The sequence below is a fragment of the Aethalodelphis obliquidens genome, unplaced genomic scaffold (genome assembly GCF_003676395.1).
Source record: "Aethalodelphis obliquidens isolate GAN/ISIS:26980383/991018 unplaced genomic scaffold, ASM367639v1 scaffold2, whole genome shotgun sequence".
Classification (NCBI taxonomy): Eukaryota; Metazoa; Chordata; class Mammalia; order Artiodactyla; family Delphinidae; genus Aethalodelphis; species Aethalodelphis obliquidens.
The window spans coordinates 48,939,315-49,011,403 of NW_020837946.1; positions in this window are offsets into that span (position 1 = coordinate 48,939,315).

Genomic DNA, 72,089 nt, shown 5'->3' on the forward strand with positions numbered 1-72,089 from the left:
TTCAATAGATTGCCAAAAAACAATAGCTATTATGTATCAGAGCTATGGCTTATTTCTAGGTGTCTCTTGTCCCAATCAGCCTATACGACACTCTTTTAAAATAATTTTGAGTAATTGTATTAATTTTGATTTTACTTGCACTGTAAAAATGGATCCCATTTAACTGAACATATGAGAGCCAGTTTTATTCATTTCATTGTTCACATGCTTAGCCCAAACCAGCATCTGATGGAACATTACTCTTCTCCTTTGAGAAGTTTAAATGGTGTCACAAAAACAATTAGGTTAGTTTAATATAACTTCAAATTATAATTATCAACAAAACAATTTTATATCAATCTTAACTGTAAAAAACTTGGCTGCAGAATTTTCTCACAGTTTCACAAAGTATGGTATGGTACTTTAAAAGATCAGACAAACCACTCCAGGGAGCCCACTCTCAATACAATTTTTTAAAAAATAAAGCTGACTTAGCCTGCTCATTCTAGACAAGTTTTGATCACTGGACAAATTGAATATTTTTAGTTAGCTCACTTTTACATTATTTATCTAAGAACTGACATTTCTCTGATCTACTTCCACTTTTCCTTCCATAATCAGACACACATTCCTTTCTATTTCTTTTCCCCAGTGTTGTACTAACTCAGGGCAAAGCTGAGACCAACACCAATATGTCTTAATTTTCTTTTTTGTTTCAAAATCTTTTTATAATTAATCTCCCTGGGCCATACCTACTCTAAAATTGTATGGTTTTTAAATTTTTTGTATTTTTACTTGAAACTCACGAAAAAGTTTTTCAAGTATCACCACACAGAGTATTTCCTTATATTTATAAATGGCAGCATAAAGTCAAGAATTTGCATTCATTTCTATATCAATTAGATAATGGAGACCCTCAGTATTCTCTCTCAAAGATGAGATGATATGGAGGCTAGCACTTTTGAATACTAAGATCTTCTAAATCTAGTTTTTTATTGTTTATCAAATTACAGTTCTTTTGTTGACACATACATCCTTCAGTTGTCTCAGTGATTGAACCCAATGGTGATTTTTATGTCACTTCAAATAATTAACTCTTTGAACCTACCCACAAAATTATTCTTTGCTGTGGTTGCTTGAAAGATCAGTAGGAACAACAGAAAACTCCTGCAAAATGCAAAGGCTAAAATTTCTTTCAAACCACCTCTAGTATTGCCAAGTGTCACTTCCTTTATAATTCAACCCATTAGTTCATTGCTAACATATACTGTAATAGTATATGGCCATTACTGGATAGCTCATGAGGACATGAACTTCAGCTGTTGTCAGAAACAATCATTTCTGTGGAAATTAAACAAAGATTGGCAAAAAATTGAAGAGGATTCTCTCTTGAAAAACTGCAACAGCACTGGGCAAGAGTGAATTTTATGTACTTCTTGCTTGGGCCTACTTCCAATTTCCCCCATTCCCAACTCTCTCTGTGAATAAATTCCTCCATGTTTATATACAGTTGAGTTGAGAGAGGACAAAAGCCTTAGAAGTATGATACTATAAACTGAGTGTGCCCCTCCTAAGTTCATAGGTTGAAGCCATAATCCCCAATGTGAGGGTATTTGGAGGTGGGACCTTTCAGAGGTAATTAAGTTTAGACGAGGCCGTGAGGGTGGAGCTCCCATAATGGGATTAGTGCTATTATAAGAAGAGGAGCGGAACAGAGTGCTCACTCGCGCGCTCTCTCTCTCCCTCTCTCTCTCTCTCTCTCTCTCTCTCTCTCTCTCCCCCACGTGAGGAAGTAAAAAGGCTTCCAGCCTCCAGAACTGTAAGAAATAAATTTCTGTTATTTAAGCCATACATCTATGCTATTTGTTATAGCAGCTCAAGCTAAGACAGATGAGACACCTTATCAAAATCTTTCCAGGGCTTCCCTGGTGGTGCAGTGGTTGAGAGTCTGCCTGCCGATGCAGGGGACACTGGTTCATGCCCTGGTCTGGGAAGGTCCCACATGCCATGGAGCGGCTAGGACCATGAGCCATGGCTGCTGAGCCTGCACGTCCAGAGCCTGTGCTCTGCAACGGGAGAGGCCACAACAGTGAGAGGCCCGTGTACCGCAAAAAAAAAAAAAAAAAAAAAAATCTTTCCAAACCACTGGTTCACCACTAAACATACAGACACAACTGTCACCCTCTGAGAAATAGTACTAAAAATAAAAATAAAAGCATTAAAAAAAATTGAGCAATCAGTTACAAAATATTTTGAGGGACATAGATTGTACAGTTTAAGTCAGGCAAGGAGACAACTTCTCTCAGAAAAATAAAACAGCTGCTGTAATATATTATCTAAAATGACCAACTGTCAACCCAAAATTATTAAACATGCAAAAAACCCCAAAAAGCATATACACACTTTCTCTCATTTCTTAATTTTCTTTAAAACAACAGATGATTGTTTAAAGCAAAAATTATAGCACCACACAGTTGGGTTTTTAACATATTTAGATGAAATATATACAACAATAACAGCACAAAGAAATAAGGACAAAATAGATCTATACTGAACATAGTTGCTATAATTTATCAGAATTAAGACTGTATTAACCTAAAATGAACTATAAGTAAATAAAAAACATATATTGCAATCCTTGGATCAACTACTAAAATTACTTGAAAATATAGTAAACATTCAAGAGAAAATGAAATGGTATACTAAAAATATTTAACACAAAAGAAAGCAGTAAAGGGAGTTTAAAAAATAGAAATAAAAAGGATGTGAACCATATAGAAAACAAAAATTGGCAAACCTTATTACAAAAAATATAATTATCTTGACTGTAAATGTACTAAATACTGCAAATAAAAGACAGAGATTGCCAGATTGAACAAAATTAAATATAAAACTATAGGCTATCTAACAGAGAAGCAATTTAATTTCAGAATCACAAATAGGTTGAAAATCGAGGCAAAGAAAAGAAATATAATGCAATCAATAAATAACCATAAGAACTGGGGTGGATGTATTAATAACAGATAATCTAGACTTTAAAACAAGGGATATTTCTACATACAAAGAGAGATATTTCATAAGGACAACAAGACAACAGAGCCCTCAAATAATTCAGTGAATATGACAGAATTTTAAGATAGGAACCAGTAAGAATATGGGAAATTTAAACTTTATTAACTAAGTTGACTGAATTGATTTATATTATAAACTCCAAATAATACCATAGAATATACATTTTTTTCAAGTGCACTTATAACATTCTTGTGTATGGACCATATGATAAACTTTCACAAAAACTTTCAGTAAATTTTTAAAGAGTTAAAATTAAACAAAGTGTGTTCTCTGAGCACAATGGAGTTAGGTTAGAAATCAGCAACTGCCCAATATGGAAATCAGAAATGTGAAAATTAAGCAGGATACTTCTAAGTATCCATGTGTCAAAGAAGAAATTATAAGGGGAATTTTAAAAGAAGCTTAGAAGCTTATATGCAACTCTAAATACATGGTATACAGCCAAAGCAACATTTACAGGGAAAGTTATAGCTTAATGCTTATACTAAGAAAGAAAGAAAAGACTAAAATCAGTAATCTATGTTAAATGTAAGAAATTATAAAAAGAATAAACATAAAAAGTGGAAAGTGGTAAATAATATAGAAATTCAATGAAAGTAAACAAAAAAAATCACAAAAGCTGGTATTTTTTACAAATTGATAAACATTTAGTCAAAGAAGTAAATTATAAAATAATCAGAAATAAAAGAGGGGATGTCATTACTGATTCTACATTAATTAAAAGAACCATAAAGGAAAATTATGAACAGTTTTATGCCAACAAATATAATAACTTATATTAAATGAACAGCCTATTAGATACAACAACAACAAACCCAAAACTGACTCAAGATAAATGCGAAATGTAAATAGACATTTATCATCTGGCAGAATTAAGTGAATTTCTATATCTTACTACAAGTCAAGTCCTGGCACTTAAGACTTCACTGGTGATATCTATCAAACACTTAAGGAAGAAATTATACTATCCATACACATAATTGTTTTTTCAGAAAATAGAGAAGTAGAGAAGACTGCCCAACTCCTTCTATGGAGGCAGTATTACTCAAATACCAAAGCCTGATAAACTATTACAAGAAAAGAAAACTGAAGAACAAATTTTCTCATAAATATAGATATAAAAACCCTAAACAAAATACTGGACAGCAAAATTCAGCTATATATAAGGGGGATTACACATTACAAATAAGTGAGATATATCACAGGAATGGAATTTAGATTAACATTGATAAATAAGTGAATATAATACTTCACATTAAAGGATAAAGACAGAAACCATATGATAATCCTGACAGAGGCAGAAAAAGCATTTCACAAAAACTAACATTTATTCATGATAATAGCTCTCAGCACTAAGTAATAAAAACAAACTTTCTCTACCTGATAAAGCTCAATAAAAAAATCAATAGCTAATATTATAGGTAGTGGTAAAAAATATGTTTTAAGATTGGAATAATGCAGAGATATCTGCTTTCACCACTTTTATCATAATTAATGACCACAGTTCATGCAATAGGTAAGAAAAAAAAATAAAGGAACAAAAATTGGAAAGGAAGAATTAAAGCAATCATTATTAGTAGATGACGAGATCTTGTAAGTGGATAATCCTAAGGGATCCATAAAAAAAAAAAAATGACTAGAACTACAAAGCAAATTTAGCCATATGTCTGGATACAGAGGCAATATACTCTTGTAAATTATACTCTGTACTCTAAAATAAGCAATCTGAAAATAAAATTTTAAAAAACTTTCATTTACAGTAGTACAAAAAAGAAAGAAATACTTAGGAACATACTATACAAAATAACTGTAAGACCTATACACTTATAACAACAAAATATTGTCAGATAAAATAAAAAAGACTTCAGTAGAGAGATGTGCTATGTTAATGATTTGGAAGTCTAAATACTGCTAAAATGACAATTGTCTCTAAATTGACTTATAGATTCAAGGCAATATTTATCAGAGGCCTAGCAGCTTTTTAATAGATATTAAAATGATTCTCTAAGATTTATATGGAAATGCAAAGGATCTATAATAAACAAACAAAAACAATTATAAAGAAGAACAAAGCTAGAAGATTAACATTACTTGATTTCAAACATTAAAATCTAAATAAATCAGGACAGTATAGTATTGTTATAAGTATAGACATAAAGATCAACAGAACAGAGTAGAAATTTCATTAACAGACCCTCATTTATGGTCAACTGATTTTTCACAAAGGAATAATGATAATTCAATAGGGAAAGCATAGTCTTTCTACAAATGAATGGAAACAATTAGATATCTATAGGCAAAAATATTCACCCTTCCCTCCACTATAAACAACAATTAACTAAACATGGAACAAATCTAAATGTAGTTGCTAAAACTGAAAAACGTAGAAGAAAATGTAGGAGAAAACCTTTGTGAAAATATGTAGAGATTTATTCAATATGACACCAAAACATGACTAACAAAAGAAATATTTGAAAAATACAACTTCATCTAAATTAAAAACCTCTGCTCTTCAAAGACATTGTTATGAGAATAAAAAGAGAAGCTCCAGGTTAAGGGAGGGAAGTGGAGGGGAGGGGAGGGAAGAGAAGGGAAGATATAGATATATAGACTTTTATACAGAATATACAAAAATCATTACAATTGAAAAAGAAGTTGACAAACAACTTAATAAAAATAAGTGGTCATTAACCAATAAATGGGTAAATGAGTTGATACGTCATGAAATAAGATACATGGATGGCAAATATGCACATGAAAAGACGTTTAGTATCACTAGTTATTAGGGTAATGCAAATTAGAACCACATTGAGATAACACTATACATCGCCTAGAATAGATAATATAAAACAGATTGACAGTGTGGAGTATTGGTGAGGATCTGGAACAAGTGTAATCTTCATACATGTCTGGTAGGAATTTAAAATAGTACAGCCATTTTGTAAAACACTTTGGAATATTTTGAGTTAAACATAAGGTTTACCATACTCCTCAACAATTTCACTCCCAGATATTTACCCAATACAAATGAATTCATATATCTACAAAAACCTTGTACACAATGTTCACAGAAGCAGTATCCAGAATAGCCCCCAAATAGAAATAACCCAAATATTCATCCAATGTCAAATAGATAAAATATGACCTGGAAAATGACAAAGTATGGAATACTACTTAGCATAAAGAACAAACTATTGATACATGCACCAATATGAATGACTCAAAAAATTATGCTAACTGAAAAAACCAAGAAACAACTATATATTGTATGATTCCATTTATATGTAATTTCTAAGAAAAGAAACGGCAGATCAGCAATTTTATTTGGAGTTTGTCGTGGGAACAGAGACTAACTGTAAAGGGTTGGAAGGATGCTTTTTCGGGGGGATGATTTAACTATTCTGAAGCTGGGTTGTGATAATAGTTGCATAACCTTATGAATTTACTGAAACTCATTGGATTGTAAACTTAAAATTGGTGATTTCTTTTAGCTGAATGTAAATTATACTTCGTTCACCTTGTAAAAAAAAAGTTGAGGGGATATAAAACAGTTATTGTTAGGCTATTTACATACACTATATGAAACAATCATCTCATTTTACCATCTTTCATGTAAGTAGAAATAAAACTAGTAAAAGTGATGATATTTGGATGGGTTAATTTAGAGTCTCTCTTACCTCATATGTGCACTTATGTTGACAGAAAAGATCAGCTCAATTAACTAAAATTACTTTGCATATAAAATAGATTCAGAAGCTTAGTCATTAATGCTTCCAATTTACACTTCTTTCTATGCTTCTTTTTTCCCATTACAGCTGCATTTCAAACTAAAAATAGAGCCTGAGCTGAATTCTTTTCTCTAAAGACTTCTTTGGTTATTGCATCTGCCGCCAGTAAAAAAAAATTAATATGAATCATACACCAAGAACAAATATTGTGGAGTGCCTGAAAGAAAAATAAAGACATTTTCCTAGAATCTATATCTTTTTTAAAATGAAGACTTAAAACATTGTTTGTGGGAACAGAATTAAACCAAAAGCTGAACCTCCCAAAATGGAAGTTATTTTTAATAAGAAAAAGAATGACTACTAAATAAAAATTCTCATCATCAAAGATTGCTTCTTTACCCTCATTCCAAAAAACAAATTTAAGGTACATGTTCATGTAATATAAGTATATAAATTCCTGGTCAGTTTTTTCTATGAAAAGTAAATGTGTTTAAACCCAGCTTAATATAATCTTATTTACCAAAGTTAGATCATTTATGTTTTTGTATCTGGAAACTATTGTGCCATTTGCAGGTATGTTCTAAGACCTTGTTCTCTAGTTTACTAAAAAGAAAACTGTCACCTTAATATGTGAAATTAGTATTTTTCTGATGCCTATATTTAGCAAATAATATAACAGCCACAAAACTACATCTACAAAAACAAAAGTATTCAATATTTATGACATAAGCCCTATATACGTTACTACATTTAATTCTCACATCAATTCTGTGAGGCAAGTGATAGGAACTCCATGGTGAGTTTTCCTAGTGGAATCAAGGAATAATCTCCAGAGCAGAGGTAGTGGAAGATAAATGAAGATGATTTTCTTTTGGCAAATAATTAATAAAAGAAAAATAAATCATCTGAGTTATTTCTCCACATTTATAGCAACTGTGATATTTGCACCCTAAATCAAGCACTACATATTGTATCATTCCATTTATATGAAATTTCCCGAAGAAGTAACAGCAGATCAGTGCTTTTATTTGGAACTGGTGGTGGGAGTGGAGATTCACTGTAAAGAGTTGGGATGACGCTTTTTTGGGGGGTGATTTAACTATTCAAAAACTAGTTTGTGATTATAGTTGCACAGCCTTCTGAATTTACCAAAACACATTGGATTGTAAACCTAAAACTGGTGATATATATATATATGACAAGAGGACAAAAACAAAAAAACCTGCCAAATGTGCATTGGATCAAATAAAAAGGTCACGTCCTTGCCAACTTAGAGTTCACCTGAAAGATGTGGACCCTCTCACCATATCCAGAAAGCAAACTGGTTGGTTAGGACATTGTACATCCTGACAGCATGTAGCTCACCCAGTATTAATTCCTGCCAAGAAACGTCACTACCCTTCTCCACACTCCCACAACCCCGCCCACAGCCTTACACAATTTTTAGAGGCAGAGCTCCTCTAAACAAAACTGACATTCACTGGAAGAGAAAAGAGATTCTTACTTTGGCTAGGGAAATACAATACAAGTACAGGTAGTCTTTCATCTGAGTACTTCAAAAAGAAACACTAACAGAAAATCAAAGATAGATCATATTTAAGAGAATCCAACCACTGAAGAAGGGCACCAAACCTACCTGAAGACAAATACTGAAGCACAAATAAAAGACACTGAAGAACACTGAAAACAATATAGAAGACATATCTACAGAGATTACTTTTCTCCCAAAATGCTGTTGTACAAAAAGAAAATAATCAGAGGTGTCGGAAATTAAATATAATTGCCAAAATTTAAGAAAAGAAAGATGTCCAAATAATAATGGAAAACATGCCTCTAAGATTAAGTTAGCACATGGGTCTGGCTGAGGAATCTTCCCAGAAATCAGTGCATATAAACAAAGACACAGAAATCATTAAAGCATATACTAGGAAATTGAAAGTTAGATTTATGTGCTCCAATATCTAGCAGCAATTCTAGAGAGAAGAGAAGGAAGGAGGAACAGGTTTGAAAATATGTGGTTTATAAAAATTACTCCCAATCAAAGAAGACAATTCGCCCAAGAATGAAGGCAGTACATATATGACCCACAATCAAAAGCCTGTGATGTTCAAATACATACATACATACATACATACATGTGCGTGCACACACACACACTTTCATATGTTATAATTCTCTAGACTTATTATGATCATTCTGTACTGTAAAGAAATATTGAGTCACTATGTTGTGCACCAGGAACTAACATAGCATTGTAGGTAAATTATACTTCAAAAAACAAACAAATACATAGAAAAAGAGATCAGATAAGTTGTTACCAGAGACCTGGGTGAAGAGGGTTAGCTGGATAAAGGTGGTCAAAAGGTACAAACTTCAGTTTAAGTAAGGGATGTAATGTACAACATGTTTACTATAAAGAACACTGTTGGATGTTACATAGGAAAGTTGTTATGAGAGTAAATCCTAAGAGTTCTCATCACAAGGAAAAATTATTTTCTTTTGCATCTATATGAGATGATGGATGTTCACTAAATTTATTGTTCTAATCATTTCATCACGTATGTAAATCAAATCATTATTCTCTACACCTTAAACATATACAGTGCTGTATGTCACATATCTAAGTAAAACTGGATGAAAAAAAACACTTTAACATAATTTTTCCTAACCTGTGGCTGAAACTCTCTGTGCCCTAATGTAAAACCTCCATTTTCTACTCACTAAAGAGTTGCTCCTGCCATCTCTACTACTTCAGCTGGTGTTCTGGGTGTTGGAGAGCTTGAAAGGTCAGCATACCTAAATCCATGTAATTGCTAAGGTCGGAGCCTCTTCTAGGCTAAGTGATAATTAGGTGCCTCTTGTTAACTGGTTCAATGCTCATTGAGAGTAGTTGAGGAAAAACTGATTCTCTAACGTTAAAATAGGAATAAAACTTTTATACTTAAAATACAGGATATTTAGCCTGGATTTGCCATCTGAAGTTTTAAGAACTATATAATTTCTTAGGAAACATATTAAAACATTATCTTTTAAATTTTTTAATTAAAATGATGGTACCATCTTCCATTCCCACCAAAATAGGACTTCAGTTGTTTTGCCAAAACTTTGTATTGTCTGTTTTCTAAATATTGTTTTTTAAAAATTTAGCCATTCTAGTAGGTTTTAGTCATATTTTATTATGATATTAATTTGAATTTTACAAATGGTTAATGATGAGCATCTTTTCATGTACTTATACACCATTAGTATGTATTATTTGCTCACTTATCTGTGTGAATCTTTTGCCTACTTTTTAAAATTTTATTTATTATCTATTTATCTATTTACTTATTTATTTATTTTTGCGGTATGCGAGCCTCTCACTGTTGTGGCCTCTCCCGTTGCAGAGCACAGGCTCTGGACGCGCAGGCTCAGCGGCCATGGCTCACGGGCCCAGCCGCTCCACGGCATGTGGGATCTTCCTGGACCGGGGCACGAACCCGTGTCCTCTGCATTGGCAGGAGGACTCTCAACCACTGCGCCACCAGGGAAGCCCTGACTACTTTTAATTAGTATTAGTTTGTTTGCTGTTTATTGAGTTTTGAGAGTTCCTTATACATTCTTGACACAAATCCTTTACAGAAATAGGATTTTAAATATTTCTCTCAACCTGTGGCTTTACATTTCTTTCTGTTAACAACATCTTTTGAAGAGCAGAAGTTCCTAATTTTGATGAAGTTACAATTTATAGTATTTAATCAATCATGCTTTGGTGCTATGTCTAAGGAATCTTTGCCTAACAAAGATCACAAAGATTTTTCTCCTATGTTTTCTTCTAGAAGTTTTAAAGATTTAGATATTACATTTTGTTTTGTAATGTATTTTTTTACAGTTTGCATTGATGCAATGTAAAACATTAATATTTTGATAAAAAGTTAACCTTTTCCCATTAAATAACATTATTTTATACACTGTCAATTTTATTACTTTGACTGACAGTGACGGTCAGTTGTAGGAGACTTTTAAGTGATTGATGACTGCACAGATGCAGAATATAGCGGCACTTTACAGCTTGCACTGGTATATGGCAAAGCACTGTCTAGAGATAAGTAGTCAATAACTAAGACTGCTTTCTTATTTTTATTTTGAAGAGTTGTCTATCATTGAAAGAATGGCCGAACATTTAACTTTTTTTTAGTGTAAGACATAAGAAGTACTGAATATAAAACTGAGTGATGAATTAGGAAAAAAATTAAGATTGATCATTCTCAGAGGTAAATTTAGTACCACAGCAATAACTGTGGCATTTAAAGATTTTTTCCAATATCTCCAACTATGATACATTCTTAGATAGATTTAATACTAGTAATTTGAAAATACTTTACTGAAAAGAAGAGAGATAATCTTTAGGAAACAATATTCCCACCTCTGCAACTTGTTTTGTCAGTTGGATTAGTTTATTGGCTTATACAATGAGCAAATCTTTGTTTAAACTTAACAAATTAAATTAAATTACAAGTTACATTAAAAATGTAATCATTTGTTGATTACAAATGTAATCAACGTCTTTGCATTACAATAAACTATTTCTAATTATTGCTTTTGTACCAACACTTAATCATGAGATAACTGAAAGCTAGGGAAGAAAAAGTGTTCCAATGGATGCTTTATTTCTCAGACCTGCAAGTGTAAGTCAGAGATGAAATATCTGAATAAAAACTTCCCCAATACTTTGTAACTTATGTGATTTATTTTCTAATCAACCTTGTGCAACATGGAAGAAAAAACCATTGTGTATCATTTGCTTGACTGTTGTAAGTCTAGACATTTTTTAATATTGAAAGCATATGCCTAAAGGGGGAAGGTAAAGAATATAATATGTTGCATTTGTCTGATTCTTTTGATGAGTTTTTTCCACTGAAATCACTTTTTTCCAGATTTTTATATATTTGCTATGTTTAATATGTTTCTATTCAGAACTCCTCTGTTTCAAAACTAATTTAATTTCTATACAAACACGAACCATTGTATAACTTGGATATAAAGTTTATGACTTACTGTCTTAATTTTTACAACATTTTTTCTTTTTTCTCTGAAATTAGACATTTCATACTCTCATTTCTCTCCTTTCTCTGTTTTTTTCAATTGTTGTTCTATGACATTGTACATACACATGCACACACACACATGCACACACCTCTTCTTCACTTGGCTTCACAACCAAATGTTAAGTAAAACAACTGAGTCAGCATATGAAATCCAAAACTTCCCCCCTTCCCCAAGGTTAGTAGGTTTACTTATTTATGTAGACATTTGAGCTTCTTTACACTAGATCCATGATTTAGGTATGCTAACCCACATAGTCCCTGACAACATCATTATTGCCTCCCCCACAGAGCAGATGGCTTTAAAACTTCTGGCAATGTTGACTTTATCCCACAAGGAAGGGACTGGGATCAACATAGATGGACTTTTTGTCTTTTCTTCTAAACTTACCGTTAGAATAAGTGTTTCCTGCTCCTCGTAGAGGATTGAAAGAGAGAAAGGAGAGATGCCAGAATTTTTGCACTAATGGACTAACTTCACGTTGAGGGAAATAATAGATATGGGAGAGAAGGTTCACAGATTTCCCACATAAACAACGGGAAATATAAACAAGCAGAAAATATTTGACATTAGGGTGTTATTCAGAAGACAGCCAAACCACAGTCAAAAAGTGGGGGTTAATAATAAGAATCTTGCCTTTCAGATACATGTTTCATGGATAACCTGTAGAGATTTTCATTAGTCATCAAGATAATGCAAGTTAAACAGCCAGGGCTAGGAAGAGGTGAGGCACTAGTCCAGAGGAAAATTTAAGGGAGTGATAAAAAACCACATTGATCAAGATAAATGATATTTTGATGTAACCTTTAAAAAAAAAGAGAATAACAAACTTATATCAAAAGTTTAAATAAAAGATAGGACCAGTTGTCTGGGCCACAATGAGATATCTATTGAAATGTATAAAAATTTAAAAGACCAGCAATACCAAGTGTTATCAAGGATATAAAGCAACTAGAACTTTCATGAGTTGCTGGTAGGAATTTTAACATTTACAACCATTTTGGAAAACTTTAAATACTGTACACTTACCCTATGACGCAGCTAACCCAGACTCATCCTGGTATATCCTAAGAGAAATGGAAACATATTTTTACAAAAAGACTTATGCAAGATGCTCATAGCAGCTATATTATTAAGCTACAGATTGAAAACAACTCGAATGTTTATTAGCAGAAGAAAGGATAACCAAATCATGCCATATTCATAACATGTAATCTTCACAAAAACCATGCAGAAATAAAAGGAACAAAAGATTATATATTGTACAATTCTATTTATATAAGACTCAAGAAGAGGCAAGAATAATCTATCATGAGAGAAATTAAACTTAAAAATACAAATATTCATATGCTTCTGTGAGGGTATCACTTGGAAATGGACTGACGTGATGGAATTTTTTTTTTTTTTTTTTTTTGCTTTAGGTGTGTGCATCTGCAAAACCCATTCAACTCCATAATTAAGATCAATACATTGGATTACATAAAATATGTACCTTCATTTCAAAAGAAAGGGGGAAAAAATGGAAGGGGGATTAGAGCAGTGTTTCTCTTTTTATTCATTATTCCTTCCTTAAGTAGCTTTTTCTGAACCTTTTTCCTAATCACACCTGCATATATGAAATTTCAATACCACAGATATATCTATTTATATATATTCATATAGCTGTGCTTCATACATAATATACTAAAGTTTTTTGCTCTCTCCCCAGTAACTCATTTTCACTTTCCTGGGGACAATATTACTCCCACTGAGAATGCATGGACTACAGTTAAGTGGGTTACATAGTAGGTTGTCAGAACCATCAAAGTGAAATTTAAAAATTATTCATAACTCCTTTATTCCCCAAATGAGAAACTGGGTCAATAAATAAAGTAGTTAGTGAGAATATAATTAATTTCCTTGCAAAGATCAGGTAAGGAAACTGATTTTTAAAATGTTAGGACAGCAGAAGCAAGAACTACAATCCTGCAGCCTGTGAATGAAAACTACATTCACAGAAAGATAGACAAAATGAAAAGGCAGAGGACTATGTACCAGATGAAGGAACAAGATAAAACACTAGAAAAAGAACTAAATGAAGTGAAGATAGGCAACCTTCCAGAAAAATAATTCAGAATAATGATAGTGAAGATGATCCAGGACCTTGGAAAAAGAATGGAGGCAAAGATCAAGAAGATGCAAGAAATATTTAACAAGGAACTAGAATAATTAAAGAACAGTGATGAACAATACAATAACTGAAATGAAAAATACACTAGAAGGAATCAATAGCAGAATAAACTAGGCAGAAGAATGGATAAGTGACCTGGAAGACAGAATGGTGGAAATCACTACCATGGAAGAGAATAAAATAAAAAGAATGAAAAAAAATGAAGACAGCCTAAGAGATCTCTGGAACAACATTAAACGCACCAACATCTTATTATAGGGGTCCCAGAAGGAGAAGAGAGAGAGAAAGGACCTGAGAAAATATCTGAAGAGATTATAGTTGAAAACTTCCCTAACATGGGAAAGGAAATAGCCACCCAAGTCCAGGAAGCACTGAGAATCCCAGGCAGGATAAACCCAAGGAGAAACACAGCGAGACACACAGTGATCAAACTGACAAAAATAAGAGACAAAGAAAAACTATTAAAAGCAACAATAAGTACTAGGGATATAATGCACAGCAGGATAAATGTAATTAACAGTGCTTTATGTTATATATATGAAAGTTATTGATAGAGTAAATCCTAAGAGTTCTCTTCATAAAGAAATATTTTTTCTTTTTCTTTTATTTTGTATCTATATGAGGTGATGGATGTTCACTAAACTTGTGGTAATTATTTCACAATGTACGTAAGTCAAATCATTATGCTCTACACTTTAAACTTATACAGTGTTTTATGACAATTATATCTCAATAAAATCAGAAGAAAAAAAGGGAAAAATGACAAATAACATACAAGGGTACTCCTATAAGATTAACAGCTGATTTCTCAGCAGAAACTCTACAAGCCAGAAGGGAGTGGCACAATATATTTAAGGTGATGAAAGGGAAGAACATGCACCAAGATTACTCTACGCAGCAATGATCTCATTCAGATTTGATGGAGAAAGCAAAAGTTTTACAGACAAGCAATAGCTAAGAGAATTCAGCACCACCAAACCAGCACTACAACAAATGCTAAATGAACTTCTCTAAGTGGGAAACACAAGACAAGAAAAGGACCTACAAAAGCAAACACAAAATAATTAGGAAAATGGTAATAGGAACACACATATCGATAATTACCTTAAATGTGAATTGATTGAATGCTCAAACCAAAAGACACAGGCTCGCTGAATGGATACAAAAACAAGACCTGTATATATGCTGTCTACAAGAGACCCACTTCAGACCTAGGGACACATAAAGACTGAAAGTGAGGGGATGGCAAAAAGATATTCCATGCAAATGGAAATCAAAAGAAAGCTTGGGTAGCAATACTCATATCAGATAAAATAGACTTTAAAATACAGAATGTTACAAGAGACAAGGAAGGACACTACACAATGATCAACGGAACAATCCAAGAAGAATATATAACAATTATAAATATTTATGCAACTGAAATAGGAGCACCTCAATACATAAGGCAAATGCTAACAGCTATAAAAGAGGAAATCGACAGTAGCACATTAATAGTGGGGACTTTAACACATCACTTACACCAATGGACAGATAACCTAGACAGAAAATTAAAAAGGAAACACAAGTTTTAAGTGACACAACAGACCGGATGGATTTAATTCATATTTATAGGACATTCCATCTGAAAACAGCACATTATACTTTCTTCTCAGGCGCCCACAGAAAATTCTCCAGGATAGATCACATCTTGAGTCACAAATCAAGCTTCAGTAAATTTAAGAAAACTGAAACAATATCAAGCATCTTTTCTGACCACAATGCTATGAGATTAGAAATAAATTACAGGGAACAAAATGTAAAAAACACAAACACATGGATGCTAAACAATACCTTATTAAATAACAAAGAAATCACTGAAGAAATCAAAGAGGAAATCAAAAAAACCTAGAGACAAATGACAACGAAAACACAATGATCCAAAACCTATGGGATACAGCAAAAACAGTTCTAAGAGGGACATTTATAGCAATACAATCCTAACTCAAGAAACAAGAAAAATCTCAAATAAACAATCCAAACTTACACCTAAAGGAATTAGAGAAAAATAACAAACAAAACCTAAAGTTAGTAGGAAGAAAGAAATCATAAAAATCAGAGCAAAAAAAAAAAAAAAAGAAAGAAATAAGAAAACAATAGCAAAGATCAATAAAACTAAAAGCTGGTTCTTTGAGAAGATAAACAAAATTGATAAACCTTTAGCCAAACTCATCAAGAAAAAGAGGGAGAGGACTCAGATCAATAAAATTAGAAATGAAAATGGAGAAATTACAACAGACATCGCAGAAATACAAAGCATCATAAGAGACTACTACAAGCAACTCTATGCCAATAAAATGGACAACCTGGAAGAAATGGACAAAGTCTAAAAAAGGTATAACCTTCCAAGACTGAACCAGGAAGAAATAGAAAATATGAACACATCAATCACAAGCATTGAAATTGAAACTGTGATTAAAAATCTTCCAACAAACAAAAGTCCATGACCAGATGGCTTCACAGGTGAATTCTATCATTCATTTAGAGAAGAGCTAACACCCACCCTTCTCAAACTCTTCCAAAAAATTGCAGAGGAAGGAGCACTCCCAAACTCATTCTATGAGGCCACCATCACCCTGATACCAAAAGCAGACAAAGATACTACAAAAGAAAGAAAATTACAGACCAATATCACTGATGAATATAGATGCAATATCCTCAACAAAATACTAGCAAACAGAACCCAACAACACATTAAAAGGGTCATACACCATGATCAAGTGGGATTTATCCCAGGGATGCAAGTATTCTTCAATATATGCAAATCAATCAATGTGTCAATTTGTTAATCAACACCATATTAACAAATTGAAGAATAAAAACCATATGATCATCTCAACAGATGCAGAAAAAGCTTTTGACAAAATTCAGCACCAGCAAGTGAGCATAGAGGGACATACCTCAACATAATAAAGGCCATATATGACAAACCCACAGCAAACAGCATTCTCAATGGTTCACCACTGAAGTGAAAGCATTTCCTCTAAGATCAGGAACAAGACAAGGATGCCCACTCTCACCACTATTGTTCAACATAGTTTTGGAAGTCCTATCCACAGAAATCAGAGAAGAAAAAGAAATAAAAGGAATCCAAATTGGAAAAGAATAAGTAAAATTGTCACTGTTTCCAGATGACATGATACTCTACATAGATAATCCTAAAGAAGCCACCAGAAAACTACTAGAGCTAATCAATGAATTTGGTACAGTTGTAGGATACTGAATTAATGCATAGAAATCTCTTGCATTCTTATACACTAACAATGAAAGATCAGAAAGAGAAATTAAGGAAACGATCCCACTGACCATTGCAACAAAAAGAATAAAATACTTAGGAATAAACCTACCTAAGGAGGTAAAAGACCTGTACTCAGAAAACTATAGGACATTGATGAAAGAAATCAAAGACGACACAAACAGATGGAGAGATACACCATGGATTGGAAGAATCAATATTGTGAAAATGACTGTACTACCTAATGCAATCTACAGATTCAGGGCAAGCCCTCTCAAATTACCAATGGTATTTTTTACAGAACTAGAACAAAAAAACCTTAAAGTTTGTATGGAGACACAAAAGACCCTGAATAGCCAAAGCAATCTTGAGGGAAAAAAATGGAGCTGGAGGAATCAGACACCCTGACTTCAGACTATACTACAAAGCTACAGTAATCAAGACAATATGGTACTGGCACAGAAACAGAAATATAGATCAGTGGAACAGGATAGAAAGCCCAGAGATAAATTCACACACCTATGGTCGATTAATCTATGACAGAGGAGGCAAGAATAGACAATGGAGAAAAGACAGTCTCTTCAATAAGTGGTGCTGGGAAAACTGGACAGGTACATGTAAAAGAATGAAATTAGAACACTCCCTAACACCATACACAAAAATAAACTCAAAATGGATTAAAGACCTAAATGTAAGACCGACACTATAGAACTCTTAGAGGAAAACATAGGAAGAACACTCTTTGACATAAACCACAGGAAGATCTTTTTCGATCCACCTCCTAGAGAAATGGAAATAAAAACAAAAATAAACAAATGGGACCTAATGAAACTCCAAAGCTTTTGCACAGCAAAGGAAACCATAAACAAGACGAAAAGACAACCCTCAGAATGGGAGAAAATATTTGCAAATGAATCAAGGGACAAAGGATTAATCCCCCAAATATATAAGCAGCTCATGCACCTCCATATTAAAAAAACAAACAACCCAATCCAAAAATGGGCAGAAGACCTAAATAGACATTTCTCCAAAGAAGATATACAGATGGCCAAGAGGCAGGTGAAAAGCTGCTCAACATCACTAATTATTAGAGAAATACAAATCAAAACTACAATGAGGTATTACCTCATACCAGTTAGAATGGGCATCATCAGAAAATCTACAAGCAACAAATGCTGGAGAGGGTGTGGAGAAAAGGGAACCCTCTTGCACTGTTGGTGGGAATGTAAATTGATACAGCCACTATGGAGAACAGTATGGAGGCTCCTTAAAAAACTAAAAATAGAATTACTATATGACTCAGCAACCCCACTACTGGGCTTATACCAAGAGAAAACCATAATTCCAAAAGACACATGCACCTCAATGTTCACTGCAGCACTATTTACAACAGCCAAGTCATGGAAGCAACCTAAATGCCCATCGACAGATGAATGGACAAAGAATACGTGATATATATATACAAAGGAATATTAGCCTTTAAAAGGAACGAAACTGGGTCCCTTGTAGAGACGTGGATGGACCTAGAGACTGTCATACAGAGTGAAGTAAGTCCAAAAGAGAAAAACAAATATCGTATATTAACGCATATGTGTGGAATCTAGAAAAATGGTACAGATGAACTGGTTTGCAAGGCAGAAATAGAGACACAAATGTAGAGAACAAACGTACGGACACTAAGGGGAAAAAGTGGGGGTGGGGGATTGGTTGTGGGATGAATTGGGAGATCGGGATTGACATGTATACACTAATATGTATAAAATGGATAACTAATAAGAACTTGCTGTATAAAAAATAAATAAATAAAATGAAATTCAAATAAAAAAAATGTTAGCACAAGTGTTACATATAAAATAATGCGTACAATTTTTATAGACAAAAAAGATAATTGATTTTATCCATTAACAGCCATCTGTATTAAACATTTTGAATATTTTTAAACTGATAGTTTATTCTGCCTCAGAAAAAATGCCTCAAGCAAAGTGGGTACAGAATTTTATAATATTGAAATACAGAGAACTCTTTCATAAATTTACTTCAACAGGTATCTATGTACCCTTAATTTTTTTCCCCTTTCTCTATTGTAAGTCTTCCTTGAAAAAAAATTTAAATGATAAAGCTCTTTACATTGCTTAGAGCTGGATATATTCCAGCAATAAAAATGAAGTTTTCCTTTTACCATTTGTTTACAATAAATAGCTTTAGCAACTCAGTGGTCATCAGAGTTATAACCAAATATTTATTCCATATTTATTTTTTAAATTTTACATCACTGGCAAAGCTATACTTTAAAGTTGTAAGCTTTATTATGCTGGTATATCAGGCAAATGAGTGTTTGATGGGGTGTGCTAATGTGAGCTAAAAATAAAATTCCATCTGTTCACCTTTCAAACTACACCGCATCAGTACCCTGCATATTGGGTACTACGTAATTTAACGAAATACAAATAAAAATTTGCTTATTTTAATCTGTCTTTAACAGTAAAAGCAGGCTACTTTTAAGAGGAAACAATTCATGTATGGTTTTCTGGAATGCAACAAATTTGTATATTTGTCAAGATAAGCCAAATATAAATAAAAGTAAACAATGCAGTGACTGTTTTAGGTTCAAGAAAAATAAAATACTTAAGAGTGTGTACCATTAAAGTTTCATCAACTCACCAAGTGCTTGAATAACATATAGTACATTTTAAAGTAAATACATACCAAATATCTTTCACATATAGAATAATTTATCAATTGGAAAATACATATCCTTGCTTATGAGTTATTATGTTACCTGGCTAAGTAAAGTAAGCCCTATTGCTTCATTTATTTTACTTTTATAATCAGTCTTCATATCCCTTTATGCATGAAACCTGTTCCTTAATATTTTCTATGCCATAAATGTTCTTGTTGGGCTTTAGTGAGTAAACAGCCTGATGATAAACAGAAAAAAATATTCTTGCAAATCCATTGTGTTGTTTGATGTGATTCCACAATGTACTTTTGTTAAAAGCATTTTAAAATTAACATTTAACATTTGCTATGGATATTTTACTATCCTATGACTAGGAGACACATTTAAACTCAAATAGACATAGTCCTTTCACCTATTTATCATAACCAGTTCTGATAGCTTTCATTGAACTACTAAGACCACAACAATTATTTCAAGTATTCCACTTTGAGGTATAACACCACTCAGAGTATGCATAGGATGGTAATTCTATTTTATACCCAATGTACTACTTGATAGAAATTTATATACATATTTTTCTCTTGAGACATAATTATTTTTTCATTGATGATTGTATTTCTATCAAGGATAGATATAAACATACTCTCTAGATCTTTTCCCTTCCATTTGCCTATTCACTCACACACAGATATTTTAGTCAAAACGAAAATAACCTGAGATGCAATTTCACAGAACACTGCTGGAAATACCTGCTCTCTAGTAACAGAAAGATGCTGAATCATTTTTTTTTTTTTTTTTTTTTTTTTGCGGTACACGGGCCTCTCACTGACGTGGCCCCTCCTGCTGCAGAGCACAGGCTCCGGACGCGAAGGCCCAGCGGCCACGGCTCACGGGCCCAGCCACTCCGCGGCATATGGGATTCTCCCGGACCAGGGCACAAACCCGTGTCCTCTGTATCGGCAGGCAGACTCCCAACCACTGCGCCACCAGGGAAGCCCCTGAATCATCATCTTTTAGCCTATCTTTCTGCCTGAGATTTCCTGGTTTCTCACACCATATTGTTTTGACTATGTAACTTGGTTTCTATTTTCTTACCTAACCCACTTGTCTGATGGGTCGGCTTGACCATTATATTTGGTTTGACAGAGTGTGTGTATTAATTTATTACCTCAACAAGGACATTTTAAAGCATGAAATGGAGCCCTAGTATTAAAAAAACTGGCAAAAGAAGCATAAGTCAGGTCTGTCCTGGGAAAAATTGGCTGAGTGGTCAAATTAAGGTCTGATCATACTCGGACAGGATTTCTGGTATCTCCTTCATCCCCATACATTTATGCCATTTGAAACCCAGTACTTCTCACTTGACCAAAGGATGGATGGAATAGTCCACATTTAATTTTCTGTGCCCATCAGGAGGGATGGATATGATGTTTCTCAAATAATCACTTTTATGCTCTGCCATACAAGATCTTCAGGTCAATTTCTCCTCTAAATAGCTCATGTCACCTGCTCTGATTTAGCCTTTTCTGCAAGCTCTCTGCTATGTTCGAAACTCTAGAATTGACCTCTTCACCTTTGGAAGTTTTGAGAAAATGGTAGATAAGTCCCTATAGATGCTATACTTTAATGTGCAGATTCTTAATGTATGGTGGAAAAGAAGGAAAGTTTTCCTTTTTCCAAGCAAAGTTTTATAATTTTATATTAAAAAATGTATTTACATAAGGGACATCATTAATTGAAAAACATTATCTATTTTATATGACTATCCTGGGATTTATATTTTTTAAGTTTTTAAGTAAAATATAATCAAATTGTATACAAACCAAGAGGGAATTGATAGATGCCTGGATGGAGACTCTCAGTGCAGTTCTTGGCAAGGGTAGATAAGTATTTAGAAATAAGATTCTTACTGTTGTGGTACACCAGCAATACTTCAAGGCAATAAATCTTGAAATTAAAACCATAAAAGTGAATAATTTTGAGTCTAATGTTTTATGAAACAATACAAACAGTTAAGTCTTTGTAATCAAAGATTTATTTAGACTAATTTAGACTAAGATTTAGACTAAGGGGATTTAGACTAAGATTTCTGACTAGCTGGACTACACTATTACATAGTTACAGCACTCAGCTATAGTCAAATAAACAATAATATTTTAGTGGATAATCTACAGGGTTTTTTTGATATTAGCACTAAACTGAGAGGTGTGACAGTGAAGGAAAGAACAGATTATTTTAAAAGGACTGTAACATAATACAATTTAGCATTAGATGTACAAGTTAGTGTTTTTTAAAGTACAGAGCACAGCACAAACTTCTTTTTAAAAATGTATATTACTTACTAACTTTGAAGTGGATGTACATTACATATTTACAGTTTGTGTGTAAGACTTTTAAACATACGGCCCATTTTAATTTTAAACATGTGTCCTGTTTTGCTCCTGAGGTAGCTAAACACATATCTAAACACAGAGCCACACACTGACTATTTAATAAGTGGTGCTTACTGCCAGGCCAAATGCCAACTGCCAGTGCCATCTTGTGATAGTATCTATCAAAGTATGAGAGTTGAATAACCTGTGCTTTGTTTTCTTTTTACTAAAAATTCAGAAGCTTTTTTTCAAAAGTAAAAGAATATGACCTCAGGTCATATTCTACTGAGGTTATTTGAGATGCTGTTCTTTAAAGTGAATCTACCTCCTTATCACCATTTTATTGGGCTCAGCCTTTCTTCCATCTTACTGAGTGTATCTTGTCTTATTTCCTTATATCTTCTTTCAAATTTCTGTACCTTTTATCTTCAACTTTTCAACTGTCTACTATCTTGCACAATCCGATCTATTGTAATTTGAGAAAAATGTTACCTTGTATAATTTTCTTTCTTTATTTTGACAAGAACAATTAAAACTGATAGCCAGATGATTCTCTAAAGAGCTGTTTAAAAGCACTTTCTGTTTTACCTGACTCTCATTGTATAGAAAAGGATATGCTTTTCTACTTAACTCTCACTGTGTAGAAAAGAATATGTAGCAGAAAGAATATTACTTACATAGGATGTAAGTAATTAAAATGATTACTTACATCATTTATAGCATTTCAATCAGTGCAGTGGATAAAATCACGTTGGAGACTACTCATTAACTAAACAGGATCTGACAGTAATAACTGGACAGTTCATTTACCACATGGGAATTATTTTCCATTGAATAGTACACTTAAGAGGAAAAGTTTTCAGTGAAAAAAATATATATGGGGAAAACCTTCCTGTCTTAAAATATAATTTAATTAAGAAACCAATACATGTATATATACATTCTCATCTCATCCAATTAAAAAAAAATAGAACTTATACCAGTAAAGTTTTTATGTTTTGTTTGCTTCTTCTCTGATCCCTTGAATTACTACTTTCTATCTTAATAAATGTAGTGGGTAGTAGTAAAAATCGAAGTTAAATGATATGTGTTTATTTTGCAGTTGGACAACCTGCTATTAATTGGTGTTATGGCTTACTATCCAACATGGAGTGATGGATTACTAGAATAGAACTGAAATAATGCTGGATGTGAGTTCTAGCATACTTACTAGTACAAAAATGCAGGAAACTGGGTATTTTGTATGTTTAAATTGAAGGGAAACAACCTTTATGTCATCAAGAGCCAATCGGCCTTTTAGTAAAACTATTTGGGACATTGTTTAGCAAAATGTTTGCTGTTGAATAATACCACAGATTATTGCATATTATTTTTACATTCCTGAATGATTAGTCCAAATGTATGTGTTGTACATTTAACATGACTATAAACATATAAATACTCTTGGACAGGTATGCAACATGTGTTTTTGTGTATGTATGTATATGAGGTGTGTGTGTGTGTATGTGAGAGTATACATGGATTTGCTAAAGCTATATTTTATCATCCTGGCACAGACCTTACTATCAGATAGAAGGGTCCATATTTGACCTGTTATAATCTGTTTAATAATACTTTTTCTGTGTTCAGTGTATTATAGTGGATATAATGTTGCCTTGGGAAGCAGAGATCTGAAGTCTTTATTCAGTTTTCAGAACTTACTACATGGCTTTTAATGAGTCATTTAACTACTCTGTGCCTTACTTTACAGACCATAAAATAAGTTTATAGTTAAGTGTATAGAAAGATGATTTCCCCAGTTTTGAATTTTTATGATTTTCTATAGCAAAAAGAAATTCCTTTTCAACTTTTCCACTGTAATTTAATTTCTTCCAGGGTTGGATTAGAAAATAATCCTCTGTAGTCATTAGCACAGAAACTAAAATTAGAAATTTCCATGAGGGAACACAGAAAAGAACGGATATTAAAATAAAAAAGTTTACCAGCTTTATTATTTCTCTGGTTTGACCAAAAATTTTGCTGAACATTTCTAATTTTATGGTACCACAATATGTTAGCGGGAGGAAAAGCATTAAAAAAAAAAATTCCAGTGCCCTTCATTGTTTAGATGTAAATTAAATTTATATTCTGAGTTGTATTTAAGTATATTTTTTTTAAAAAGCAGGGATAATGACAGATAACATTCACTGAGTGTGTACTATGTGACAGTTACTGTGCCAGGAATGTAACAAGGTCAATTTCATTTAATTCTCAAAACAGCCCTATGAAATTGATTATATTATATTAATTTGGAAATAGACTTTAACTCTGAAAAAGTGGTAATCCTAGTACAAAAATATTTTTTAATCTCATAAAATCATAGACCTACAAAGTCTTCATCCATTTTCCTGCCTCTAGGCTTGACTCCACATAAAACATCCCAGAAAAATTAAAATGTATCATTTTTTAAAAAAACCTTCATGGAAAGCAATTAGCTTTCCTCCCTTGGAACTTAAGTAAGTTTTAGGATCAGCAAATTACTTTACTATCTGGTCTTGATCCTTTTTTACCCTATTCTAAAACTATAGCTTTTCTAAATTTCATGGATTTATAAAATATCCATTAACATATTTCACATAATAGTCATATACATGAAGACAATTCTTAAATACTGGTGCAGAGAGTGTTAATTGTGATAATTGGCAACACTGCCTTTATTTGAGCTAGTGGCAAAAATAGCCCACTAATGAGAGTTAGATCAGAGAATTTAAGATCCTGATAACAAGTTATAGATATGCTAATTGGCTGTAGTATTGAAAACGAGAAGGTAATAATCATGGCACATGGTTCTGCAAATAAATGACCTGAATAGAAGAGAAGGGGGAGAAGGAAGGCTAAGGGAGAAGTTCAAGTCCACAGACAACCTTGGAAACTTGGAATATGAAATCCAATGTGATGGATCTCCCACAGGGCAACATTTTAATCTCCTTTCTTCCTGCTCCCTCCCTGCCTCATTGCCTCAGATCTGTTGTTTTGTTGGATTTTTATTTTTTTTATTTGTTTGTTTTTTCTTTTTGGCTGTTTGTAGGAACAATTACTATCCAAGCCTTTATTTTCCATTTTTGTCCCTTTTCTTCCTTGTTTTACCATTTCTGAAAAGAAACTAGTTTCTATAGCTGGGCTTAAGCAGTAGGCAAAGAAAATTGTGGTTACAAGGAAAAACGTGGTTATTTTTTGTTTGTTTTACTGCATGAGTCTATACCTAAACAAGCCATTCCCTTTAATATTCTTAAAATGTATTCTGGTTCAATTATGAGAATGTGTTGTTGATAAATATTGCTTTATTTCTAATAAAAAATTTAGTTTCTTTAAAAATTTCCCTTACAGGTTTTACCCAAAGTGAGAATTAAGTAATATTATATATGTAGACAGATACATATACACATATATCAGTTAATCTCTTACTAATAGATTTTATAATAATTACTTTATTGATAACTAAGCCATAGTTCCCAATAAAACTAAAAGTAAACAAGAGGAAAATTATAAAAATAAATAAAACCTGAAAATTAAAAGAGAATTTTAAAAGTGATCCCTATTTGAAGGTGGAAAAAGAACTCTAAAATTTCAAAGCAAAAATGAATTAACACAAAGAAGAGACTATTCAATGTCAAAACCTAATGCTGTAACAATAAAATTTATCTGGGTAACATTTTACTGAGTTGCTTTTAATATCTACAACAGAAAGAATGAAAATGATTAACCTAAGTATTAAACTTAACCTAGAAGAGGAATACAATAAGTCAAAAAGAAAATAGGATGGAGTTATTAAAGTTGAAACTAACAAAATACAAGAAAAAAAAGAATAAAAATGTAAAATTTGACCCCAGAAAAATGAATAGCATGCATAAACCCTTTGAAATTGTAATTTAGACAGAAAGAAAAGAAATTTAAAAAAAAATACACCACCAAGAACAAGAAATCAAATATAAGCATTGCCAGAGAAGACATGAAAAGTGCTACATAGACAATAAATGTTAAAATCGAAAGGAAATAAATATTTTATAGTAGAATATAAATTGCCAAAATTGACAAAAGAAGAGGTTGGTATCATGAATTATAGAATTTAGCCAATACTCACAGATGAAAACCAGCAAATCACTAATGACTTTTAACTGGCATGACAGGGCGTTTCAAAGGGGTTATCTCAGCAAGTTTGATCATTTCAAAGTGGTTTATCTACCCCATGCCAAAACAGAATTTACTAAATAAGATTAACAATAGAATTTCATTTCTGTATTAACATATTTACTGGCTAAGTCCCGTATCAGCAACCTCTACTAGAAACGAAATAATTTGATCAAGATTCCATGAAACATTTTTCAAATAATCAAGCAATCAATTTTTTTTTTTTTTTTTTTTTTTTTTTTTTTTTGCAGTATGCGGGCCTCTCACTGTTGTGGCCTCTCCCTTTGCGGAGCACAGGCTCCGGACGCGCAAGCTCAGCAGCCATGGCTCACGGGCCTAGCTGCTCTCTGGCATGGGGATCTTCCCGGACCGGGGCACAAACCGGTGCCCCTGCATCGGCAGGCGGACTCTCAACCACTGCGCCACCAGGGAAGCCCCAAGCAATCAACTTTTAATAAGCATCCACTGGGCATGCAACCTCTATCCTGCATTTTCTTGGCTCTAAATCTTGCCCTCTTGCCAATACTTTTTCACCTGTTATGGAAAGACATGCTATCAATAGATTTCACATTTCTGTTGCAGGAGTAACTCCCTATATACCAACAAAACTATTCTGTATGCTCACACTTTTCATGATCTCATGGTTGGCGGTGTAGGCAAGGGTGGTTTATGCATCTGAATTTGGTTGTAGCCACTGCCCCCAAATTATCTGTCCAAGCTGCTGTCCTTTGTAATTCAGTTCAATATGCATTTTTGTCTACTAATTTCCAGTCATTGTGCTCAGCACATGGGGCCTAAAAGTTTAATAAGACAACATAATTTCCCTTAAACTATTTATACTCCAAATATAAATAATAATAATAATTCGCTACAGTAAATTCTGATGAATGGACACATGGATGATTGACTCGTGGTTTTACCATTACTCATTATGTGAACATCAGTAAGTTTCTCATTAAAAAAAGAAAAGTATTATACTGGGTTTTATGAAGATAATCCTACACAAGAAAAAACTTACATCCATAATTGTATTTATAAAAAAAGAATAATAAAATAAATCCCCATGTGCAAAATTCCAGATTAAAGCACAGAATATTACCAATGATTTTGTACCTCCTGCTGTCTCCTCCTTGAATGTATCACTTTTTCTACTCACTCAAATTAAAAGAACTTTCGAATTTTATTTTTCACTGTGTTTTATTATGTATGTGTTTATTTGTAAACAGTATATAGTTGATTTAGTTTTATCTGATTTTGAAATTTATAAATGGTATCTTAACTACATAACTTTTTTTGAAAGTTGGAAGTTCTCATGGTGATGACAGAAATGCAAGAAGGCAAGTCAACTTCATAAACATGAAGTCTTTCATGTATGGAGGCTTTGCTCACTTCCTGCCTATTAGCATTCCATAGCTAAGTCCAACGTAATAGCTCAGGGAAAAATACACCTCTTTATTGGAAGGAACTGCAAAACAACATGGCAAAGGGCTTAAATAGCAAGAGGTACAAATACTTAAGATCATTAATGTTAATGCTGTCTCCACATTGAGTTTCTTTTGTAACTTCTTTAAGAAAACTTCTCATGTATTGTTAATGTTTTTACATTGTATTTTAAAATCTTACAAAGTTAGGAGAGATCATGTGAAATCAGTGAATGAGTTCAAATTTTTATCCTCTTTCTAGTCTTCTTATTTTACATTAACTCAGAAGATGGAAGTCTTGCCAATACAACATAATATTTCACATTGCTCTGATGGTATAAGGGATACACAATATTTACTGTAATAAACACTAAAATAGTAAGAAAATTTGAAATATTGTCAATTCTAGGTATGAAAGTTAAAGAAGTTGGACTGATATTTATTTAGGAAACTAAAATAATGTTCATTGCTAATCCCCAGATGAATTACCCAAAACTAGGTAGAATAAAAGCAGATATTCAGCAAACTAAAAGCAATTCATTACCTTAATTGTGGTTATGGCTTCATTATACATTTTAGAAATATATGGTTTATTGTATTATAGTTATATTTCAATAAAGCTGTTTTTAAAGGTGCTTTATCAAACTATATGAGTCATCGGCCCATGTTAAATTGAACAGATATGGACTAAAAGGCAGTGTTCAAGTGGAGTTTCTAGAAACATCCTCAGGAAAAGTAAAATAACTTAAAATACATCATGTATAGGTATATTAGAAAGACTTCCAATGTCCTGGGTGGTATTTGTAATTGGCTACTCTCTGTGTAGGTTTTAAATATAAATGGGTTTCCCAGAGTGAGGACATGAAAGAACTTCTGTGAGATCTCTCTGGCTGTTTAAGTATATAATAATAACAAATAACACCTAGAAAACACCTAGACAAGATGGGGAAAGAGCTAAAATCTACCAGAACTTTCCCAAAGAGAAGACACTACACTCTGCTGTTTATTAGAAAATAACCCCCATCCTTTTCTTTGTTGGGAAGTGTGTAAAGTTCTGCTATCTTTAAGAAAGCTTTATAATGTACAAATCGTTCTTTGAAAATCCTCTAGAAGGGAGAAGAGACACATGAAGGTAGGAATAGATAATGCTTAGGATTTCTTTCTCTTCTGCATTCTAAATGAGAAGAAAAATTGAAGCCATGAGTTCAGAATAAATCTTGAAAGACCATGTGGATTTAACTTAAGAATACTGATTAGATTTCAGATATCCTCTCAAAAATTAAAAAAAAAAAGTGAAGTGTATTTTGCACTCCTTCCACAACCATGGATGGATTGCTGTTTATCCTATTTTGGATGCATATGGATTAGACACATGAATTCTTAAAAACAAAATGAGGATACAATTTACATTCTTAGCTTTGCCTATTATTATTATCCTATACTTAGTTATACACAGCAAAGTAAAAATAAATCAAATGTATATGATCAATTTAAGACTGCTTGTTCTTGAGAGGAAATAAATCTACATCTCACGTTTTCTTTTATTTGGTGGGTGGGGGAGGGGAGATAACTTTCAATATGAAGAGTAACGGGAGTAGTTCTAATCCAAATGAGAATTTACAAGGTGTTTCAAAGAAGTCCAAAGGTGTTATAATAGAGGATGAATTCTCTCCATTACACCCTTCAGTACTACAAAAGCTATAAAGTTCCTAACATTTTTTAATGCCAAAAATCATCCTTCCAATGGTTTTCAAAGCAAGTGTTTCATGTTATGGCAGAGAACATATGTTTAATCTGCACGGACTAAGAAAGAAAAGCACATTGTGCTCTTTTCCTTATGACCTCATAAAAAGCATGCAAAAGCTGTAGATTTAAATCCTAACTAACTTATATAAACATAAAAAAATGAAGATTAGATAATAAATGTGAGAAAAATAAGAGACAGTGTTTTGTGTCAGGCCCTTTCTTACAGGAACTTTTCATGTCTATCTAAAACCAAAAGGTTGAGATATATTCTACTTTTATCACAAAATAGAGATGAATTTGTTTTCCTTTTTATTTTAATTGTTACTCTTTGTGTAGGTACCTTGTAAAAAAAAGTTACACTTTAAACAGAATAATCAATGAATATCACATAGTTACATATACAACCCATCTATGTAATTTGACTCCTATAATCAGTTTGACTTAAAAATAGTGTCTTATATTTCCACTTTAAAATAGAATTATAGAAGCATTTTAAGTTTCACCACTTTCTATTGTCTTAATTTGGGATAGGAAATGGTCTTTAATATACATACCAATCACAAAACAATTTGCCACGGCCTGTTGCATTCATTGAGGATTTGCAGCCCAAATAATGGACCTTGGGAAATATTGTCCAGAACAATTAGCAAAGTCAGCCAGGTGAGCCACTGTAGAGGATGCTACTGGATCCCACCCAGATCCTCTTTACCAGCTGGGACACCCATTTCTCAAATGCTGTATATTTTAGCATCTAAAAACTCACTTTGCTTCCCTCTCAAAAAAATTGCCCTCTGCCTGATAGAAGAAACTTCATGCTCCCTCCCTGAGAAGTCCGTCAATGGACTGATGGTACAAAATGCTGGCTACTTGACTCCAAGGGGAACTAACATTCTGGTGTTATTTGGCCTCTAATACATTTTCCATGGGATCATACTGAAGATTGTCTCCAGCTGAGACTAGGTTCTTACTGAGCTTTTTTTCTCCTACCCTGTCTTGCTTCCCTCATTTCTTTTCTCCTGAAAGATTACTGTATTCTAGTTTATGATGTTTCCATGGTGGTGTGAGCTAACAGTTATACATGTATATTGGAATTGAACAATTACATAAATTAATAGCAGTCTGTGGGAACCAAGTTCTCACTGTTTGAGTGAGAGGTTACATACAAGCAAGGGAAGAAGTCTAGAATGATCCTAGTGGTAATGTATTAGACTTGGAGACATCAGTATTAGCTAATGTTTAGGATAATATGGATACAGTGATTATATATAGAAATAACAATAGATACGTGTACACACACAGTCTAGTATGCACACATATATTTCCTTGCAGTGTCAGGTCAGGGGGCCTGGAAGCAGCAACACCCCTGTAGCAACAAATACACTTAGCACCCAGATCTTGGTTTTTAATACTATTCTCCAGTGAAAGGAATCAGGACTACTTGAAGAAATGGCTGATTCTACTACTGTGGCAGGAAATACAAGATGCTCCTGGAGAACGTATTAGCACCACAGTGTAAGGAACTGCTCAAGCATACATATGCACAAATACATGCACAATAACACAGAAGCCAACTGAAAGAGCTAATGATGGTCAAAGCTGGAGCAACAAAACAGATTTGGATTATAACCTAATATATAAGGTAAATATTCATGAGTCCATACTGATACAAATAAATGATTGAATAAATTAATAAATGAGGAAGAACAGACAAAACTCCCATGTAGAGGATTTCTCAATAGTTTAATGTATCCCACCCTCAAAAAGGTGGAATAGAACTCCCATTCCTTAAGTGGGCTATGCACAGTGACTTCCAAAGAATACAATATGGAAAGGGGGAAAATGTAAGGCTACAGTAGAGAAACCTGACAAATGCCACCTTAGCCACGTGATCAAGATTAGCATTAACAGTGCTAAGTGATGTTGAGTATAGCTGACACTTGAATAACATGGGCTTGAACTGCTCTGGTCCACTTATATGAAAGTATTTTTCAGTAATAAGTACCACAGTACTGAATGATCCATGGCTGGTTGAATTCCTGGATGCAGAACTGCTATAAGGAGGAACGGCGGTTACGGGATGACTATAAATCATAAGTAGATTTTTGACTGCTGGGAGGGTCAGCACCCCTAACCATCATGTTGTTCAAGGGTCAACTGTATATACCCTTGATAAGATATGACAGCCACTTTACCTCTCTGGTATTTCTATCCAACACCCATACCCCCAGTCTAATCATGAGAAAAACATTAGACAACACTAACAGAGGTACAGTATACAAAACATCTAATCAATAGTTCTCAGCCCTGTCAAGATAATCAAGAACAAGGAAAGCCTGAGAAACTGTCACAACCAAGAGGAACCTAAGGAGACATGACAATTAAATATGTGGTATCTTAAATGGGATCTTAGAGGAGAAAAGGAACATCAGGTAAAAACTAAGGAAATATTAATAAAGAATGGACTTTAGTTATTAATATGCATCAATGTTTGCTCATTAATTGACATATGTACCATCTTTGCAATTTTTCTGTCAATCTGAAACTATTCTAAAATTTAAAACATTTTTAAAAATACTACTTTGAAAGGAACCATTGTTGCCATTTATATATATGTATATATGTATATATCCCTTTTCGTGTGTGGAGGTTTTAGGTACTGTACAAGCAAATTAGTATCACAAAACAGAAAGCATTTAAAGTTTAAGATTATATCTGAACAGAAAGTTCACTTTCTTTGGTAATTAGTTTGCTTCTGCTTATCTTTATTTCCAAAATATTCTGCATTGTTTTATTATTTTATAATATCATCTACATAAATTTTATAAAATTTTACTTATTGTTTTGTAATATTGTTTTCTGTTATCTACAATCTTATCTTTTGGATTTGTGAACACAGAACTAATAAAAAATATTCTAGATGAATATGATTACATATACAGAAGAATTTCTTTTCCAAACAAAACCAGAACATCTTTAATTTTTAACTCTTTTCAGTTTTAGGCTGATATTTCAGTAACTTCCAGACCTCTTTTTCCTTCCCGTCTACAATGCTGTAAGCTCTGTCTGATCAGAAATTCCTATCATAGTCATCGACTAGCTGAGTTCAACATTTGATCTATTTGTTGCACAAGCCAATGTACAGGCCCAGCATGTACAACTTCTGTCTTACTCCTGACATTCAAGAAAGAGAAATACTTTAATCTCAAAAAGAAGTAAAATGAAATATCTGAATATGCTTGCTAAATTCATGTGATATTTAAAAACAATCTTAAAACTAGTATTAGGGCAAAACTCCATATATGATAAACCCAGAGTTAAGACATGAAGTCAATTTTAGACTTAAAATTTATAATGCATAATAGATTTTTATCATGTATATGTGTGTATGCTCTATCTTCTTACAAAATTTAATGTTAAATAGCATATATCTACATCTGGATATAACCTACATAAGTAAATGTCATGTCTAACAAAAAAAACATATTAAAAGGGAAAACTTCTTTCTCTTAGCAAATATGATCTAACTGGATTCTAATTACAACTGCCTATTAGTAAATAAAACATGCTGGGCTTCCCTTGTGGCACAGTGGTTCAGAGTCCGCCTGCCAATGCAGGGGATGACGGTTCGTGCCCCGGTCTGGGAAGATCCCATATGCCGCGGAGCAGCTGGGCCCGTGAGCTATGGCCGCTGAGCCTGCACGTCCGGAGCCTGTGCTCCGCAAAGGGAGAGGCCACAACAGTGAGAGGCCCGCGTACCAGAAAAAAAATTAATAAATAAATAAATAAAACATGCTTACATTTCATAAGCATGTCTGAATTTCACTAAGTCCACGTATCATGCCTGGGTGTTAATGCAAACAACACATATATAAGTTTAAGTTTTTCCAAGAGAAAAAAATTGTCTTGGAAAAGACACATCATGTTTTTTGAGGTACTTGTTTTAATTTCTTAATTAAAATATTTAAAATGCTTCAATATCTAATTTATATTACTTTTCTAAATAACAATTTAATTCACTACGTGCTTTCCTTTAGTAAATGATAAATATATAAACACACACATGCATGCTTTCACAAATGTCTGAGTGTGCGTGTGCATTATATACTATATCTGTACTCATATGCAAGATTAGGAAGTAAAGCATACATGCACAAATTTCATTTGATAAACAATCAACTTTGTTTTCATTAAATTATGCAAAAGTGCCCTATTTTCTATTTATCAGAACTGTTCCAAAATATCAAAGAACAGTAACCTATATGTTTACCATATTTATTCTACATATGGCTTATTTGAAAATGTTAATCATTGTAAGTTTTGAAACTTTTAATTGGAAGCAGTTGCTATAGAAATGTGAAGTGTATTAATTTTACATCCACATAATATGTACATTTTATTTAGAAGCTAAGGATGAGAAAAGGAGTGAGAATATATAGTATCCTTAAATAAACTCAGTGTATTAAAAATATCTAATACTTTGATTTAGCTATTGAATTACCAAAAGTAGTACTCGTATTCTATATTTATCCAAATATCTAGTCCTATTTTCTTACTTAAAAAAAATTAAAACAGCAATGAAAAAATAGTAGGTTCTCCAGAACTCTCTTTCTTCTAAAAAGTTTACCTGAATAAAACTCTAGTATTTAGTGTGGATGATTTAGGGTGAAGGTTTTAATCTTTAAACTGAGCAGTTTAGAATCTATTCATGTGATTACTCATAGACCATGATGTTCAAATAGTAATTACTGTCATTTCCTTTCACCATTGTATCAAAAAATAAAGAAATTTTGGGGTCAAATACTTTAAAATACATGTAGATGATACACATATACTTCTATGACTTTGATCTCCTACAATAATATAAAAATTCTGTTACATAATTCTCAAATCACAAGATAATTGTAAGAGATAGGTGGGAGATATTAAATATACTTTACTTGTATTTAGTATTTTATGAATTAAATATTCATGTCCCATTCACTAAAACTAGTAAAATTAATTTATGGAGAGCATTACACACTCAAGAAGTGTATTTAACAATTACAAAAGCATAAGAAAAAAATGTATAAACTTGTACTACTGCAAAACCTGAAAGTGACCCTATAGAAAGAAGAGTCAAATCAAGGAAAACACTTTAATGGCTGGATATTTTCTTGCATATCAAAATAGTTTGCAGGCATAAAAACCAAATACAAAAACACATTAGTGTGTTTACAAATTACATTTAACGTTTACAAATTTAAGACCACAGACAAACAGAGCTGAAGATTGTTTTACCATAGTTCGCATTTTTCACATTTTCTTCTACCCTCCTAGTCCAATTGATAATACAGATCACCAACATAAAGAAGCTTTTACAAGATTTAAAAACATATGTATATCTTCTAAATGGATAACACATGAAATTTATTTAATATTATGCAGTAGTATTTACAAAATTTTCAGGTAAAACACAGATTGTGATTATAGCACATTTTCAGAAAACCTAGAAGAGTAACCAAATTGGTTTATAAAATCTCACAAACTTCTAGGTTGATGCTTTTCAATATATTAATTTTTTAATATGGAAATAATTATTTTTTTAAAGAGAAAGCTACAACTACATTGAAATTTTAAATGTTTAAAACTAGACAGTTCTCAAGGTTCTTTATAAATTTAGTTCCTAAAATAAATAATCCAAAAACCTCAAATACAACAAATAATTCCATCCAAATTTTAAAATGTTGACATGAAGATCCCTAAAAAAACTTAAGCAGACCCCTCCCAAAGGAAAGAGAAGTGAGACTTATTTACACAAGGAGAATGTGATCTCCATAAGTCAGGCTTCTGAATCCTCTGAAGTTAAGTTCATTGCTAGAGAGACCAGATCAAGATTCTTAGGGATCACAAATTTTTATAGCAAATCAAAATGATTCTTCAAGGCCATAGGGTCACATTTGACTAACAATGTGAGCCACATATGTAATTTAAGTTTTCCTAGAAACATAAATTATAAAGGCAAAAATAAGCAGGTGAAATTTTAATATTTGAAATAAACACATTAATGTAGAATCAACATAAAAATTATTGATGAAAATGTATTTCACATTTTTTTGCTAAGTTTTGAAATCTAGCATGTATTTTACATGTATCCATATCTAAATCTTGACCGGGTAGTACAGCACTATGATGTGTTAGAGGAACTTCAGTACCAGGGCGTTAAATAACATACAAATTTGAAATTCTCTGACCTGGGAGAATACTGGTCTCTGCTGCTTTGACTGACCTGTTGCTTTTTTGTTTAACACTTTAGAATCATGCTCTCTATTTGAAGGCCACTGTTTCCAACAAACGAGCCAATTTTTGTCCTTCACAGCCTCAGAGAGCCCAGAGGAGCCATCAATAACTCAGATCTAGTTTAATTTCCTTATTAACTTGATTCTGCATACTCTTCACAAGCAGTCTGGAAACTTGTTTTCCAAGTTGATTTCCCAAAGTCTCAGAACCATTGTTAAAGTCTCCAAACATCAGAAAAACTGAGTCACAGCCAACACTTTTCTGTCTTGAAAAACTCCTACTTTCGAAGGGAGTTTTTCCTAAGAGATGAAAGCAAAGCAAAAAAAAAAAAACAAAAAAGAAGTAGAAAAAAAGAAAAAAAAATGGCTACTACAATATTTGAGTAGAAAAGTTCTAAATATTTTACTCTGAAAATAATTATTTATGATTGAAAATCATGAATTTTGGAAGAAAGACTTCAGCTAGATCACAAACAGAAGACAGAATCTGAATATTAAAATGAATGTAATATATATAATAGGTATATATTCTATATGCCTAGCAAGAGAGATTCCATTTGTCAATGTTGAATTTGACTGGCTAAAATTTCCCATTTATCCTTCACATCAAAATATTGTCCTGTAATTAAAATTCCATTGTGTTGATCCTAAACTGTTAGAGTGCATTCTAAATTTGTTTCAGTGCTACTGGAACATAAGATGTCATGACAGTCCATCACAAACTTTTGAATACAATTTCTATTTAAAATGTTTTATTCACTGTAGCAGTTCTTAAACATTACAGATAATAAAAAGAGGTCAAAAAATATGCCCTTCCATTTGTCACTGTTTGGCTTTGGATTATGAAAAGTGTGTTTAACCTTTTATTTCCTAGAGCAGAAATTATATAAAGGTATGTGAGTTGTGTAATAACCAAACTATGAGTGTGCTCTTTAAGCCTCCAGGAAAGAACTCTGACATTCACTATTTAATGCTTTAAATTTGTGCTCTTGTAAAGGTCAGATAAAAAAGAAAAATTTCAAGGCACTAAGTATAGTAAATGTGGGGAAAAACTTTGTGATTTGTTGAATGACTGTTTTAAAAGAAATCTAATATTTTGTAGACGAGTTGAACTATTAAGAATGTACGTGCTTTGCTATCATAATAAAAATGTCTTTCAAAAAGAGTTGATCCATAAGGAATCTATGTGACATATAAACCTACAATCAAAATTTTAATTACAGAGAAAACATTAGGCATCTGTTTAAAAGCCTGTACCACCATTTCTGGGATCATGATGTCAATTCCCAAACACATCTGAAGGATTTAATGTATTTTCCACTATTAATCTGGTGCTAGCTCATGACGAAGCAAAAGCCAATATGCCAGACAACTTCTATGAGTATTTTCCAAAACCATTTCCTCTTAGTAATTACAATGTATTTTAGGCTTCCAAAAAAATTAACAAATAAACCACTGAGAAAAAAATAGAAAAATATTTTCAGACTAATTGTTTATGAACATATGTGCTGGTACTTCAGGGAAAAACTGTATTAAAGAGTTGTACTTTTTTTAAAGCATGCTGTTAGATGAATTATATGGAAACTATTTCTTATTCTTATAATAAGGAAAAGTATATTATATGACTAATAAAAAATAAAAACCAGACAACTTTTCATTTTTAGTAGTGACATTTGCCTGGACAATTCAAATTGTCACAAAAGAATTTTTCGGTAAGAAATATATACACAATGGAAACTCCACATTAGCCCCTGAAAGAATGTAGCTCTCATGTTTTAAGGCTAATCTCTTTCTTTCTATCCCCTGGTCTCCAAAGGCATACACAAACATAATTTTCAGTAAATGTAGAATAAAATTATTTTAAAACAATAGCAGGTTTGAGTGGCACCATCAATCATAAACCATGATGTGACTTCTACTTTTCCTCTAAATTTTATCATTTATCCAGATTTTCATGAAGAATAACTGATTGTTTCAACATAGAGTTTCTAATCATTTTTTTCCTCTCTTACCATTGACAGATAGTTGATAAACTCACCACCCCATTATATTTTCCTCCCTCTACCTCTTCACTCCAGTAGTTTCTCTAGTACATAATTCCCAATTAAACTTACTAAAATATGACTTTTCTTATTATCTTTCCCCACCCAGCCCCTATAATGGTAAAATTCTTTGATGGCACCCCAGTAGCCAAAAAATATAGTAAGTAACACTGGCGTTAAAGATCATTCATGCTCTGATAATCAACTACTCTCTACATTTTGGCTTGTACAATACTACTCCCTCCATTAATCACTCATCCAGTCTACTTAGTCACTTTATTTTCTCTGAAACCTCCACCTCTGCAACTTCGCTCCTCTTACTCCTTATGCTGAGAATTCTCTTCTACTCATTTTCAGTTATCTAGTTCCACACTTCCCTCCAAAGCACAGTTCTGCTAAGTCCCAACATGTAATATATAACACTATCCCTCTTTTGAACAGTTTATATGCTGTCCTTATTCACATTTTAAAAAAATGTATACACTTTTATTTCTATATAGGTTTGCAATTTCCCTGAGGACAGGCAACATCTCTTATTCACCTCTTAAGCCCTAGGATTCCAGCATAAGACTTGGATATACATAGAGTCAAGTAACAATAAACAAAAGCAATATCTTGATACTGCTGACAATATTTCATGTTAAACTATTTACCTTTGAGGTTGAAAAACACTTCAGCTTTCTGGCTACTAACAATCTTCTCAGTTCTACCTAAATAGACTACTAATAATAGCCATATGCTAGTAGATTTCATTTCTTCCCCAAAACAATGAAAACTGAGCAATTAACCAGTGGTTTCTGGTTTACCTTCCGTATTATCCACTGAACGTTAATTCTGTAGAAAACAAAATTATTCTATCACAGAATATGCATTTTAATCATAAAATGCACACTGACAAAGTACTAAATGGTACTCAATATCATTAGTCATCTGAGAAATTCCAGTTAAATCATAATGACAGGAGAGACCTTCAAGATGGTGGAAGAGTAAGACGTGGACATCACCTTCCTCCCCACAAATACATCAGAAATACATCTACATGTGCAACAACTCCTACAGAACACCTACTGAACGCTGGCAGAAGACCTCAGACTTCCCAAAAGGCAAGAAACTCCCCCACGTACCTGGGTAGGGCAAAAGAAAAAAGATGAAACAGAGACAAAAGAATAGGGATGGGACCTGCACCTCTGGGAGGGAGCTGTGAAGGAGGAGAAGTTTCCAAAAACTAGGAAGCCCCTTCATTGGTGGAGACGGAGGGTGGGGGGGTGGAAGCTTCGGAGCCACGGAGGAGAGAGCAGCAACAGGGCTGCAGAGGGCAAAGTGGAGAGATTCCTACACAGAGGAACAGTGCCAGCCAGCACTCAGCAGCCCAAGAGGGTTGTCTGCTGCCCCGCCAGGATGGGTGGGGGCTGGGAGCTGAGGCTCAGGTTTCCGTCGGATCCCAGGGAGAGGACTGAGGTTGGCTGCGTGAACACAGCCTGAAGGGGGCTAGTGTGCCACAGCTAGCCAGGAGGGAGTCCGGGAAAAAGTCTGGAATTAGCCTAAGAGGCAAGAGACCATTGTTTCAGGGTGCACGAGGAGAGGGGATTCAGAGCACCACTTAACCGAGCTCCAGAGATAGGCGCGAGCTGCGGCTATCAGTGCGGACCCCAGAGACGGGCATGAAATGCTAAGGCTGCTGCTGCAGCCACCAAGAAGCCTGTGTGCAAGCACAGGTCACTATCCACACCTCCCCACCCAGGAGCCTGTGCAGCCCGCCACTTCCAGGGTCCTGTCATCCAGGGACAACTTCCGCGGGAGAACACATGGTGCACCTCAGGCTGGTGCAACGTCTCGTCGGCCTCTGCCACCACAGGCTCACCCTGCATTCCATACCCTTCGCTCCCCACGGCCTGAGTGAGCCAGATGCCCCTAATCAGCTGCTACTTTAACCCAGTCCTGTCTGAGCGAAGAACAGACGCCCTGAGGAGACCTACACGCAGAGGCCGGGCCAAATCCAAAGCTGAACCCCAGGAGCTGTGCGAACAAAGAAGAGTAAGGGAAATCTCTTCCAGCAGACTCAGGAGCAGCGGATTAAATCTGCACAATCAACTTGATGTACCCTGCATCTGTGGAATACCTAAATAGACAACGAATCATCCCAATATTGAGGCCGTGGACTTTGGGGGCAATGATATATATATTTTTTTCCTTTTACTCTTTTTGTGAGTATATATGTGTATGCTTCTTTGTGTGATTTTGTCTGTATAGCTTTGCTTTTACCATTTCTCCTAGGTTCTGTCTGTCTATATTTTTTGTTTTTGTTTTTTCTTTTTAGTAAACTTTTTAGCACTTGGTATCATTGGTAGATTTTTTTTTGGTGTGGTTGCTCTCTTCTTTCTTTCTTTTTCTTTAATTTTTTTTATTTTTAATAATATTTTTTTATTTCAATAAATTTATTTTATTTTATATCATTTTTCTCTTTCTTTCCTTTGTTTTTTCTCCCTTTTTGTTTGAGCCATGTTCCTGACAGGGTCTTGGTGCTCCGGCCGGGTATCAGGCCTGTGCCTCTGAGGTGGAAGAGCTGAGTTTAGGACATTGGTCCACCAGAGACCTCCCAGCTCCACGTAATATCAAATGGTGAAAGCTCTCCCACAGATCTCCATCTCAACGCTAAGACCCAACTCCACTCAACAACCAGCAAGCTACAGTGCTGGACACCCTATGCCAAACAACTAGCAAGAAAGACACACAACCCCACCCATTAGCAGAGAGGATGCCTAAAATCATAATAAGGTCACAAACACCCAAAAAATACAACCAGATGTGGTCCTGCTCACGAGAAAGACAAGATCCAGGATCATCCACCACAACACAGGCACTAGTCCCCTCCACCAGGAAGCCTACACAACCCACTAAACCAACCTCAGCCACTGGGGGCAGACACCAAAAACAACGGGAACTACAAACCTGCAGCCTGCGAAAACGAGACCCCAAACACGGTAACTTAAGCAAAATGAGAAGACAGAGGAACACACAGCAGATGAAGGAGCAAGGTAAAAACCTACGAGACCAAACAAATGAAGAGAAAATAGGCAGTATACATGAAAAAGAATTCAGAGTAATGATAGCAAAGATGATACAAAATCTTGGAAATAGAGTGGAGAAAATACAAGAAACATTTAACAACGACCTAGAAGAACTAAAGAGAAAACAAACAATGATGAACAGCACAATAAATTAAATTAAAAATTCTCTAGAAGGAATCAATAGCAGAATAACTGAGGCAGAAGAACGGAGGAGTAACCTGGAAGGTAAAATAGTGGAAATAATTACTGCAGAGCAGGATAAAGAAAAAACAATGAAAAGAATTGAGGATAGTCTCAGAGACCTCTGGGACAACATTAAAGGCAGTCCCAGAAGAAGAAGAGAAAAAGAAAGGGACTGAGAAACTATTTGAAGAGATGGTAGTTGAAAACTTCCCTAATATGGGAAAGGAAATAGGTAATCAAGTCCAGGAAGCACAGAGAGTCCCATACAGGATAAATCCAAGGAGAAAGACGCCAAGACACATATTAATCAAATTATCAAAAATTAAATACAAAGAAAAAATATTAAAAGCAGCAAGAGAAAAACAACAAATAACATACAAGTGAATCCCCATAAGTTTACAGTTTCTCTTGATATTTCAGCAGAAATTCTGCAAGCCAGAAGGGAGTGGCAGGACATATTTAAAGTGATGAAAGGGAAAAACCTACAACCAAGATTATTCTAACCAACAAGGATCTCATTCAGATTTCATGGAGAAATTAAAAGCTTTACAGACAAGCAAAAGCTAAGCGAATTCAGCACCACCAAACCAGCTTTACAACAAATGCTAAAGAAGCTTCTCTAGGCAGGAAACACAAGAGAATGAAAAGACCTACAATAAGAAACAATTAAGAAAATGGTAATAGGAACATACCTATCGATAACTACGTTAAATGTAAATGGATTAAATGCTCCAAGCAAAAGACATAGACTGGCTGAATGCATACAAAAACAAGATCCATATATATGCTGACTACAAGAAACCCACTTCAGACCTAGGGACACATACAGACTGAAAGTGAGCAGATGGAAAAAGATATTCCATGCAAATGGAAATCAAAAGAAAGCTGGAGTAGCAATTCTCATATCAGACAAAATAGACTAAAATAAAGACTATTAGAAGAGACAAAGAAGGACACTACATAATGATCAAGGGATCAATCAAAGAACAAGATATAACAATTCTAAATATTTATGCACCCAACAATGGAGTACCTCAATACATAAGGCAAGTATTAACAGCCATAAAAGGAGAAATCGACAGTAACACAATCATAGTAGGGAACTTTAACACCCCACTTTAACCAATGGACAGATCAACCTAAATGAAAATAAACAAGGAAACACAAGCTTTAAATGAGACATTAAACAAGATGGACTTAATTGCTATTTATAGAACATTCCATCCAAAAACAACAGAATACACTTGCTTCTCAATTGCTCATGGAACATTCTCCAGGATAGATCATATCTTGGGTAACAAATCAAGCCTTGGAAAATTTAAGTAAATTGAAATCATATCAAGTATCTTTTGTGACCACGAGGCTATGAGACTAGATATCAATTACAGGAAAAATCTGTAAAACATACAAACATATGGCAGTTAAATAATACACTACTTAATAACCAAGAGATCATGGAAGAAATCAAAACGGAAATCAAAAGATACTAGACACAAATGACAATGACAACACGATGACCCAAAATCTATGGGATGCAGCAAAAGCATTTCTAAGAGGGAAGTTTATAGCAATAAAATCCTACCTCTAGAAACAGGAAACATCTCAAATAAACAACCTAACCTTACACCTAAAGCAATTAGAGAAAGAAGAACAAAAAAAAATAACAAAGTGAGAAGAAGGAAACAAATCATAAAATAAATGAAAAAGAAATGAAGGAAACAATTGCAAAGATCAATAAAACTAAAAGCTGGTTCTTTGAGAAGATAAATAAAATTGATAAACCATTAGCCAGTCTCATCAAGAAAACAAGGGAGAAAACTCAATTCAATAGAACTAGAACTGAAAAAGGAGAAGTAACAACTGACAATGAAGAAATAAAAAGGATAATGAGAGATTACTACAAGCAGCTATATGCCAAAAAAATGGACAACCTGGAAGAAATGGACACATTCTTAGAAAAGCAAAACCATCAGAGACTGAACCAGGAAGAAATAGAAAATATAAACAGACCAATCACAAGCACTGAAATAGAGACTGTGATTAAAAATCTTCCAACAACCAAAAGCCCAGGACCAGATGGCTTCAAAGCCAAATTCTATGAAACATTTAGAGAAGAGCTAAAACCTATCCTTCTCAAACTCTTCCAAAATATAGCAGAGGGAGGAACACTCCCAAACTCCTTCTACGAGGCCACCATCACCCTGATAAGCAAAACCAGAAAAAGATGTCACAAAGAAAGAAAACTACAGGCCAATATCACTGATGAACACAGATGCAAAAATCCTCAACAAAATACTAGCAAACAGAATCCAACAGCACATTAAAAGGATCATACACCACGATGAAGTGGGGTTTATCCCAGGAATGCAAGGATTCTTCAACATACATAAATCAATCATTGTGATACACCATATTAATAAATTGATGGATAAAAACCATATGATCTTCTCAATAGATGCAGAAAAACCTTTCAACAAAATTCAACACTCATTTATGATAAAAAGCCTCCAGAAAATAGGCATAGAGGGAATGAACCTCAACATAATAAAGGCCATATATGACAAACCCACAGCCAACATTGTTCTCAATGGCAAAAAACTGAAACCATTTCCACTAAGATCAGAAACAAGACAAGGTTTCCCACTCTCACCATTATTATTCAACATAGTTTTGGAAGTTTTAGCCACAGCAATCAGAAAAGAAAAAGAAATAAAAGGAACCCAAGTTGGAAAAGAAGAAGTAAAGCTGTCACTGTTTGCAGATGACATGATACTATACATAGAGAATCCCAAAGATGCCACCGGAAAACTATTAGAGCTAATCAATGAATTTGGTAAAGTAGCAGGATACAAAATTAATGCACATAAATCTCTTGCATTCCTGTACACTAATGATGAAGAATCTGTAAGGGGAATTAAGGAAACACTCCCATTTACCATTGCAACACAAGGAATAAAATAACTAGGAATAATCCTACATAAGGAGACAAAGACCTGGATGCAGAAAACTAGAAGACACTGATGAAAGAAATGAAAAATGATACAAACAGATGGAGAGATATAGCATGTTCCTGGATTGGAAGAATCAACATTATGAAAATGACTATACTACCCAAAGCAATCTACAGATTCAAGGCAATCCCTATCAAACTACCAATGGCATTTTTCATAGAACTAGAACAAAAAGTTTCACAATTTGTATGGAAACACAAAACACCCCGAATAGCCAAAGCAATCTTGAGAAAGAAAAATGGAGCTGGAGGAATCAGGCTTCCAGACTTCAGACTATATTACAAAGCTACAGTAATCAAGACAGTATGGTACTGGCACAAAAACAGAAATATAGATCAATGGAACAGCATAGAAAGTCCAGAGAGAAACCCACGCAAATATGGTCACCTTATTTTTGATAAAGGAGGCAAGAATATACAATGGAGAAAAGACAGCCACTTCAATAAGTGGTGTTGGGAAAACTGGACAGCTACATGTAAAAGAATGAAATTAGAACAGTCCCTAACACTATACAGAAAAATAAACTCAAAATGGATTAAAGACCTCAATGTAAGGCCAGACACTATCAAACTCTTAGAGGAAAACATAGGCAGAACACTCTTTGACATAAATCACAGCAAGATCCTTTTTGACCCACCTCCTAGAGAAATGGAAATAAAAACAAAAATAAACAAATGGGAACTAATGAAACTTCAAAGCTTTTGAACAGTAAAGGCAACCATAAACAAGACAAAAAGACAACCCTCAGAATGGGAGAAAATATTTTCAAATGAAGCAACTGACAAAGAATTAACCTCCAAAACATACAAGCATCTCATGCAGTCCATATCAAAAAAACAAACAACCCAATCCAAAAATGGGCAGAAGACCTAAACAGACATTTCTCCACAGAAGATATACAGATTGCCAACAAACACATGAAAGAATGCTCAACATAACTAATCATTAGAGAAATGCAAATCAAAACTACAGTGAGGTATCACCTCATACCAGTCAGAATGGCCATCATCAAAAAATCTACAAACAATAAATGCTGGAGAGGTTGTGGAGAAAAGGGAACCCTCTTGCACTGTTGGTGGGAATATAAATTGATACAGCCACTATGGAGAGCAGTATGGAGGTTCCTTTAAAAACTAAAAATAGAACTGCCATATGACCCAGCAATCCCAGTACTGGACATATACCCTGAGAAAACCATAATTCAGAAAGAGTCATGTACCACCATGTTCATTGCAGCTCTATTTATAATAGCCAGAACATGGAAGCAACCTAAGTGTCCATCGACAGATGAATGGATAAAGAAGATGTGGCACATATATACAATGGAATATTACTCAGCCATATAAAGAAACGAAATTGAGTTATTTGTAGTGAGGTGGATGGACCTAGTGTCTGTCATACAGAGTGAAGTAAGTCAGAAAGAGAAAAACAAATAACATGTGCTAACACATATATATGGAATCACAAATATATATATATATATATATATATATATATATATATGGTTCTGAAGTACCTAGGGGGCAGGACAGGAATAAAGACGCAGACATAGAGAATGGACTTGAGGACACGAGGATGGGGAAGGGTAAGCTAGGACAAAGTGAGAGGGTGGCATGGACTTATATATACTACCTAATGTAAAATAGATAGCTAGTGGGAAGGAGCCGCTAGCACAGGGATATTAGCTCGGTGTTCTATGACCACCTAGAGGAGTGGGATATGGAGGGTGGGAGGGAGACAAAAGAGGTAGGAGATATGGGGATATATGTATATGTATAGCTGATTCACTTTCTTATAAAGCAGAAACTAACACACCATTGTAACACCCTTATACTCCAATAAAGATGTTAAAATAAAACATAATCACATACCAATACACACTCACTGTATTGGCTAAATTTTATTAGTCTGAAAGCAACAAACATTGATGGGAATCTAGAGTAATAGTGACTCTCATGTCACACTGGTGATGGTTTAAATGATGACATTTTGGCAAACGATTTGTCATTATTCAGTAATGTTAGCTAAAGGCATAGCCTGTAAGTCAGCAATTTCACTCCTACATATAAAACTCATAGAAATGTATGCATTTCTACATCAGGATACATGTAAGGGAATGCTAGTCACATTGTGATAGACAATAGTCCAAACTAAGAGCAACTGAAATATATACCTGCTCTAAATAACATAAGTTATGCTACATCAATCCAATGAAATAATATATGACAATGATAATGAGTCAAATATTGCAATCAGATTGTAGAGAGTAAGATGTATGGAGTATAGAGTACAAGGTGTTATAGAGTATTTGAAAGCTACAGAGTTAAATTTTAAAAAATAAATATATATATATATTTTTAAAAGGCAAAATATTAGCTTGTTCTCAGACTTCTCTAGAACAGAGCTCAAATATGAAAAAGAGTGGAGATTCTTTCAGAGTTTAGAAAAATAAAATGAACCTAATGACTATAGTTACTACATTTATAAAGAAAATATCTATGCCTAAGAAAGAAATAATACAACATTGAATACTACATTTTTTAAAAAAATATGATTTGATCATAAATTAAATAATGTAAGATCGAAGTGACTGAAAAAGAGCGATGATGAAAATTGAATAAATACAATTGTAAAATGAAAAGTTAAGGGAACTACTGATACAGATTAAATTGTACACTTTGTTATATGCATCTAGATAAGCTAAGTAGTACTGTAGTTATACACACTCAATGTCTCAGTGGCTTAGCACAACAAATATCTTTGAATTCTACCATATACCATAACAGATACAGGTAAGAAGTGGGGTTCTACCAATGGTGGTAACTCAGAGAACCAGACTAAGGAAAGGCTTCATCTCAAAAGAAGCTTCCATTCTCACTCTAGCAGTGAAAATGGAAGCTGGCAAATCATACAGGGGTTTTTAAAGTTTCCACTAACATATTTTCGGCCAGAGAAGTCATAAGTTTACGTTAAATTTGAATGGGGATTTCTAAAGACTGAATTATGTACCCCCCCCCCCCAAATTCATATGCCAAAGCCCTTAACTCCCAATGTGATGTATTTGGAGCTAGAGCTTTTAGAGGTAATTAAGACTAAATGAGGTCATAAGGTTTAGGATTTGTGGCCTTATCAGAAGAGAAAGAGAGAGAGTATCTGTCTCTCTCCAGTGCACACATCAAGGAAAGGTCATGTAAGGACATAGTGAGAGGGGAGCTGTGTGCAAGCCAGAAAAAGGGCTTTCACAGAACCTGACAAGACTGGCATCCTGCTCTCAGAATTCCATCCTCCAGAACTGTGAGAAAATAAATTTCTGTTGTTCAAGCCACCAGTTTATGATGTTTTGTTATGGCAGCCCTAACAGACTAATACAGGGATATAGAAAGTATAATTCCACCATATGCTTGGAAAGGAGAGAGCCAGAAATATTTATGAACAACACTAATGTATAACATATTTATAAATATTTAACATGTAAAATTAAAAATATGAATAACAAAATTTGGCTGAAAAACAGGGAGATGGAAGTAAAGCAAAAGTATGCTGTTAATTTTCTCATTTTTCATAGCAGAAAAAGAGTAGATATTATAAAATTGGAAAAATGTAGTTAAAAACAAAAACAACTCCAAAACTAATAATTTTTCATAATCTCTTTTTACATTCAGAACTCTGTTAGAATATCTCTTGTGAAGAAATATAATTATAACTTCAACAATTTTTTTTCATATCAGTTTTTTTCTAATGAAAGTAAAACATTTAATATTTATTTTGATAAAATGTTTTGTGATTTCACTTTTGTTTTATTTCTATTTCTTTTTCCCTCTCAATCTTTAACTTATCCTAAGTATATATCATATTGAATGCCTCAAGTGATTTTAAAAAATTACCACAAAATCCAAATGTAGATTATAAGGAATATGTTCAATTAAAATTATATCACCAATACAACCAATGTTATATAACATTTTACCCTTTTGATTACTTAAAAAATATATGTTCTTTAAACTCTTTAAAGAAGTTCACCAACCCTGTTTTTTATACATTGGGAGGGCTAGCTTTCAAATTAGCCATGACTTCTTCAACTTATTTTCCTCTTACTGACTTTTCTCCTAATTGTTATAATATTTGCAACCTTCCTCTAAATTATAAGACAACTAAAATGATGTAGCGTTGTAACTGTTGATGCAGTGCTACACATTGTCTCTAATCAAAAAAAAAAATCATGCAATGCTGCAAACATGAGTCAATTTTACACTCCCAACTCTATTGTCTGCTGTCTGGCAATGGCTTTCCTGTTTGGTAAATCCTGTGCACAATGTAGACAATGACAAAGGCCTGAAATCACACACAAAAAAGGTCTTTGTTTTAATCTCCTTATAGTTTTTTTTATTATAATTAATTTTTATTACTAAATGTGTTTCTTGGAATTTCTCTGCATTACCACAAGTACCAGAGACATTTTGATAATTTTAGCACCAGTTTTAGTTAGTATTTGCACAAATATTTTATTACATAAAGAAAAAACTTTACTCACATTTAGAAGGATTAAGAAAAAATAAAGAACAATGCTATAATTAAGTGATATTTTCAGGAAAATAATCTTCAAGGTCAGAAACAGAGAAGTAAAATATAGTAAGAAATTCTGGAAGCTCAATTACATTGAAGATACCAGGTCTAAGATTCTATCTTTGTTTATTTGCTGCAGTTTTAGAAATTAACAAAGACAATCACATCCTTTGTGTATTTTTCCTCAAAAATGAGTTCTCAGACCTTTAAGACTGAGGAACAAGAAAAATTAGAATGAAATGTGTTTCCTTTAAATAATTTATAATTAAAAGTAGAGTGAGAATTAAATATAATTAAGATCACTTATCAGACTTAAATGAGTGTATCTCTTTATTTTGAATGAAGCACTGTCTTTTGAGCTTATTATTAAAACTCTCTTTTTAAAAAAGAGATGAAAGAAAAAAAAAAGATCAATAGAGGGACATAGATTTAAATTATCTTCCCTCTGTAGGAGATACTTTTATATGTCAACTTTGTTATCAACTTTGATGAAACATTTAAATTCATGCAGCATATAATAATAATTTGAAATATATGAATTAGATTATGTACATATGTGTTCTAGAACACTATAATATATTGATACAAGTTTGACCTTTACTTTTTTTTTTTGACCTTTACTTTTGATATAGGATACACTCATTCAGGAAAAGATTGTATTTTGTTTTAAAAAGCCTGTATGAAGTTGACTAAATAACATGAAATGTCTTGTTTAACTTTTTCAGTCCTTAATATTGCCCTTTATGTCATAAATTTATCCTTTTTGACTTTCTGTAAGTTTGAGGATTTTAATTAATATTATAAAAAGTGATATTTTACAACTATATGGCAATAATTAAAATATATTTTATTATTACCCTTTCTTAGTGTAGATATGAGTATACTGATAAAAACTATTTAGGTACAGTTAATTAATCTATATGTCAATAAAAATATATTGCTCAAAAAGTAATTTATAGTTTAAGGGGCATTATTAGGCTTGAAAACCATTTTCTGAAAAATCGTAATTGACAGTAATAATACTTTTCCAAACCTGTATAATATTAATCACACAACAAAAAAACTAATCAAACAAGTTTAAAATTTAAGAAAGAATATGAATTTAAAAAGCTTCAGAAATTTCTCAATAATTATTTCAAAAATGTTCATCCTTTGACATTCATGCTCCACCCCATCACAAAGTATATAATTTTATAGAACCTATTGTTCTGTCCTAAACATTATTCTGAATAATAGAATATTCAGCATATATATTTGCATGTATATATACATATAACTGTCATGTGTATGCATTTATATTGCCTCCTGAGCTATAAGAGCCATTACAGTAAAGACTATAATGATAGGACCACTGTCTTTTTGTGATTGCTTGCATGTCTACTTATATACTTCATTAGTACTTAATAAATAATTATTAATAAATGCCTTCTAAACACTCATGAGGAAACAGAGAGACTGATATTCCATGAGGTCCATGTTCATTCAAAACAATGTGCTATTTCTTTTCTGATCTTGAGACTCTTTTCCTACATGAAACAAAATACAGTGAAGAAATGCATATGTTATTTTGAGAAGGATGTGTAAGATGTATGATTTCCCGATGTGTTCAAAGTCTCCTGGTTTAAAAAATTCAAAGGGGATAAATCTCTTGCTACCATGCATAATTCTGAAATAGAAGAATACCTTGAGGTGGGCAAAAAAGCCACATATCTTAAATCAAGAAATACAAACATGGTAGTAGGAATCAAGGGGAAAAAACCACGGAACAAAGATAAAGCTCTGAAAGTAAAGGATATGGTAAATGAAATCTTATTTGTTCAATTTAGTATCACCCCATTAGTAACAACTTAAGTATAACCTAAATTCAGTGAGCATGGGAATTTTACAGAGAAAATGTTCTCCAAGTTAGTTTAAATTTCTAGGTGCTGCTTTAGTTTAGCAAGATGTTTTCTTGAGCTCTGCTGACATGTTGTTTCACCTCTCTCTAAACCCCATTCCTTGGCACATACATCAATTTGGACCATAAAAAAATCTATTCAGCTTCAAGGTTTATAGTAAAATCCATCTTTGCAATTGCACTCTCATTTGCACATTGACCTCTATTCCCGTGAGTATAGAATGCCCAATCACATGGGAGAACAAATGGAGACAAAGGCCAGAAGGTAGAATCTAGCCAGTGTCTGCATGCCTGTTGCCTAAAATATTCAAGTTTTGTCCAAAGTGTATATGTTCTTAGGTGTTAGGAGGCTTGTTTAATAGTATTTATTCTATTCTTGGCCGTCTATTAGATGGAATATATATTACCAACTTCCAGTCATCTTAACCTAAGGATGCTCTAGAAAGCAAAGAGGTATTAAAAACCTTTTAAAAATTTGGACTTTTGGGGTAACTAACAACACAAAGAAAATTTCTAAAATCTAAAATGACAAGCGCCATTAAAATCTAGCCACTGAAGGACAAAAAGATTTTAACTAATCTAACTGGATGGAAAGTAACACAGCATTTCAATCTTTAATATTGGCGTACGGTAATACTTTTTGGAGGATCAGACTACAAAATGTTCTTAGCAGCAAGACTGCCTTATAATTCATTTCAGAGCCCCGCTAAATCCATTCACAGCTGCTCCATTTAAGAGGGTGAATGCTCAGCTTTGTCAAACGTTATGGAGTCATCCCACTTTGTAGCCTGAACTATGGCTCTTCATCAGCTTTCTGGTCTTTTAAAAACAAGGTCTCAGTCTTCGTTCATTAGTTTTGGTGGATCATTGATGCTCTATCTCCCACTCCATCTTATCCTAACCCTGACATGCCACCAGATCTCACATGGTGAGCTGTGCAATAGTGGTTTTAATAGTGCTAAGAGTTAAACTTTATTTTAAAGGAATCATCAGTAACTATATGCCATAGAAGTAAAGAGAACAGATTTTTATTAAGGTCCCAATGTAATTTATGAAACTTCTTCAGGTTACAAGGAATAACTGAGTGAACAAAATTGTTAATGTTTAATAATAAACATTATTAAACGTTTAATAAATTATGAGATAAACTGTAATATGCATAATAAAAAATAAAATCATTTTAGCCTATGGGATAGCCAGAATTGGAAGAGAATATTCCCTTCCTTCTATCTTCTATACATATTTATGATATTTTAAAATTAATTTTTATTTATTTATTTTTTTGGCTGTGTTGGGTCTTTGTTGTGGGCTTTCTCTAGTTGCGGCGAGGGGGGGCTACTCTCCGTTGCGGTGAGTGGGCTTCTCATTGTCATGGCTTCTCTTGTTTGGAGCACTGGCTCTAGGCATGCAGGATTCAGTAGCTGCAGCACGCGGGCTCAGTAGTTATGGCTTTCATGCCCTAGAGCACGCACGCTCAGTAGTTGTGGCTCGCGGGATCTAGAGCGCAGGCTCAGTAGTTGTGGTGCATGTGCTTAGTTGCTCTGTGGCATGTGGGATCTTCCCGGATCAGGGATGGAACCCATGTCCCTTGCACTGGCAGGCGGATTCTTAACCACTGCGCCAGCAGGGAAGTCCCACAAGATATTTTTGACACAATTTTACACGTTGGTTAAAAAAGGAGAAAAGAATGTTCCATGAGGTCAGTTAATCTATTCTTCCAGCATTTTGCTGCTGCTTTTGGCAAATAGTTGTTTGAAATTATATGACCTCAATCCTCATTACTCACTCAGATACATCATAGAGGGTCTGTTTTAGAAATGTTACTATAAGTGATGGTGTAATGAGAAAAATTTTAAGTATTAATGTGGCAAGATAAATAAAAGAAGAATGCAATGAGAAGGCCATAGTTTCTCACTAAAATTGCTTAAGATATATATTAATATAAAATGACATTCTATGATTATCAATTATACTGCTCCCTATCACTGCACTGCTCCAAGTTTTTTAATTAATGTACTTATAAATAAATGTTGAAATTTTTTATCCTAACTGACTCTCTCAATAAAAGACATCAAGGCATCTTTAAATTATTTAAGAAGAATTAATGACATTTACCATGAATGTTCGGTTGGTGAAGCAGCCTTATCCTATAAGTGAATATTGCATTTTGCTGAACATAACGATTGTCTAAACTTTACCATGACATTTCCTGCACAGCTTTCAAATAAATTACACAAAGTACATTTTTTGTTCTTTTCATAAACTGTTGACCTATTAGACTAAAAAAAAAATTTTCTTAAAATTCTCTCTTAGATACTGAAAATAGGGAGAGCTTACAGTGAAAATGCCACCAAATAAGTGGTTGAACTTTGACAACACATATATTTATCAATGGAACAAAAGCATATGAAATAGTTTGCAAAGTAAAAGCATTAGGTGAAATCACATCACTAAATGAAAGAACAAAGTCATTTTAGTAAGTATACAAAAATTGTTGAAATAATGTATAATAGAATTTTTTCTTCTTTAAAATCTAACATTAACCTTGAAAACATGCAAATGGTATAGTTTACTATACCATTTTCTCTCATAGCTAGAGAAAATAATTAATAGGAGTAATGTTTTCTGAAACCAGTCAAACTAGACAAGTCCAGAAACAGCTTTTAGAAGAGAGGTTTTTTAATGAACAACTATGGGTAAGGGTAGGTAAAAGATGAATTTCAATTTTGCACAATTTCAATTTTGCACAATGCAAAATGAAGGCAATGTTAATGCAACATAGACATTTCAGTCATTACTAATGAGACATTAAATATCTTTTGGAGAAGATTATGCTTTATGTCCATGAAGACAAGGCATGTTAGTTAACAAAATACATAGAATCAACTAGATGCATAAATCTACCTTTAAAAAACAAACTTATTATTATTAAAAGCATTTTTTAATCCAAAAGAACATTCAAGGAAAACTGTATAATCTAATTTTAAAGAGCTTAATTTTTGGAGCAGATAGATCATTTGTATCCCAGTTCTAAAGGATAACTTGCAGTGTCACCTTAAAAAATTTAAATAACTTCTCTGAATCTTGCTTTCTTTACTTGAAATATAGGTAATATGATTATTGGAAGGAGCTTAGAACAGGTTTTCACATTTAAGAAGCAATCAGTAGATGGTGAATACTATTATCATCATCTTTATAATTAAAGAAGTAAAACATGATTTTATTCTCTTACATTAGGATAATTTTTAATACTTAATGAAGGTAGTTATAAATAAATTATATAAAATACCATTTATATGAATATTATACTAAATCTTTAATTTTACCATTTGCATTTTTAAATGTAATAAAACCTAATTTCAGGTTAATAGAGAATTTTAACAGCCTTTCATAATATTAATTTTTTTGTAATTCTATGTTAAATAGTTTAGGAAAAGACCAAAGTTCAATCTATCCAATCACTTAACAAAGTCTTATCATTTTGTTTCAAAACCCAGCCTCTTCTATGATCTGCACATCTGCTGATTTAACCTAAGGCTTCATCACTTCTTTTCTGGGCCACCACAATTGTCTCCTAATTGCCCTTTCTATACCCAGCTCACCTCCACTATAGGCCATCTTCTGAATAGCTAATAAAATTGTGCTGCTAAAACAATTATCATCCTTGTTACCTATTTTATAACATTTTGTTATTTTCTTAGCATTCTAGTTATAAATTGAACTGTGAATTCCTCAAAATCTAGTCCCAATCTATATTTTCAACAAAAAATTCAGCACTCCATCCAAGAATCCCTCATTCCAGCCACTAATAAATATCCACCATTCCCCCAGGGGCCACAGCCTGTAAGGTGTTTATATGTATTTATCCTCTGCTTGAAAAGCATTCTCCCACCTACCTACTTTATTTCCTTGTAAAGACTATTTCAAAATTCACCTTCTCTCTAGCCTTCTCCAGTTCCTCCACAGGAAAATGTATATTCTTCCTCTACACAACTACAAAACTGTGTCCAAAAAACTACTAAATTTCTTAATGTACAAAACTGACATTTGTTCATGTTTCTCTTCTTTATTGATATCCTTTTATTGACCTATCTCCCGATTGTTATAGGATTTCCAACCTTCCCCTAACTTATAAGACAACTGAAAAGATATAGTGTTGTAATTGTTAATGCAGTACAATATATTTTCTCTAAATTTTAAAAACATCATGCAGTGCTGAAAACATGATTTAATGTTACATTTCCAACTCTATTGTCTGCTGTCTGGTAATGGTTTTTCTTATTGGTAAATCCATACACATGGTAGATAAAGACCTGAAATCACAAATAAATGTATTTTTTTAAAAAAACTCCCTGTTGTTTTTTATAATTAATTTTGTTTACCAAAGGTGTTTTAATAAATTACATTTAAGAAATTTAAAAATGTCTTCCTTATTGTACTAGATGATTTTTAAAAGTAGGAGCTGTGTCGTATTCATTTTATACTATTACATATTATAGTGTCTAGCATATAATAGAGACATTCAATGAATACTTATGGAAATAAGGAAGGAAAGGAGGGAGAGAGGGTAGAAGAAAAGTAAGGAGGAAGAAAAGAGAGAGAAAGAGAGACTTGTTTTGATCCATTATGCCTAATCTATATTTCAAAAGCTATTTCCTATCTCCATTTCTGTGTTCTCATTGTTACATATCAGGCCTCTGTAATTCTGGCAAAATTGCATTTATCCCCAAATCATATACGCTCGCAGGCTATACACCTTATCATCAAATTGGTATTTTGGACATTCAGTATAAATGATAAGCATAGAGACAGGAGATGGGTTAGAGTTGCACTAATTATAATCTACTCTCCTCACTCTTCCTCGCACCTTCCTCTTGCATCTTACTGTCTGATGTTACAGAGTATAAGATATAAAGAGCAGAAGGTCAAATGATCTACACATTAAAATGCAGAGATTATAGAGAATAAAATGTATAGAGTACAGAAAATAAGGTATTGTAGAGTAGTTGAAAGCTCCTGGAATTGACCTTTTGGGTTACATTATGGCTTCACCATTTAATAGCTTAGTGGCCTTGGGAAAAATACTTAGTCTCTCAGTCTCAGTTTCCTTTACAAATGATTATACTAACATTAACTAGCACATGGGATTGCTGTGATGATAAAAATAGAACTCATGTAAAGCACTTAGAACAATGCCTGGCACATACTAAATTTTCATCAAACATTAGATGCTCTTTTTATTATGTGGAGAGTATTTTAATTTTGACTTTAGTAGTAGTCTTACTATGTATTCTCATATTGTGCTTCTCCATTTTAGGGATGCCATTCTTCACTTCATCATCCTACCAGTCTTTGTGCTTAGATTTTTAAAGCAGACTTTGAGTAACTGATGAAAAGCACAGTATAATCAAGCACCCATATGATTAACAGATATTTTCACATTTTATTCAGATGTTTTGCTACTTTTTAAAAACTATCTCTGTTAAAATTGGCAAAGTTAAATGCTAACATTAGGCAGTATTATAATTCAGACAATGAACAAACAGACATAAGAGAGGATACAAATTTGTACTTTTATGCTCTTATCAATTGGCAGAGATACTGAGGAAGAAATTTAACCTGAGTGTTAAAGAAATTAACCTGGAATATAAAGATTCTTTAAATTCTGGAATTGTCTTTTAATTTCCGTTACGCTGAAAATATGAATTTAACATTTTTTCATAAATACCTTTTACTTTATGTTCACTTCAAATTTAACTCAACTAGTCGACTAAACACAATTGTCCCTTTTTGACTCTATCATTTGTAGGTATTTGGAAATATTTATAACGTTTAACCCATGAGGAATGTTAAGTTAAATAGGTAAATAAGGTGGCTGAAACAATTTTCATGGTACTATATATGTATATGTCAATATTTTTAACTAATTTGAATTATGTTTAAAGTTTCTAGAAATAATCCAATATAGCTGTATTTCTTTTGAAACTTTATATAAATTTATAAACTTATTCTCATGAAGTATTTAAATATTTGTGACCTTGTAGTCAACTCTGAGTTCAACATAAATGTGCTATTGAAATTTTATAATCAGGTGTAATGGTTGTCCTTCTGAATTTAGATAGGTTAATATACCAAAAGAGCTAATCCAATACTTTAAACATTTATATGTTTATTAACATTTACCAATCAAACCTCTAAACCTTATAAAATATTACTGTATATAACAAAACATTTAAAAATATTTTACTAATTAATAATTATGACCTATTGATAATGAGAAGAATTTTACTGGAATTTGGATTGTACATTATCAGAGACGATTACAGCACCTTAAACTTCTGAGAAATATAATGGAGAGAATTTTTGCATTCATAGAAAAGTTAAATAGTTTATACTCTAAGTTTCCTGTAAATTCTGTCATTTTAAACATTATTAATTCTTCTTCTGCTATAAACACAATTCATGCTAATAGTTTAGAAGCTTTATGGTCGCCTTATCTCCCTTTTATACATTATTGAGGCAGTGCATAGGTTAGATAGACCCAAAGAAAGAAACCCTCTGAGATTTCAGTTTTGAGGAAGCCAAGTGAAATTACTACTTGCAACATAATTATTATCTACTCATCCTTACACTTTGTGATTCTGAAGTTGGTAATATACTATATACAACAAAAACAAAAAAGAGAAAATAGTATAAATTTACTTTAATTTTTAAATAAAATTATTTAAAAGTATCATTTGTGGGGACTTTAATGTTCAGATGCAAACTAGTTATGTACAATAGAGTCATATCTAGATAAAAAACTGATAGTTTAATGACTGCTTTTAAAATACTTTAAGAGGTTCTAAATATTTCTCAATGTTTTAGACAATCTAATAACAAAGCATGGGTTTTTACAGTAAGAAATAACTTTAGACAATATCTTATCCTTTAATTATAATTGAAAGAAATAGGTACTTTAAATAAAAATTTACTTATTTTGAAAAGCTAAATTGCTTCTGATATTTGGAAATCATTTCATAGGCAAAAATAATTTATTTTGAACACTGTTTTCTTTATAATCTGATTCTAGTTAGCCATGAAAACTCCTCAAATGAAAATGTGCCATTTCTCTAGGATCTAAAAAGTTAAAAGATCTACCATCACCCTGTAGGCATTTACCCAAATGAGTTGACAACTTATATCCACACAAAAACCTGCACTGAAATGCTTATAGCAACTTTATTCATAATTCCCAAAACTTAGAAGCATCTAAAACGTCCATCAATGGGAAAACAAACTATGATAGATATCCATAAGAGAGTATTATTTAGCCATAAAATGAAATGAAAATATGTGGAGGAAACTTAAATGCATATTGCTAAGTGAAAGAAGCCAACCTGAAAGGGCTACATGCTGTATTATTTCACTTACATAACATTATAGAAAAGGCAAAATTACAGAAAGAGTACAAAGAACAGTGGTTGTCAGGGGATGGGGAGAGGAAGGGAAATGTATGAACAAGTGAACGCAGGGTATTTTTAGGGCAGTGAAACTGTTTTGTATGATACTGTCATGGTGGATTCATGTGCATTTGGTAAAATTCATAAACTTGTACAACACGAAATCTTCCTGACTGCAAATTATATTACAAAGCCATGGTAATTAAAACAGTGTATTATTGGCATAAAACAGAAATGTTGATCAATGGAAAAGAATAGAGAGCCCAGAAATAAACCTATGCATATATGATCAGTTAATTTATGACAAAGGAGCCTAGAATATAACTGGGAAAGGACAGCCTACTCAACAAATGGTGTTGGAAAAACTGAACAGCCACATGCAAAAGAATGAAACTCAACCATTATCTTTCACCATACACAAGAATTAACTCAAAATGCATTAAAATCTTTAATGTAAGACCTGAGACCATAAAATTTCTAGAAAAAAATATAGGCAGTAAGCTCCTTGACAAAGGTCTTGGCAATAATTTTTTGAATCCAACACCAAAAGAAAAAGCAACAGATATCGAACTAAAAAGCTTTTGCACAGCAAAGAAAACCATCAACAAAATGAAAAGGAAGAAAATCTTTGCAAATTATATATCTGATAAGAGGCTAATAGCCAAAATATATAAAGAACTCATACAACTCAAAACCAAAAAAAAAAAAAAAGAAAACAAAACAAAACAAATTCCAAACCTTCCAATTAAAAAATGGGCAGCATATCTGAACAGACATTTTTCCATAGAAGATATATAGATGGCCAAGAGCTACATGAAAAGTTGCTCAACATCACTAATCAAGGAAATACAAATCCAAACCACAGTGAGTTACTACCTCACACCTGTTAGAATGTCTGTCACCAAAAAGAAAAAAGCATTCCCGATGATGTGAAGAAAAGGGAAGTCTCCTGCACTGTTGGTGGGAATGTAAATTAGTGCTGCCACTATGGAAAATAGTATGGAGGTTTCTCAAGATATTAAAAATATTATAGAACTACTGTATAACACAGGGAACTATACTCAATATCTTGTAATAACCTATAATGGAAGAGAATGTAAAAATAATATATACATTTATCTATATATATATGTATAACTGAATCACTTTACTGTATACCTGAAACTAACATAACACTGTAAATAAACTATATTTCAATAAAAACTTTTAAAAATTCTAGGAAAAAAATAGAACTACCATATGATCCAGCCATTCCACTTCTGGGTATTTATCTGAAGAAAATAAAAAGACTAAGTCAAAAAATTTTATGTGCCCCTAAGTCCATTGCAGCATTATTTACAATAGTCAAGATATGAAAACAACCTAAGTGTCCACCTATGGATGAATGGATAAAGAAAAGTGGTATATATATATATAATGGAATATAGTATGTTATTCAGTCATAAAAAGGAATGAAAACTTGTCATGGCAACAACATGGATGGACCTCTAGGTTATTATGCTAAGTGCAATAAGTCAGAGTAAGACAAATATCATATGATCTCTCCTATATGAGGAATCTAAATAAATAAACAAACAAACAAACAAAACAACAAAAACCCCACCAAACTCACAAACACAGAGAACAGATTAGTGTTTGACAGAGGCAGGGTCTCAGGAAATGGGAGAAATAGGGGACGATATAAAAAATAAAGATGAGGTAAGTCCTAAGACTGATAAAAAGAAAGGGAACTTCAATATAAACTAAAGTGTTTAGTCAAATAATGTATCAGTACTGGTTTACCAGTTGTAACAAATGTTCCTTAACAGTGCAAAATGTTAGTATGTGAAATTGTGAGGGGGGAAAATATGGTTCATTTTGTACTTTCTGTTCAAATTTTTCATAAGTTGAAAACTACTGTAAGAAATAAGTTTATTAATTTAAAAACAAAAATCAATGTGCGAGTTTGTGCTAAAGAGAGCTTGAGTTTTTAAGGGTTGGGAAACAACACTGCTACTTGTTTCTCTGAAATAAATCTGCATTCTTCTCAAGTTTAAAGACAAGGTAATTCAGATTATTGAGCCAGGTTTTGTTTTAAAAGAATCAATTTAATTTACTACTTACTAAAATATATCCATTTTCACACAGCTAGATATACAGACACATGTATGAAAGACAAGTATGAATGTTAGCCAACTTTATGCAATTAAAATGGAAGAGTAATTTTTATACTGCTTTATAATTGCTACTTGAATGGTCAGACTTTTTTTTTTGCTATATAAGGAATTTTGTTTGAATTTTCTATAATTTTCCTCTTTAAGCACTAACTACAGGAAAATAAAAAGAGTGAGAAGATTTTCATAGGCTACAAATGTTCATTTTTTTATTTATCCAAAAAATGTGACTTGTTTTATAATATTCACATAGTTCTGCAGACTAATTGCCATCTCTATTACATTATATTCTGTACCTTAAGTAACATTCCCCTTGAACTTGTAAGGTATACTGTAAGAGGCTAACAGAAGAAACCTTTCCATAACTTCCTCTCATTTAATCTTTCTTGGTTTTATAAGAGCATAGTGCACACCTGGTGAGATAGCTTTTATAAATCACAAAAGAAAGCTTAAAATGTGATTCATATTTTAAAAACATTTCATCACTGAGTGCTTTTCTTCCTACCTGGAAAGAGTATCAGCACCTTTACAAGTATATTATCTCTCGATTTTCTAATCAAAACAATCCAGGCTGAGAGACAGTATGAGCTAATTAAAACAATGAATATCACTGTAATGCATTTTAGTTGAATCGTTTTCTAGATGCAGAAAACAAAAAAAGCTCATTTCGGTGAAATCTGAACTCATTTAATAGACATGCATCTTTATAGTCCACATACTTTGTTAATCACTGACTGAACAATGTCGTGCCTGGAGCCAACTGATGGGAATTTTAACCTGATTAAGTGCCCCAGTATTCCTTAATGCCTTTAAATGGAATTTTTACGGCCCGTTCTGCACAGGTATTATTAATACAGTGCCATCAAGAAAACCACAGACACTTATAATAGCTCATCAATTTGTAACTAAGCACTTTTGACCTTGAAAAATCAGCTGCCTTTCAGATTAATGTAGTTACATTTTAGGCAGAAAAAGAAGCCATAAAATTATCATGCTTATTTTTGTAACATGTCAGGATGAGAATTAGGAATAAGGGCCATGCTGATGGCTTCTTATTGATATTGCTGCCAAACTCTGACATCTGAATTAGAAACTCTGAGACCTCATCCTTATAAAAACCCACTTAAAAATTAAAATTTCAGCTAAAGGGATGCATATAACATATTGCTATTAAGTTGAAGGGGGTAGAGCATAAACTATTATCTCCATTGATGTCCACCTTTCTTAGAAAAATAAAAGAAAAAGTCCCCAGCTTTTTCTCTCTCATACACACTCATATAATAATAAAAATAATAGAAGAAAAGCTACCATGAACATAGGAAGGTTATATCAGTCAATGATCAAAAACGAATAAGAAATGAAAAAAGAATGCCTAATGGACATAGAAGCAAATTGAAAAATATTGGATAATTATCTTTTATGCAAGAAAAAGATACATTTGAAGATCAATATACAGTATTAAGTGGATTTGGTGATTTGTCTAAGAGTAACTTTTACAGTTAATGCCAATTTAATCATTTCAGAAAGAGGGATTGAAACAGCAAAATGAAATTATATGCCCTACCATCTATGGACTCTCAAACCATAAAGATACTATTTGTTTTCTCATTAAATCAATGATTAGACATCAAAAAAGATTAAAGTTTTACAAGATGTTACCCAGAGTGGAAAGAATTCTTAGAACCATACAATGCCAGAGCTGGAAGAGACCATCTCCCTTGTATAATCCACCTCATCAGAGGTACCAGCTCCTTAGACAAAATCCTGAGCTATCTGTTGATTTACAGTCAGTTTCTACCTTCTGTGTTCTTGATATCATTAGCACAATTTTATCCTTTAAAATATTTTAACTTATAAGTCAGTTCAAGTGTTTTGCTTTGTTTATTTCTTGTTTTTGAAAGTAGTTAATCAATAAATTATTTTACTTTCAAGAAATATGAGACCATCCTTAGTACAATGAGGAGGAATTATATACAGCTAGAATCCGATTACTGTCATGAAAACAACATAACAGGATATTTAGAGACTAAAAAGAAACAAGACAGTTCTCAAAGTTTGATTTCCATCAGTCCTCTATCAATACCTCTCTAAAAATAAAGTAACCATTATAAAAATTCTCTAACTCATGGAAACTACATAAGGATCACACTCTTTCTGAAAATGGAACATCCAACCATGTCCTGAATAGTGACGAATATGAGGAAATTAGAATAAAGGTAAGTAGAGAGTTTCTTTCCTACAACGTCACTCCCATTTCTTTGATTGTGCAAAGACGGCAGAAATGGACTACAGAGATTCACCAGAGGGCAGACAGGAGAAGCAAGAGGAACTACAATCCTGTGGCCTGTGGAACAAAAACAACATTCACAGAAATATAAACAAGATGAAAATGCAGAGGGCTATGTACCAGATGAAGGAACAAGATAAAACCCCAGAAAAACAACTAAATGAAGTGGAGATAGGCAACAATCCAGAAAAAGAATTCAGAATAATGATAGTGAAGATGATCCAGTACCTCAGAAAAAGAATGGAGGCAAAGATCGAGAAGGTGCAAAAAATGTTTAACAAAACATTTGTTAAACAAACGTTTAACAAAGAATTAAAGAACAAACAAACAGAGGTGAACAATACAATAACTGAAATGAAAACTACACTACAAGGAATCAATAGCAGAATAACTGAAGCAGAAGAACGGATAAGTGACCTGGAAGACAGAACGGTGGAATTCACTGCTGTAGAACAGACTAAAGAAAAACAGAATGAAAAGAAATGAAGACAGCCTAAGAGACCTCTGGGACAACATTAAACACAAAAACATTCGCATTATAGGGATCCCAGAAGGAGAAGAGAGAGAGAAAGGACCAGAGAAAATATTTGAAGAGATTATACTTGAAAGCTTCCCTAATATGGGAAAGGAAATAGCCACCCAAGTCCAGGAAGCACAGAGAGTCACATACAGGATAAACCCAAGTAGAAACATGCCAAGACACATAGTAATCAAACTGGCAAAAATTAAAGACAAAGAAAAATTATTGAAAGCAGCAAGGGAAAAACGACAAATAACATACAAGGGAACTCCCATAAGGTTAACAGCTGATTTCTCAGTAGAAACTCTACAAGCCTGAAGGGAGTGGCATGATATACTTAAAGTGATGAAAGGGAAGAACCTACAACCAAGATTACTCTACCTGGCAAGGATCTCATTCAGATTCGATGGAGAAATCAAAAGCTGTACAGACAAGCAAAAGCTAAGAGAATTCAGCACCACCAAACCAGCTCTACAACAAATGCTAAAGGAACTTCTGTAAGTGGGAAACACAAGAGAAGAAAAGGACATACAAAAACAAACCCAAAACAATTAAGAAAATGGTCATAGGAACATACATATCTATAATTACCTTAAACGTGAAAGGATTAAATGCTTCAACCAAAAGACACAGGCTTGCTGAATGGATACAAAAACAAGACCCATCTATATGATGTCTACAACAGACCCACTTCAGACCTAGGGACACATACAGACTGAAAGCGAGGGGATGGAAAAAGACATTCCATGCGAAGGGAAATCAAAAGAAAGCTGGAGTAGCAATACTCATATCAGATAAAATAGACTTTAAAGTAAAGAATGTTACAAGAGACAAGAAAGGACACTACATAATGATCAAGAGATCAATCCAAGAAGAAGATATAACAATTATAAATATATATATGCACCCAACCTAGAAGCACAACAATACATAAGGCAACTGCTAAGAGGTATAAGAGAGGAAATTGAAAGCAACACAATAATAATGGGGGACGTCAAAACTCACTTACACCAATGGACAGATCATCCAAAATGAAAATAAATAAGGAAACAGAAGCTTTGAATGCCACAATAGACCAGATAGATTTAATTGATATTTATAGGACATTCCATCCAAAAACAGCAGATTACCCTTTCTTCTCAAGTGCACACAGAATATGCTCCAGGATACATCACATCTTGGGGTACAAATCAAGCCTCAGTAAATTTAAGAAAATTGAAATCATATCAAGCATCTTTTCTGACCACAACGCTATGAGATTAGAAATCAATTACAGGGAAAAAAACGTAAAAAACACAAACACATGGAGGCTAAACAATACATTAATAAATAACCAAGAGATCTCTGAAGAAATCAAAGAGGAAATCAAAAAATACCTAGAGACAAATGACAATGAAAACACGACAATCCAAAACCTATGAGATGCAGCAAAAGCAGCTGAAAGAGGGAAGATTTTAGCTATACAAGCCTACATCAAGAAACAAGAAAAATAAACAATCTAACATTACACCTAAAGGAAGTAGAGAAAGAAGAACAAACAAAACCCAAAGTTAGCAGAAGGAAAGAAATCATAAAGATCAGAACAGAAATAAATGAAATAGAAACAAAGAATAGCAAAGATCAATAAAACTAAAAGCTGGTTTTATGAGAAGATAAACACAATTGATAAACCATTAGCCAGACTCATCAAGAAAAAGAGGGAGAGGACTCAAATCAATAAAATTAGAAATGAAAAAGGAGAAGTTACAACAGACACCGCAGAAATACAAAGCATCCTAAAAGACTACTACAAGCAACTCTATGCCAATAAAATGGACAACCTGGAAGAAATCAACAAATTCTTAGAAATGTATAACCTTCAAAGACTGAACCAGGAAGAAATAGAAAATATGAACAGACCAATCACAAGTAATGAAATTGAAACTGTGATTAAAAATCTTCCAACAAACGAAAGTCCAGGACCAGATGGCTTCACAGGTGAATTCTATCAAACATTTAGAGAAAAGCTAGCACCCATCCTTCTCAAACTCTTCCAAAAAATTGCGGAGGAAGGAACACTCCCAAACTCATTCTATGAGGCCACCATCACCCTGATACCAAACCAGACAAAGATACTACAAAAAATGAAAATTACAGATCAATATCACTGATGAATAAAGATGCAAAAATCCTCAACAAAATACTAGCAAACAGAATCCAACAACACATTAGAAGGATCATACACCACGATCAAGTGGGATTTATCCCAGGGATGCAAGGATTCTTCAATATACGTAAATCAATCAATGTGATAAACCATATTAACAAATTGAAAAATAAGAACCGTATGATCATCTCAATAGATGCAGAAAAAGCTTTTGACAAAATTCAACACCCATTTATGATAAGAACTCTCCAGAAAGTGGGCACAGAGGAAACCTACCTCAATATAATAAAGGCCATATATGACAAACGCACAGCAAACATCATTCTCAATGGTGAAAAACTGATAGCCTTTCCTCTAAAATCAGGAACAACATAAGGATGTCCACTCTCACCACTATTATTCAACACAGTTTTGGAAGTCCTAGCCATGGAAATCAGAGAAGAAAAAGAAATAAAAGGAATACAAATTGGAAAAGAAGAAGTAAAATTGTCACTGTTTGCAGATGACATGATACTCTACATAGACAATCCTAAAGAAGCCACCAGAAAACTACTAGAGCTAATCAATGAATTTCGTAAAATTGCAGGATACAAAATTAATGCACAGAAATCTCTTGCATTCCTATACACTAATGATGAAAAATGTGAAAGAGAAATTAAGGAAACACTCCCATTTACCACTGCAACCAAAAGAATAAAATACCTAGGAATAAACCTACCTAGGGAGACAAAAGACCTGTATGCAGAAAACTATAAGCACTGATGAAAGAAATTAAAGATGATACCAACAGCTGGAGAGATATACCATGCTCTTGGATTGGAAGAATCAATATTGTGAAAATGACTATACTACCCAAAGCAATCTACAGATTCAATGCAATCCCTATCAAATTACCAATGGTATTTTTTACAGAACTAGAACAAAAAATCTTAAAATTTGTATGGAGGCACAAAAGACCCCCAATAGCCAAAGCGGTCTTGAGGGAAAAAAACGAAGCTGGAGGAATCAGACTCCCTGACTTCAGACTATACTACAAAGCTACAGTAATCATGAAAATATGGTACTGGCACAAAAACAGAAACATAGATCAATGGAACAAGACAGAAAGCCCAGAGATAAACCCACGTACCTATGGTCAACTAATCTATGACAAAGGTGGCAAGGATATACAATGGAGAAAAGAGAGTCTCTTCAATAAGTGGTGCTGGGAAAACGGGACAGCTACATGTAAAAGAATGAAATTAGAACACTCCCTAACACCATACACAAAAATAAAATCAAAATGGATTAGAGACCTAAATGTAAGACTGGACACTATGAAACTCTTAGGAAGAACACCCTCTGATATAAATCACAGCAAGATCTTTTTTGATCCACCTCCTAGAGTAATGGAAATAAAAACAAAAATAAACAAATTGTACCTAATGAAACTTCAAAGCTTTTGCGCAGCAAAGGAAACCATAAACAAGACGAAAAGACAACCCTCAGAATGGGAGAAAATATTTGCAAACGAATCAATGGACAAAGGATTAATCTCCAAAATATATAAACAGCTCATGCAGCTCAATATTAAACAAACAAACAACCCAATCCAAAAATGGGTAGAAGACCTAAACAGACATTTCTCCAAAGAAAACATACAGATGGCCAAGAGGCACATGAAAACCTGCTCAAAATCACTAATTATTAGAGAAATGCAAATCAAAACTACAGTGAGGTATCACCTCACACCGGTTAGAATGGGCATCATCAGAAAATGTGCAAGCCACAAATGCTGGAGAGGGTGTAGAGAAAAGGAAACCCTCTTGCACTGTTGGTGGGAATGTAAATTGATACAGCCACTATGGAGAACAGTATGGAGGTTCCTTTAAAAACTAAAAATAGAACTACCATATGACCCAGCAATCCCACTACTGGGCGTATACCCTGAGAAAACCATAATTCAAAAAGAGTCATGTACCAAAATGTTCATTGCAGCTCTATTTACAATAGTCAGGACAAGGAAGCAACCTAAGTGTCCATCATTGGATGAATGGATGAAGAAGATGTGGCACATGTATACAATGGAATATTACTCAGCCATGAAAAGAAATGAAATTGAGATATTTGTAGTGAGGTGGATGGACCTAGAGTCTGTCATACAGAGTGAAGTAAGTCAGAAAGAGAAAAACAAAGACCATATGCTAACACATACATATTGAAGCTAAGAAAAAAAAAAAGGTCATGAACAACCTAGGGGTAAGACAGGAATAAAGACACAGACCTAGTAGAGAATGGACTTGAGGATATGGGGAGGGGGAAGGGTAAGCTGTGACAAAGTTAGAGAGTGTCATGGACATATATACACTACCGAACTTAAAATAGATAGCTAGTGGGAAGCAGCCGCATAGCACAGGGAGATCAGCTTGGTGGTTTCTGACCACCTAGAGGGGTGGGATAGGGAGGGTGGGAGGGAGGGAGATGCAAGAGGGAACAGATATGGGAACATATGTATATGTATAACTGATTCACTTTGTTATAAAGCAGAAAGTAACACACCATTGTAAAGAAATTATACTGCAATAAACATATTTAAAAAAAAGATAAACAAAATGTGATACCTAAAAAAAAAGGAAACTAAAAATAGAATTACCATATGATCCAGCAATCCCACTACTGGGCGTATACCCACAGAAAACCATAAGCCAGAAAGACACATGCACCCCAATGTTCATTGCAGCACTATTTACAATAGCCAGGTCATGGAAGCAAACTAAATGCCCATCGACAGATGAATGGATAAAGGAGATGTGGTACATATGTACAATGGAATATTACTCAGCCATATAAAGGAATGAAATTGGGTCATTTGTAGAGATGTGGATGGATCTAGAGACTGTCATACAGAGTGAAGTAAATCAGAAAGAGAAAAACAAGTATCGTATATTAATGCATATATGTGGAACCTAGAAAAATGGTACAGATGAACTAGTTTGCAGGGCAGAAATTGAAACACAGATGTAGAGAACAAAAGTATGGACAGCAAGGGGGGAAAGTGGTGGGGGGTGGGGGTGGGGGTGTGCTGAATTGGGAGATTGGGATTGACGTGTATACACTGATGTGTATAAAACTGATGACTAATAATGGCCTGCTTCATAAAAAAATAAATAAAATAAAATTCAAAAAAAAATTGCACTACGAAACAAGGGAGACTGAAGCAAAGAAGGGTCTGATAGTGCTGATCACAAATATCAGGTTTAGGATTATGTTCGAGATGATTACTTGGGAGCTGTACATTAAGGATATAGGCTCAAGAAGATACAAACCACCTGAAATTATACTTAACTACAGGAGAAACTGTAAAAACTTTTAGAGAACTACCTGTTCCTTCTCACCAAGGTGGGTTGGACACAGATGGTTTAGTGAAAAAATGTTTTAAAAAAATGAGGTCCATGAAATACATAAGAGAAAGAAAAAAGAAAACACGAAATATTTTACCAATCTATAATAAATCTCATAACCAAATCTGACAAAGCCAAAAATCCTAAAAGTTATAGAAGCATATTGGATTCAGCAATATAGTAAAAACCAATGTGTCATGATTATGTAGACTTTATTTTGGAATGTAATAATGGATTAATATGAAATTGACTAATAAGCAATTTATATTAATTAAATTACAGGTTAAAGGAAACAGTCACAATCTCAATATTTACCAAAAAGTCATTTTACAAATGTCTATATTTCTGCTCTAAAGTTTGCTCATTTTGTAAACAAGGATTACAAAGACATGTACTTAATATAACAAGAGGGAACACTGAGTCAAAAAAACCTGAAAAAAATTGTGTTATAGGCATGATACTGGGCAATGACATCAACTACAAATTTTAATAAGAGAAAAAAATGAGATATACATATGTGAAAAGAAGAAAAATAATTGCAAACATTTACAAATACGATTAAATCTGAACTCCCCCCCAAATAATATAAAGACCTCTTCTAATGCACTGCATTATTAAATTCTGTCATTGTTTCTCAGATGTATGTATGTATATATCCAGTGTTTGGATTTTGAAAAAATATGCAATTCTAAATAGCAAAAATAAATATTCATTGAAGAGCAGTAAGCTTAAAAATATAATTATTGTATACCCAAAAAGAAGAAAATATTTTATTGAGGGGCATACATGAACTTTTGAATAAATTATCAAAAAATTTAAACCTCTAAAGAGTGGAATTTTTTGTTATATTCAACTGATATAATAGTTATATATAATGTAATTAGAAAACAATATACTTAAATAAAACAGAGCAATTATAAAGGATTTCTTGTAAAAGATAGTAAAACATAAGCTACAATAATTAAAACACTGGTACTAATATAAAAACAGATGGGCAATAAATGGAGTAGAGTATAGATGTAGATATTATTATACAAACTAGCTAAAAAGTTAAAATAAAATACAATTATATGCCTATCCCATATCTTAAACTCAAATATCAGTGTTAATAAAGGCTTACATGTTAAGAAATGAAAAGGAAAACATAGATTTTTTTTTTTTTTTTTTTTTTTGTGGTACACGGGCCTCTCACTGTTGTGGCCTCTCCCGTTGCGGAGCACAGGCTCCGGACGCGCAGGCTCAACGGCCATGGCTCACGGGCCCAGCCACTCCACGGCATGTGGGATCTTCCCGGACCGGGGCACGCCCCCGTGTCCCCTGCATTGGCAGGCGGACTCTCAACCACTGCACCACCAGGGAAGCCCGAAAACATAGATTTTTAAAAAATAATGATCTTGGAGTGAAAGATGTTTTCCTAACACCTGAAGTTCTTAATTCCTTCTATATTGTTTATTTTGGGAATTGATATCCTCTAACATATCTCTAATGTCAAATAATAAATATTTCAAAAATGTTTTGTACTTTAGTGCCACTATTTCTGCAGCCTAGTTTTGCTATTTCATAGTGTTGGTTTACTTCAAAAACTGGTGATTTTTGCTGATTATAGGAAGACAGAGTCAGAAGCATTGGTAACTTGGATAAGCTTCCCTAATACGTGTGAAATTTACTGTGCCAAAAGCCTTAAATGTAGATAACGATTTAAGGATCTAGCCTGTTGTAAATCCCAGCCAGATTTCCTTGTTAATTCTTTCCTACTGGAAAGGGATTTCCATTCTTAATTCAGGGCCACTTTGTCTCTCTTTAAGGTTGGACACTACATGGAGATCACCCTTTTGTATCTGTGTCCCCAGTACTCACTCTAATGCTCTTACTGCAGATGCTCCAGTTTATTGAGAGAACACTCCTTCAGATATGAAAATTTATGCTTAAGCACAGGAGCAACTGTTCTAAGAACATTTGAGGAATTATTTTATTCACCTCCCAAACTTACATTTGCTTCTGCTCTCTACTCTCTAATCTCAGCATTACCCCGACTTTCACTAGGAGACTCTCTGATGGGAGATGGGAGATCTTTCTTTAGTTTTTATTTTGTTGGGGTGCCTCATCTCTGTTTAATCTCATATTAATCTGATCTCATTAGCTTGATATTTTCAAGAAATTCTTCAATATTCTAGGAGGTAGCTTATGCTTTTCTTGATTTTAGAATTTTGAGATATGTTTGTTCTTATTTTTATTCTGTTGGCATTTCAAATAAATTTTTAAAGAAAGATCACATAACACATACATGTCCCAACATCAATCAGTCTTGAACAGAAAACCAGGAAGCAGAGGTATTTCTAGACATCACAGCAAAACCAGAAATTGTTTTAAAAACATACTGACACTTGACCACACAAAAAAATTTAAAAATTCTTTATAACCAAAATAAGTAATAAAAACATTATGCATGTCTTAAACAAAGGTAAGACAAATGACTAGAAAATAAAATTTATGGAGAAGCAAAAGATCAATGACTTAATGCCCTTAATATATAAATGAAATTCAAAATAATGAAGAGAAAAACAAAGTTACAGTTAAAAAGTAGGTAAAGTATAATTACTAATGAAGAAATGCACTGACCCATAAACAAGTGAAAGATGTTCAGCATAAGTAGTAAGCAAAGCAATGCAAATTAAGATAACGGGGGTTCTCCCCCTTCTTTTGCTTAGAGGCATAGGAAATGGAAAAGAAGATTTTAAAAGAAATACAAATACTCTGAAACAAAAAAGGTAGCAGAAATTTACATTCTCCTACACTAGCAGTGAGGGTGAAATTGGTGGGAACTTCTTAAGGTCAACTCAAAATGTGCATGAAAATAATTGTTAAGGGCTTCCCTGCTGGCGCAGTGGTTGAGAGTCCGCCTGCCGATGCAGGGGACACAGGTTCATGCCCTAGTCCGGGAAGATCCCACATGCCGCGGAGCGGCTGGGCCCGTGAGCCATGGCCGCTGAGCCTGCGCGTCTGGAGCCTGTGCTCCACTACGGGAGAGGCCACAACAGTGAGAGGCCCGCATATCGCAAAAAAAAAAAAAAAAAAATTATTGTTAAAACCACAGAAACAAATATGGCCACTTTTAGAAATCCATTCTGAGGAAAAATATATGGAATCAATGAAGATATAAATACAAGGATATTTACTGTAGCATTGATACAAATAACATTAATAGCAAATATAGGAAAAGATTATAAAGAACTAAAAGATAACTCTTGAGAATGGATACATATATTAGAACACATATATATATGACCAAATGAAAAGATCTTTGCCTTCTTATTGATAGTCTGATGTATTAAATTGAAAAGTGTGTTACATAACAGTACTGTCAGTGTGATTATCTTGATGTACAAATCACACATACACACACACATTACACACATAGATGTCTGTAT